At 59.0% G+C, this 66,277-nt stretch overlaps 5 protein-coding genes across 9 annotated transcripts in view; 1 reads left to right on the top strand and 4 right to left on the bottom strand.

The window, feature by feature from the left end:
• L1CAM (L1 cell adhesion molecule) overlaps nucleotides 1–13,320 on the bottom strand; it is a 24,159-nt gene extending 10,839 nt beyond the window's left edge. The window contains exons 1-4 of one of the 2 annotated variants that reach the window (XM_079910848.1): nucleotides 13,252–13,320; nucleotides 3,817–4,008; nucleotides 412–517; nucleotides 1–169 (exon numbers count right to left, since the gene is read on the bottom strand). The exon at nucleotides 1–169 is cut by the window's left edge and continues 34 nt beyond it. In XM_079910848.1, coding sequence (XP_079766974.1) covers nucleotides 1–169; nucleotides 412–517; nucleotides 3,817–3,892 — 351 coding nt within the window. In that variant the 5' untranslated portion in view covers nucleotides 3,893–4,008; nucleotides 13,252–13,320. Of the gene's footprint in view, nucleotides 170–411; nucleotides 518–3,816; nucleotides 4,009–4,173; nucleotides 4,248–13,251 lie in introns of those variants that run through there. The other variant, XM_079910849.1, reaches the window with a different exon arrangement.
• Nucleotides 13,321–31,021: 17,701 nt separating this feature from the next.
• On the top strand, nucleotides 31,022–32,753 carry AVPR2 (arginine vasopressin receptor 2). Its single transcript, XM_079910570.1, has 3 exons — nucleotides 31,022–31,061; nucleotides 31,404–32,288; nucleotides 32,480–32,753. The coding sequence occupies exons 1-3, from the start codon at nucleotides 31,037–31,039 to the stop codon at nucleotides 32,683–32,685; spliced, it is 1,116 nt and encodes a 371-aa protein (XP_079766696.1). The 5' UTR covers nucleotides 31,022–31,036; the 3' UTR covers nucleotides 32,686–32,753.
• Nucleotides 32,754–33,128: 375 nt separating this feature from the next.
• ARHGAP4 (Rho GTPase activating protein 4) lies at nucleotides 33,129–49,020 on the bottom strand. The gene is made up of 22 exons (XM_079910522.1): nucleotides 48,776–49,020; nucleotides 44,656–44,863; nucleotides 44,407–44,569; nucleotides 44,144–44,206; nucleotides 43,734–43,898; nucleotides 43,019–43,147; nucleotides 42,720–42,941; nucleotides 38,748–38,849; nucleotides 38,476–38,667; nucleotides 38,306–38,390; nucleotides 38,003–38,030; nucleotides 37,670–37,772; nucleotides 36,965–37,025; nucleotides 36,811–36,888; nucleotides 36,581–36,715; nucleotides 36,374–36,479; nucleotides 36,012–36,245; nucleotides 35,833–35,924; nucleotides 35,557–35,740; nucleotides 35,252–35,344; nucleotides 34,976–35,090; nucleotides 33,129–33,800 (listed from the first exon to the last, which is right to left on the bottom strand). Exons 1-22 carry the CDS (start codon nucleotides 48,840–48,842, stop codon nucleotides 33,567–33,569), a joined length of 2,859 nt encoding a protein of 952 aa, XP_079766648.1. The 5' UTR covers nucleotides 48,843–49,020; the 3' UTR covers nucleotides 33,129–33,566.
• A 3,667-nt stretch (nucleotides 49,021–52,687) lies between these two features.
• NAA10 (N-alpha-acetyltransferase 10, NatA catalytic subunit) lies at nucleotides 52,688–57,485 on the bottom strand. Of its 4 annotated transcripts, none has more exons than XM_079911468.1 (8): nucleotides 57,216–57,485; nucleotides 56,639–56,737; nucleotides 56,128–56,186; nucleotides 55,188–55,233; nucleotides 54,987–55,102; nucleotides 54,601–54,891; nucleotides 53,773–53,857; nucleotides 52,688–53,126 (listed from the first exon to the last, which is right to left on the bottom strand). In XM_079911468.1, the coding sequence occupies exons 1-8, from the start codon at nucleotides 57,234–57,236 to the stop codon at nucleotides 52,890–52,892; spliced, it is 954 nt and encodes a 317-aa protein (XP_079767594.1). In that variant the 5' UTR covers nucleotides 57,237–57,485; the 3' UTR covers nucleotides 52,688–52,889. The 4 variants fall into 4 exon arrangements, with proteins under 4 accessions (XP_079767594.1, XP_079767597.1, XP_079767596.1 ...); XM_079911471.1 differs by having other exon boundaries at nucleotides 54,601–54,645; XM_079911470.1 differs by having other exon boundaries at nucleotides 54,601–54,649; nucleotides 54,988–55,102.
• A 244-nt stretch (nucleotides 57,486–57,729) lies between these two features.
• RENBP (renin binding protein) lies at nucleotides 57,730–64,650 on the bottom strand. The gene is made up of 10 exons (XM_079911105.1): nucleotides 64,362–64,650; nucleotides 64,173–64,248; nucleotides 64,010–64,085; nucleotides 63,647–63,819; nucleotides 62,146–62,370; nucleotides 61,512–61,593; nucleotides 61,021–61,196; nucleotides 60,334–60,465; nucleotides 57,973–58,060; nucleotides 57,730–57,884 (listed from the first exon to the last, which is right to left on the bottom strand). Exons 1-10 carry the CDS (start codon nucleotides 64,517–64,519, stop codon nucleotides 57,739–57,741), a joined length of 1,332 nt encoding a protein of 443 aa, XP_079767231.1. The 5' UTR covers nucleotides 64,520–64,650; the 3' UTR covers nucleotides 57,730–57,738.
• Nucleotides 64,651–66,277: the final 1,627 nt, after the last annotated feature.

Raw genomic sequence — 66,277 nt, 5'->3', positions numbered from 1 at the left:
GGTGCCCAGCTTGTTGCTGGCAAAGCAGCGATAGGTGCCCTGAAAACTCTGGGCGAAGTTGCTGTTGTTGCCCGTGATGGTGAAGGAGCCAGAGTGGGGGGCCTGGTTCACGGTCACACCCGGCTCCTCCTTGGGTTTGAAGAGGACGCCGTCCCGAGTCCAGCGGAACCTGCGGGCAGAAAAAGGCTCAGAGGCCTGAGGCCGGGAACCCAGGACCGCGGCTGGCACAGGCCACGGCAAGGCTGCAAGCCGCCAGGGGCCCCGGGGACGGGCTGAGGCAGGGCGAGGACCAAGGGTGACGAGGGAGATCTGGGGTGTGTGCTCCCAGCTGTTGGGAGGCCCTGGGAGACACGAGGGCTGGAGATAAAGTCAGTGGTCAACCCCAGGGCTTAGAGGGTGAAGGTCACTCACTGCACTTGGGGTTTGCCGCTGGCCTCACACTTGAGGCTGATATCATCTGTGGGGAACACGACCACGCGCCGTGGAGACTGTTCCGTGATGACAGGGGGCTCCATCGCTAGGGACAGGATGGGGACAGTGGTGGTGAGGGTGGCCTCTGGCGGGCAGCGGGCCTTAACCCCTGTTCCGTGGTGAGGGAAGCGGGGTCTGGAGCCTTATAGGCCCCGCGGCAATGGGGTTGCGGGGAGAGGAGGAAGAAGCTGGGCCCAAAGCTGCTGGGGCGAATGCGGAAGGAGACAGAATAGAGAGAAGACGGCACTAAAGGTTTACAAAGAAAGAAACCAGAGGGGACAGATGGAGCCAAAGAGGAGGGCAAAGAGTGTGAAAGAAAGAAAAGAGAGACAAGGACAGACACAGACACAGACACAGACACAGACAGAAAGCCAAAAGGGAGAGAGGGGACCAGAGGGAAGGGGAGGCAGGAAACCCCGCGGACACAGAACAAACGTGTCCCCCAGGCACCCCAGGAGACAGGAGGGAGGCTGATGCGGCCTCCAGGCCTCCAGCACGGGACCCAAGAACCAGAAAAGACTGCAACCCGCGCAGGGGACACGGCACACAGGGAGAGCTGAGCATGTGCAGGAGAGGGGGAGGGACGCGCCGACACCCCCTCTTTTCCTCTCTCCTTGGCCTTCTGGGAAACACTCCCACCCTCCCCGCAACTTACCGTGGTGTCCTTCATCTGAGAAATCCAGGCAGCAAGGGAGAGAGGGAGAGAAAAGCTGACATGCCGCCCCAGCAGGGGGCCCTGGCAGGGGAAGAAGTAAGTGCGCGGGGAAGACACCCCTGGGGGAGGGGAGGCCGGGAGAGGAGGTGTAACGTGGGGACACGTGCCGGCGGAAAGAGGGGACACAGCTCGCATCACCAGTCAATGCCCAGGGGGAGCCAGGCCTCGGCTCCAGCACGCAGGGAGAAAGAAATCCGCGACTTGAGCGAAGAGTGTGCTTTGAACAGACCCTTGCATCTTCCTGGCAGGCCTGCAGAACTGACCCCCACCCCACGCAGGATGCCTCAGAAGGCTGGGAGGCAGACAGTCGTCAGCCAGGGCGCCCTCCCCTGCTCCAGCCCGCTTCCCTCCTAATCCAATTAGCACAGCTCAGTGTTTTCAATTACCCAGGCCCAGTCTTCAGAGCCCAGCTGCCCCCTCCCCTCCAAACCCTCCCAAAGGCCCTGCTGAATCTGAGTATCCATTGCCTGCAGGGCCGGCGCCAGCCCTCATTTTCTCCCCTTCCTTCCTCTCAGCCCGCCACCAAGCTCCCTGGAGCTGAGGCCCGAGCTACGGCCCCCAGTGCCGCTGGACTCAGCGCAGCACTGGCCAGGGTGGCTGTGAGGAGGGGAGAGAGGGGAGGGAAGGGTGGAGAGCAGTGGGCTGCCTCTGAAGGCTTTGTCTCTGCCGAAGACCTCAGTGTAAGGGCCCCCAGGAGAGAAGAGGGGCTCCCTGGGGACACTGCGGAGAGGGCCCTGCGCTGGGAAGGGGCCGGTGCAGGAAGCCCCAGAGCCAGAGCCAGAGAGAGGGACGACAGGCTGGGGAAAGCAGGGAAGGAGACAAAGGGGCCTGGAGTGGCCGGGGAGGGAGACAGCTGGAGGACAGTTTCCAACAGGGAGGCACCAGGCCGCCTGCCATATTGTATTGGGGTCAATAACAAGCGCCCGCCGGTGCCCAGGGCAGCCTCAGACTCGGCGTGCTCTTCGAGCTACTTCTCTTTCCTCTACCCTCCTTTCTCCAAATTCTCCCTGCGCCTCCACACACAGGTGTAGCGGGGCAGGCGGACGCCCAGGGCAAGGCCTGGCAGCGACTGAGAGGAGAAGGACGGGGGAGGAAAGCACGTGTGTGGGAATGTGGAAGGTGGGAGTCTGGGCACGTGCGTGGATGCTGCAGGCTGAGCTGCAGTGACTCTGTGCGCATCCGCTCATGCGTCTGTACTCGGGTGTGTCTCGCCGGAGTACATCTGGAGGCTGTGTCCCGGCTTGCATCCAGTGTACAATTTTGTGTTGCACACCCACTTCTGTGTTTGTGTGCATGACTGTGTTGCTTTGTGTCTAGACTTCTCACTGTGTGCCTCTCGGAGTCTCTGTGCCTGGGTGGGTACGGGTGGCTCGTCTGCGTCTCCCCACGTGCTTGTCCGTGTGCATCCGCAGCGGGGGGAGTGGCATGGGCGTGAGTGCATGCACCTTCATGTGTGTATCTAAGGAGACATCCCGGCCTTTCTTCCCATCAGCCCCTCTCCACCTCCTCCAAACCCTCACTGTCCCCCAGTGCTACGTGCTTTCCAAACCCACCTCCCTCAGCCCCTGTCCCATTCCTGGCACGGACAGTCCCCATGTTCAGCCCAGGGCTCATCTCTCAGTGATGCTGGCCTCCTATAGGTCCAGGCTCAGAGACAAAGATGGAAAGGTGAGGGGGGAAGGGAGTGGAGCTACCGAGGAGACTGCCCCTCACGCAAGCCCAACAGCCACTCACAACGGTGTGTTTTCAGGAGAAAACATCGTCACAGTAACACACATTCCACACACACACACAGGTACATGCACACACGACCCACTACAATCCAATGTTAACAGTCAAATACCTACAGACCTTCACAAATGTGACCAGTAAGTAACGGTTATACCGACTCACAAACTTACCCACATAGGAGATCAAGCTCACACTCGGGAATACCCACACTTAGTCCATGACACCTCACGCATCTACAAATACATCCAGACAAAAATAACGTCTGGCCAACTCACAAGCATACACAAATACTCATGTTCGTTCAGTCACAACCTTCCAGCCACACTCCGCAACACCCACGCACCTACCCGTGACCCCCCCCCCAAAGGTAATACTCCAACAGCCCCACCCCCAGCCCCACCAAGTAACTACACATCGAATCGCGAGGGCCCAGAAGGCTAAGGGGTCTGTTCCTGTCCCAGTTCACAGAAAGGGCTACCAAGGGCCCAAGATAGGATTACCCAAGCCAGAAGCCGGAGCGAGGCTAGAGCGAGCTAGCCGAGGACTGGGGATGGCCCCATTCACCTGCCCGCCCCATCCTCGGAGGAGGGGTGGGGCGGGCCGAAGGAGAGCGCGGAGGCCGGGAGGAGGAGGGTCCAGGGCCTGGCCCGCTGTCCGTGGTGCTGAAATCTCACCAGCCCTCCCTCACCTCTGGTCCCTGTCCGTGGTACTGAGATACCCCGAGTCTTCCACCCTGTCCTTTCCAGAGGTACTCAGCGTCCTGGGTACCTCTTGTCCACTCCCTGCCCAGGAAAGGAGGGGTGAGGGGCCGGAACCGGGAGAAGGTGAAGAGGTAGAAGATAAAGAGAAGCCCAGCGCGGCGGTGAAGGGAGGCGCCGAGGCTCCCTCCGGTTACTCACATTCCTCGGGGATCTGGATGAGCAGGCAGGGGCTGCACAGGAGGAGAGGCCACAAGTACCGCAGCGCCACGGCCATCTTCCCGGCGGCGCCGGCGGCTCGGCGCGGCAAAAGCCGGCCGGGCTCGGCTCAAGCTCCGGCCAGAGGGAAGGGGGCTGGTGGGCGGCTTGGGGAGGGAGCCGGGGGTGGGGACACTGCGAGAGGGGAGGAGGGAAGGGAAAGGTAAGGGAGGAGAGAGAACGGACGGATGTTAGTGACTAACATCTGGGCGAGCCTGGGCTCCTGGCCCCGCCCCCAGCCCCGCCCCCGGCTGTCCGGCTCCTCCATCCCTCCCTCCCCCCCACCTTGGAGAAGGCAACCTGCAAGAGACAGCAGAGGCTAGGGCTCCAGTTTGCCTTTCATCCCCTTCCTACTCTCTGTCTGTGCCTCCTCCGCCAGCTGCCTCTCCAGCACCAACTTGTTGCCCCGATCAGCTCCCCTGGGCATGCCACAGGCTGCTCTGTGCATGTCATCCTCGTGTGCGACTCAACACCCAGCAAGCAGATGCCTACGGGCATGAGTGGGGATGTGGGTCTGCACGTAGCCAGATATGCACATCAGCATCTTTGTGGCTGTGTGTGTCCACCTTCATCTTCTCACGAAGGGGGATGCACTCATGAGTGGGTGCGTGCACGCGGAAGTATATGTGTGTCTCGTGTGTCTGTATCTCTGGGGGATGAATCCTCATGTCTGCTATCTCTGTTTGCACACACAAGCATGCCTGCGCACATATGTAGAGAACTCATCACCGTCTCATTGCTGTGGGTTTCAGAGCCAACTGATCCCCGGGTGCTGTTCAGGCCTAAAAAGCTGGTGAGGGGCAAGGGGGACTTGGGAAGTGGGAACAGAGAAAGAAGGAAAGGGGCCCAAGAAGGCTGCATTTCACAGAACAGGTTGAGGAAAAGGAAGCCTGCCCTCAAAAAGTGGCAGGAGGGAGGCAAGGAGGAAAGCACCTCCCTGCTGTCCCTCAGGCTCCTGGGGGGACAATAGAAGCGACTGTGGCCTCTCCCCTTCCAGATGCTCCAGGCCAGGGTCGGAGCAGGGGTCAGGAGAAGCTCTGGGACAGTGTTTCTGACATCTCGAGTGTCTGGCAAGCCCACCTTCCGGGTCTTTGTCTGAGTCTTCAGGGCTCAACTGATAGATGTGTCCACCGCAAGCCCAAGTGATGCCAGCTATATGCACATCCCACCTGCGTGCAAGAAGCCCCAGCGACTGAGGGCCCGGGGGAGGGGGCTTCTCTGCCAACGACTAGAAGAGAAGACACTCCCAAGAAGACAGACCGTTTTGACTGCAAACAGGAAGCGGTGTGAGAAAGAGACAGTGGTAAAAGTGCAAGAAGGGCAAGAGCTTGGAGGCTGGGGCCTGGATGCCTTCACCAAGTCCATCCCGGGCATCCTCGCCGTGCCCAGCCAGGGCCTTATCAAAGCGCGGGCCAAGCCTCAGCCAGAATGCTGAAGGGGTGGGTGGGGAGGCCTGGAACGCCATGCTAAGACATCCAGTGTGTCAGGAGGCAACCAGAAGCCACATAATGGTTTTGTGTAAGGTGACCCGAGAAGGGTGAATTCAGCAGACGGCCTGGGGACTGGGCAGGGAAAATGGACGGCGGCGAATAGCAATTAGATTAGACCCAAAGCTGGAGGGGGAGGGGGAGAAGCACCAGCGTGGGTCGACGTGGACGGGCTGAAGGCCAAGAGAAGGACTCGGAGGGTAAGAAGTGGCAAAGGCGTGGCCGATTCCCAACTTGCAGGAGCCAAGCTGGGGCCCAGAAAGGAGGGGCAACAGCGGACCCGTTCTGCCCCCACCTTCCTCCACAAAGCCCGTGCGAGCAGGGTGGGCCCCTGCAGCCTCGGCCTCGCCTTCAAGGCCTGTAGGAAGCAGTAGGAGACCCAGATCAGAGGGCAGGTGATCAAAGGCAGCCTTGGGAGCTCTGCGCGCTCTGGTCTTAGGAGGGGGAGGGGAGAGAAACGAGAGAGAATCTCAAAGGCGGATGAGAGGAGACCAGAGCACTCCCTTGGCTGGAATGATGACGGCTGTCTGTCCCCAAACTAGGTTCCCAGAATTGGGTTTGGCGTGTGTACCCCAGTGTATATGCAGGGGATATATGATGCTGCCAAAGCCCCTGGTCCCCACTCTCTGCCCCATCCCAACACCCCACAGTCTCACACCCAACCTCCTTTAGTCCCTGGTATTTGCCACCCAGCTCACCGCCTTCCCAGGCACTCAGAGGCGGAGAGGCCCCTGACAGCTGGGAGGGGCTCTGCCTCCTCCCGTCCCACTGCTGCCTGCCGGCTCTCGGATCTCTCCCCATTCCTCAGGCAGCTACAGAGCAAGCAGCTCAGGTTGCCAGCTCGGCAGGCCCCCACCCCCCATCGGCACCTCCAGGGGCAAAGGAGGCGGGGGAGTGTTCCACAAGCTGGTGTACAGATGGAGCCACGGCCATGTCTGCAAAGCGGGGGCAGGCTGGGGAGGACTGAAGGGTGACAGACAGGGTGAGAAAGAGGCAGGAGGGAGCAGGAGAGACAGAGAAGTAGGGCTGGGGGAGGGAGGGCAGGGAACGGGAGACAAAGACGGATGCTGGACCACCACAGCAACCACGATGGAGAAATCCAGAAACAGAGACCCAGGCAGCGGGGAAAGGAAGAGAAGAGGGGAAAGGAGCACAAAGGATGAGACAGCTGCAGAAAGCACTGATGAGAAATGGCCGAAAGAGGAAGACTGGGGGCAGGGGGGCGGGGGGGTGTGCGCACGCGCGTGTGCACACCTACGCGCAAACCCAGTGGCGCTTCCTCGGCATCCTTGTCCCTGGGGGGGGGTGCCAGGCAAGAGACAGGAAAGGAGGAGAGGAGGACCTGAGTCGGGGGAGGTGGACTTCTTGGGCTTGGAGCTGAGGTCGGACTGGAGACAAGCAGGAGGCAGAGAAGCTGCGAGCCAGGACCACAGACACACATACAGAGCAGCACGGCCCTGGCCACTTGTGGCACTAGGGCAAGGAGACGGTTATAGACAAGATGAGCAAAGTCACTGCTGGCCAGCCCTCAGGGAGCAGCTGGGGATCCCCACAGGGGAGGAGGGAGAAGCACCCAGAGGACCCCAGTGACTCCCTCCAAGATTGCTGTTGGCATGGAGAGAGCAGCCGCCTGGCTGACGGGGTGCCGATGCGTCCATGGGCCGGCACAACCGTGAGTGCCCACGTGCTGGGGGAGGAAACGACCAAGGCAGGCCGAGTACCCATCCTCTCTGGAGGCCTCATGCACACTCACGGGGGCAGGGAAGGAGAAGGGGCGTGGCGGGCTCTGAGGTGGCAGAGCCAGCAGGGAGGGGCTCAGTGGGACCCTAGGAGAGCGCCAGCCCTGGGTCCCGCGGCCAGTCCTCTCCTCTGGCCTCCGCCCTCTGACCGGGGGCTGGGGGACACTTGGGAGGTGGCGGAGCCAGGCTGAGACCTGGGATGGCTGCTTTCTTCTCTGTGGGAACCTCCAAGGGTGCCCTGTGCGTGCTCGCTGCACACAGGCCCACCGGCTGCCAGGTCCTGCCTGGAGTCCTCTCTGCCCCTCCCACCTGAGAGAAATGCACCTGCCCAAGGAGAAGTCACAGGCAGGTAGCCCAGCCCGTCTGTTCCGAGTGGGGGCAGCGCTGGGGGCTCAGCCCTGGTATGTGAGATGGTCAGAGTGTGAGTGCCAGGTCCACGTACTTGTGGGCTTGTGGGGGCACTTGGGGGCACCTACGCCTGGGCTGTCCCCTCAGCAGGGTGTATATGAGGGCGTGGGTGTCACCTACACCCCAGGCACTGTGTTCCTTTAAGGCTCCTCCTCACGCGCCCCCCCAGGCTGTGGCTGGCGGGTTTCCATGGAGATGGAGCCAGCTCCCTCCACTGGCAGAGATGGGGGAAAGCTTGCCGCAGCCCAATGGGTTATTGAGATAATACATAAAAGAGGCTGCTGGGTGGGAGCCCCCAAATGTACGCGGGGGCCCCGGAAGCCCTCGAGGACGGCTGCTTAGTCCTCGGTGCTCTCTGCCCCGCCCCTCCCTAAGGGAGAGCGCGCCCTCAGCCCCGTTAAGGCTGCGGTCTCCAAGGCAACGGCAGCTCACCTGTAATGGACCATTCTCCTTACAGGATAAGGAAGGGGCGGGCCAGAGGTTAACCCTTTGTGGGAGAGGGGAGAACAGACAGTCTCCATTGAGAAAGCAAGGGGGTATCTCGCCATCGGCAGCCAGACAGACATTCCGCCCCCCTTCCCTATTTTATTAACTGAATTCGCGGATAGCACTTACCGCACACCAGGGACTCTTCTAAACACCCCTACACGCATTACTCGTTGAATCCTTAAAATTACCCTGGGGACGGAGCAGTATCATTATCCCCATTTTACAACTGAGGAAACTGAGGCCCAGAACCGGAGCACCATGTCCAAGGTCACGCAGGTGGCACTGATGCTCAGCAGGTACGGGGTTCTAGGTGGGGTGGGGGCGCCCAAAGCCGCCTAAGACAGCTCGGGCAGTTAGCTGGCCTCTCGGCGCCTCAGGCATCCCAACATGTATGCCTGCTTGCGTTCGCAGAGGGCCAGGGCCTGGGCCCCTGGGGAAGGGCCTATTTGCTAGGCAGATGGCAGGCAAATGCAGGGGAATCTTGGGAGGAGGCCACGCGGAAGTAGAATGTGACCCACATCACGCCTCAGCGCAGGGCAGGAACCACCCTATCCCTCAACGCCCCCAAGGACTCTGCACAAGAGAAGGCAAACAGCTCCAGGACAGCCAGGACAGCCTGGGTTTCTTGCCCCCCTCCATGGCTGTGCAGAATCTTGGGTCGCTCTGACTCCTTTCTCAAAACCAAAGGCTCCAGGGCCCCCTCACAGAGCACTTGGCTACCAGGGAGGCCCCCCTCTCCAGACAGACCTTAGGCACAGCACGGACTCCCTTCCCGTGCAGAAGGGAAAACTGAGCTCCAGTGAAGCAGGGGCCAAATCTCCGGCCTCCCAGGCCCCTAGAATGCAAGCACTGTAGCCAAGCTGCCCGTGCGCGGTTGGGGAAATTGACGCCCACGGCCTAACCACCGTGCCCTTTCACCCCCTCTAAGCCCTCCTTCCAGCTCTGCAAAGTGCGCTTAGAACAAGATCTGAGAAGTGAACCTGGCACCAGCGGGGGCTTCAGGGGCCCGGCAAGAGGGAGCGACATATGTCGGCTCCTATGGGCCAGCAGGGCTTGCCCCAGGACCCAGAGGAGGGAAGGAAGGCAGTGCGGGGGAGGGAAGGTGCCAGGCAAACAGAGAGGTGGGAGGGGCCCAGCCCGAGGCCCACCCGAAGCTGCTCAGTCCTGCCGGCCCTGGGACACCTGGCCCAAGTGAGGGGGACAGGGGGCGCCTGGAAAAGCTCAGACACTGCCAGCCCCCTCCAGCCGCCTTGGGGCTCCCCATTCCAAAGGGTTAAAGAGCAGAGGGGGCACAGGAAGCCTGGGAATGGACAATGGAGCCTCTGTTGTTCCCTGGGCTTCAGCATTCCTAAGGCATGAACGCAGGCGGTCAGAGGAAGGGCCAGAGGGCACCCCCCTCAGCGGGAAGCCCCACGGTCTTACAGGGAGACACTGCGGCCTCCGCAGCCACCACCAGCAGCCCCGCCCCTTCCCAGCACAGGATCAGTGCGGGCACAGGAGGATCTGTGTGCGCACACTCTCACCAGCACACACACACACACACACACACACACACACACACACACACACACGATTGCACACATGCAACCAGATGGCTAATGCCCACACGTGCGAACAGGAACACGGGACGCCATGCACACACTCCCACACCCAAAGCCGCCCCGCGCAAACCCCCAATCTGCCTGGGAAGCGTGGCTCCCGGGGACTCATCACCTCCCTTCAAGCTCCACCATCAGACTGGCAGGAAGACGGCCTGGCTCAGAAGGGCCCCTCAGCGTCGGGGCCCCTGAGCCAAGCGCGCAAAGCCCAGGACACTGCGCCTTCCTGCTCCACCCAAGCCGGGGTCATCCCAGGGGCTGGCGTGAGCTGCCGGCTGGCAGGACAGCGGCCAGGCCCTCCCCCCACAGCTTCATGGCCTGGGGAGAACACGGAGGGGGGGCGTAGGCAACAGCCTGCGGCCTCGGACGGGGTGGGGGGGCACTGGACAAAGAAAAGCTGGAAAGACTCGAAGTCCGTCCAGACCCTCCCCGGCTCCTCCCTCTCTCAGACCACAGCCTCTAGGAAGCCACAAAGATCCTGTTGATATCTGGGGAGAAGGTGGGCTGGCCTTGCTAACCGCCAACCGCCTCCCCCAGGGTCCTCTGCTGGTGGCCACCAGGTGCCCCCTGTACACCTTCCAGGTCAGACGAGGCCCCCACGGGAGGTCTGGGCCCAACCCAAAGGCCTAGAGTCCGGGGGACGTGTGCTGGGTGGCGGTCACCCCCGTGCTGAGGTGCAGAGCCCAGGCCGACCTTGGGCTTTAGGAATCGGGGCAGGGAGAGCTGCAGAGAGAGAAGATGGACAAAAGGGGAAGTGCGGAGATGGCGACAAGGGCATCCAGGGAGGGGTGGGGCAGGCAGAAGCAGGGGAAGGAGAGGAGGGCAGTGCTGTGCGAAACTCCAACAGAGCAGGGAGGAGAAAGGTGACAGTGTGGGAGTGGAGGTGTAAAGAGGCAGCTGAGAGCAAGGCGAGGGCAGGGAAAGCAGGACCGGGGCATCCAGGACGGGCCAGGTCAGCGAGCAGGAGGGAGAAAGACTGGGGGGGGTGGTAAAGCCCCCCCTCCAGGGACCTCAACCCAGCCTTCCCAATTATGAGAGGAGGGGCAGGGCAAAGACAGCAGCCCAGTGGTCTGCATCACAGGGTGCGACAGAGCTCCTGGGATGGCGCTCCGGGTCGCCACTCACGCCCACAGAGGGGGGCCTAGTGGAGCAGGGCACTTGGCTGGGATGCCCATCTTGGCCAACCTTTGCCCAGGGCCCCCCTTTGCTCCATTCTCCCCAGAACAGGCCCCTCCTAGGCCCAGGGCACCCCTGGGAAGCAGCCCCCCATCTCACTCCAGACCTGTTTCAACCTTTTGCCCCAAGAAGGGGTTGGGGGAAAGCCCCCCTCACACGTTCGCCCTGACTCTCCGGAAGGCAGGCCCGGCAAGGCAAGGCCACTTGCCCCGCTGGCAGAAAGAGCGCCCCAGGAGACGTTCTGTCCAGCTGCAGCCATTTACACTGGCACCAGGGACCGTTTGCCTTGAAAGGGACCTTGGAGACTAACGAGTCCACGCCCCATGTGATAACCAAGAGGGCCGAGACTCAAAGAGGGGAAAGGACTGAGGGTCCCATGTCGCTGGGCTGGGCAATGGTGGGTGTGGCACACGGGCTGCTCCCCCACCCTCTCCAGCTGGCCTCGCCCGAGTGCGCACCGCGGAAGGCATCCGCCCCAGCAGGGCAAGAGGCTGATGGGGGCACAACCTCCATCCCGGCCTCCCCTTTCCCTGCGAATAGTCACAAAGGAAAACAGAAAGCCAGTCCACACCCCCTGAAGACAAAGACGGTGTTGGTCCAGTTTGTTACTGGCTTTTCCATAGGTAGCCCCGAGCCTGGTCCAGGCAGGCACCTGGCAGTGCAGCTGCCCAGCGAACGCCTGCCCGCCCCGTGGGCCACTGAGCTCCTGGGCTGGGAGGAGCTCCTTACTGCGCGCTAAGCGCCGGCTCCAAGCTTTGCAGGGGGCTGGGCGCTGGGCGTTGGGGGAGGAGCCTCTTGGGAGTGGGTTGTAGCAAAGCAGGGAGACTGAGGCTGGGGTGTGCTGAGCGGGATTCTCCCTCGGTGAACCGATCACCCAGGATCCTTAATTTCTTTTGTTCTTTTTTGTATATTTCAATCGTACCACAATAAGATGTATCACTTTGGGGATCGCACACACACAAGCATAAATAAGTACGAAGAGAGAGGCTAGGATGCAGCAAAGAAAGTGTCCAGGAGCCGGGGACGGGTTGGGGGGGGTCCCCAGCCTCAGCACTGACAAGAACTTGTCATGTGGCCACAGATTCACTAAGGCGCCCCCCGAAAGCTAGGGGGCCCATGGGTGCATGTGTGGGTGTCGCATGGGCGCTGTGCTGAGAGGCCAGGCCAGGCTGAGTCCCATCGCCTGCAGCAAGGAGATGGTCAGAGGAGACAGGCCCCAGGCCGCCCCCTGTCCCAGCCACCTCACAGGGGACAAGTTCTTGGGAAGAAAGGGTGACTCTGGCTTCTTCACCCTCGAGCCACGTGAGTCAGCAGCGATGGCACCGAGCTGCCCAGAAGCCCCTGCCTCTGGGTGGAGTTAACTGGAAGCAGGGCACCTACTTAGAGGGGGGTGTCAGGCCCCCCACTTCTTGAGTCGGGGCAGATGGTCCTGGGCCTGCCTTCCTGAAACAGGCAGCGAAGGGCTGGGCTCCAGATACGCTGTAGGGGCAGCAGGTTGTACTAGGGGCTCTGCAACCCCTGCCAACCAAGAGTCCCCCAAAATTTTCCCTAGGAAGGGGGAAAGAGGAATTGCAGACCCCTCTCATAACCAGACAGCGACAGGAAGACTTGGCAATGGACGAAAGACCTGCAGTGGGCAAGGCAGGGCCCCAGGAGCTGAGGCCCTCCCTTCGTCGTCCCCCTACCTACTGGGCCCACCTTCTACACTCATGTGCGCAGCCGCACCCTGCTGGGTGCCCAGGCCAGCCTCACTTCAGTGCGCCCTTTCTTGGCCACAAGAGCCTGCAGAATCTGCGGCTCCAGAGGCACCCCACGTTCCAGGGCAGGAGACTCTGGTCCTGGTGCAGGCTGGGAGCGTACGCCCGGGGAGTCCAGGCTGGGGTTTAGAGAGGAGGAGAACAAAGCCCCCCTTCCCACCTTGGGGCTGAGGGCCAGGCAGGGCCCAGCCCAGTTCCTTCCCCTGCCCCCCACTGCAGGGGCAGCCTAGTCTGACCTCCCCCCAACCGTGCTGGCAGCTGGATTTTCGGCCAAACAGGACTCTGGACTGGGGAAGGGGGGCAGCCACGCCCCGGGCCACACCCCACGGCGGCCGATGGGGGGATGGGGGTCACGGCCCCACCGCGCTCCCCTTCTCACCCACTCACACACCCGGAGGGACGTGCCACCTTCAGCCCCCGCCAGCCCGCACAGACCCTGCCTGACTTCCCCCAGAGCATCCCTCCCCGGGTCGGCATTTCGGGCGCCGCCCAGGTACTCTTCACCTGTCGGGCTCCGGCCCCCGGCCGCCTTTCCCTGCCCCGCTGCGCTCCGCGGGCCCCGGAGCCCGGTGCCCGGCCTGGGTGGGGCTCTGGCCGCTCCGCCGGTGGCCGCGGGCTGGTCCGGGTGGGGCTCCCCGCTTTCGCCCCCGGGGCAGGGCTGGGACGGGAGGCTCGGGGAGCTGCAGGCGCGGCCCGGGCGCGAGGGCAGGCCTGCCCGCCTTACCTGCGCTGCGGCCGCCGCTCGGGTTACCCGCCCAGCCTCCGCACTCGCCGGCCTCGGACCCGCCGCCCGAGCGCGTCTGCGATGCTGATGCTGCGGCGGCCGCGGCGCCGGGGCGGGGGCGGGGCGGGGCGGGGCGGGGCGGGCGTGCGCGCAGGGGAGGGGGAGGGGAGCGCTGGGGAGGCGGGGGAGGGGAGTGAGATCACCTCCCCGGCCGCCCGCCCCGCCGCGCCCCTCGTCCCGGCGGAGTTGGGCTGCCGAGGCCGCCGGCACGGGGAACCGCGGCGACCCCCTCCGGGAGGGAGCTCAGTGGGACCCCCGCCGCCGGGTCCCGCCTGACCCGCGCCCGCAGCTCTGTAGTCCCTGGCCCGGCAGTGCCCAGCAGCAGGGCACCCACGCCGCAGTGGAGGCTCCGGGCGGGAATCTCGAGGCAGGGGTGCCCCCGGGGCGCGGTGCTGGGCGGTGGGGAGAGGAGTCAGAGGAAACAGATCTCCTGAGCCTCCACCCAGCCCTCGAGGGCGCTGGCGAGCGCCCGGCACCCACACGCGACGCGGTCTCGGCCGCGCCCTGGCCGTGGGGTGCTTGGACGCCCCCCCCAGGGCAGGATTCCCGAGGCCCTGGGCTCTTCCCGGAAGCACCCCCCTCCCATCCTAGGCGCTTGGTCCGGGAGGGGCGCACGGGCGTCAATCTCAGCCCTCCAGGGAGGCGCAGAGGGGCGCGGGCTCCTGCGCAGCCCAGAGCCGGGGGAGGGGGGGGGAGCGGGGAGGTTGCTGAGAGAGCGCCCCCCGAGCTGCCATAGCGCATCCCCAGATATTCCTCCGACTCCCTGTCGGTTTCCCTGGCGTCCTATTTCTTTGTCGTGGGGATTGGCCCCATCCCGACCTCTCCCGGCAGCCCCACTCCTCTCACTGGAAAGCGTGGGGACGTATCTCCTCCCCAGCGCCCCCCACCCCCCCGCCCCAGGCTCGCGGTCGTGACCTCCGAGGCCAGGCGGAGGGCATAGCTATTCCGGAGTGAGCCGAGCCCAGCCGCAGGGCAAGGAAGGCCTAGGGCCCAGATGGCAGATTGCGGCCCTGTTGGCCACGGTATTTTTATGGGCATGCCTGTTGCCCAGTGAAGCATGCCCGGGCCCTCAGCTCAGCCTCCCCAGACCCTCCAAGCCATGCAGGGGGCCCACGTAGGAAGGGGCCTGGAGTCCCCCCCATCCGACCATCTCCCCACCAGCTTCAGTTTCTCCTGGAAGGGGAGGCCTGGAGTGGCCCCACTTGCCCTCAGGGAAGGTCCGGACGCCAGGTTTCTAGGTGTCTTTAGAAGGGGCGTGGACAAGACCAGAGTCTTGAGTGAAAGTGCGGGCTGGGGTAGGGGGGGACCAGGGAGCTGGGGGCAGGGTGTTCCCCAGAGTTGCCAGTGGCCCACCCTCTGGTTCCAGCAGACCCAGGGTGGGAGTGCTGCCTGGGCCCTTGTGCCACGGTTGCAGCCCTTTCAGGAGCAGTGAGGAGGCTGGGGCTGGGGAGGTGGGGTTTAGGCTGGTGGGCGGGGCGCTGGGCGCGGAGGAAGCTGGGCCAGCGGGCAGGCCTGGGCGCCGGAGAGTGGTTATTTTCCATGAAGCACTGAGCTGCGGTTCGCTTCCTGCCTGCTCTGATCTGACCTCCGATAGGCCTGGCCTCTCTGCTCTCCAGCCGCCTCCACTCACTACCCTCCCCGCCAAGTTCCCAACCTCTGCCTCCAGCCCCAGCTTCCACAAATCCTTTACGGAGCGCAGGGTTCCACGCTGATCCCTGGGATGGGAATGACTAGGGTGAAGTAAGAAGGGGGAGGAGCCACTTGCTCTGCTCCTACTAAGTGCTTAGTGGTGGGTTCCGTCTCCATTTGTGATGCTATATTCATTACTATTATGCCACTAAATCCCGTTTATTGAGCATTGCCCCGGGGCCTGCCAGTTAGGAGCACATGTCATGTACTGGCGCAATTATCTCGCACACCAACCAGGGAGGTCAACCATTAGTCCACATCACAGATGAGGAAACCAAAGGCCAAAGAGCTCAAGGAATGTGCCCAGGGAGCAAGGCTGGGAAGAGCGTCTTTGTCTCATTAGTTCACTGCATCCACAGGTAACCCTGTGAGGAAGTTTCCGTTACCCAGCTCTCCAAGCAAAGAGCCCGAGAGGCAGAGGAATAATCACGCAGCCGAGAGGCTCTGTGCCGAGCACTCCACAGGCATTCACCCACCTGCTACTCAGCCCATCACTCTAAGTAGGCACCAGTATTGCCCCCATTTCACAGATGAGGAAACTGAGGCTCGGACCGGTCAAGTGACTTACCCAAGATCTCCCAGAAGGTAACCGGCAGAGCTGGGATTTGAACTTCCTTCTATGTGACTGCCGTGGGACCAGCGGGGGCAGGAGAGGTTGGCCTCGAATGAGAGAGAAGCCATCCCTGCACTGCCGCATGCTTGCCGGGAGGTTGGGAGGCTCTGAACAGACAGACGGCTGGGTCTTGCCCAGCCACACCCGCTTCGAGGGCAAGTGCTCCTCACAGCCCCCGTGACTCACCCCTCTTGGGCACAGTCAGCTAGAGAGGGAGGCCCCCCAGAGTCTTGTCAGAACGCCCCCAAGATGAAGGGCCATGTGATGAGGGGGCGGGAATCACAGAAGCCAGTGTTAGGGGAAGAAAGCGCCAGTGGGCTAGCGGGGTGGGCTCCTGAGCATGACATGTATTTATTCTTCTCCTTCCCGTCTTTCTGTGTCTTCGTGTCTCTTGAAACAGCATATAGTTGGGTTTGGGTTTAGTTTGATCCAGTCTAACAATCCTTGTCTTTTTTTAAAAAAAAAAATCAGCTTTACGGAAGTATGACTTACAGACAGTAAAATTTGCCCTTTTGAGGTGTACAGTTCAATGAGTTTTGATAAATGTCGTGTAACCACCACCAAAATCAAGATCGAAAACATTTCCATCACCTCCCCAAATTCCCTCAAGTCCCTTTGCGGTCAGCCACTCCCTCCAGCCCAGCCCCTGACCCCCAGAGCCCCCTGCTCTGCGCTCTGTCTTTGCTGGAATGTATCACAAATGGAACCATCCAGTGTGGACTCTTCCCCCATGTTGGTGTGTGTGTGTGTGTGTCAGCAGTCTGTCCCTTTTGATTACTGAGTAGTACGGCATTGTTTGGATACAGCGTAGTTTGTTTAGCTGTGCACCCGTTGAAGTACATCTGGGTTGTTTCCAGCTTTGGGGAGTGATGAACAGAGCTGCTCTAAACATTAACGTACAGGCTTTTGGTTGAGCGCGCTTTCGTTTCTGTAAGGTAACCACTGAGGAGTGGAATCACTGCATCATATGGGGGATTTATCTACCTTTTACCTGCAGGGTTTAGTTGATTACACTGGTGGGGGTTGCTGTATGTTTGGATTTATCTTTGTCCGCTTGTTAAGTCCTTTCTACTTGCCCTGCTTTCCAAACTTCTCTCCCCGCACTCCCGCTTTCTATCAGTGAAGGTTAGGGGCAGGAAGCAGTCCAACCGTCTTACACAAAAAGAGATCTTGTGCGGGGAGCTAGAAGCGAGCACAACCTTTGGAGGGGCTGAGGAGCATGTTCTGAGTGGGCTTCCCAGGACACCACCACAGCACTGGCTCCCCAAGGAGCTGCTGCCTCTGCCCCCATCAGCAAGGTGCGGGAACAGGCGGCCATGGTCTACCTGCTGAGTTCAAGAAGACGCCACCATCGTCATGACCCGGGGATCGCTGCCACAAGAAACAGAGGCCAGGCACAGGGCCTCTGCTGCCGAAGCCCCACACCTCCTGGCCTTGACATCCAGCAGCAAAACAATTCCACACAGCAGAAAGACAGACAGCCTTTCCTTCAGGCTTCCAAACCTCACGTGGGTGCACCTAACTGATGAAGCCCAATCTGCTTTCCGCAGCCCGGCTGCACGCAGTCTGGACAGTAAGTACAAAGGCACATTAAAAGAAGGCGGGACTCACACACTACCGTATGTATCACAGATAAACAACAAGGACCTACTGCAGAGCACAGGGAGCTCTGCTCAGGACTCTGTAATAACCTATATGGGGCTAGAAACTAAAAGAGTGGCTATATGTATATGTATAACTGATTCACTTTGCTGTACAGCAGAAACTAACACAACATTGGAAATCAGCTATACTCCAATAAAAATTACTTTAAAAAAAGGAACTGGGGGCTTCCCTGGTGGCGCAGTGGTTAAGAATCCACCTGCCAATGCAGGGGACACGGGTTCGAGCCCTGGTCCGGGAAGATCCCACATGCCGCAGAGCAACTAAGCCCATGCACCACAACTACTGAGCCTGTGCTCTAGAGCCCGCGAGCCACAACTACTGAGCCCGCACGCCTAGAGCCCGTGCTCCGCAACAAGAGAAGCCACCGCAATGAGAAGCCCACGCACCGCAATGAAGAGTAGCCCCCGCTCGCCGCAACTAGAGAAAGCCTGCGCTCAGCAACGAAGACCCAACACAGTCAAAGATTAAATAAATAAATAAATTTATTAAAAAAAAAACTCCTTAATTTCCTCAGGGAGATAATAGGATGAATATCCATGAGAGAAGAACGGCTGCCATAAAAAAGAACATTCAGAGAACAGACAAGAACTTCCGCAGCAGCAGCAACTCGGAAGTCAGTAGCTGGTTATTTTGCTTCTGCCTCGGATACAGAAAGTTGCAAGACAGCATCCCTACAGGATCATAGGTTCTTCTTCTTTGAAGCCTATCAGGGAGCTGAAGTTGCAACAACAACAACAAAGTCTGAAAAATGGCAAGTCCTTCCCAGGGAAAAGACCCATTGCTGCTTTTATCCTTGGCAGAAGGAGGAACTTTTAATAAAATTTTTAAACGTCGAGTATGGGATGATGTGACAGTTTGAATCCCTAGGGGCCTTAGACACACAACACAGACACACACAAGTAGCCTAACAGAAGAAGAGGCACGTCCTTTGTGCGGCACAAATGTTATTTATTATATTCCCTACTGTTCTATTACAATCAATGTCTGGCATTCAATTAAAAAAAAAGATACATGTGGAAAAGTGAGGAAATATGACCCATCATCAAAAGAAAAGTATCAATAAAACCAGACTCATAGATGGCCCAGATGTCAGAATTATCAGAGACTTTAAAATGATAACATATTTATCATAATTCCAGCATCCCCTAGGCACTTCATTGTCAAACTGCTGAAAAACAATTTTTCTTAAAACAACCTTGAAAGCAGTCAGAGAAAAAAAGACACGCTACATCCAGGGGAACAATAAGAGTGACAGCAGACTCCCAATCTAAAACCAACAGAAGCTAGAAGATAATGAAACAACACCTTCAAATGCTGACAGGAAAAGAAAAAGTTTCAATCTGGAATTCTATATCCAGTGAAAATATCCAACAAAAATTAAGACAAAATAAAGTTGCATCCCCAGATGAGAATGAATAATTCATCTCCAGCAGACTTGCAATGAGAGAAATGCTAAAATAAATTATTTAGACGGAAGATCAATTATAGCAGACTGAAGAAAGGAATGAAAAACACCAGAAAGAGTAAATATATGACTATTTACTCTTTAAAGTAAAAATAATAACAATGGAATGTGGAGTTATCTTTTTGTATATTGTGTGTAAAAATACTTATATGACAACCAGAACACAAAGTTGGGACTGTAGCAATCGGAATACCGTTGTAACATTCTTACATTGTTTATAAAGTAGTGGCATTTGTTTCTGAAGGTAGAATGTGCTAAGCCAAAGAAACAAACGGTAATCTCTAGAGCAACAATTTTTAAAATAACACAAAAAGATTTGTAACCAAAAAGTCAATGAAGAAAAGAAAAGAAAAGAAAAAGTCAATAAAGAAGATGAAATACTGAAAAGATCCAATTTGTCCCCCTGCCAAAAACAAGGGCAGAAAAGGAGAGAAAGAAGGAAAATGGATGGAACAAATAGAAATTAAACATTGAGATGATATATTTAGACCCAAAATTATCAATAATTTTAGTAAGTATCAATGGACTAAAACTCCATTCCTGTTACTGTTGCTGCATAACAAATTGCTCCAAAATTTAGTGTTTTTAAATAGTTACAATCATTTTCTTATTGCTCATGGTTTCTGGGAGTCAAGTATACAGGAAAGGCATTCTTCAAAAAGCTAAACATAGAATGGCCATATGATCCAGTGATTCCACAGTTTTTATAAAAAAAGGATTTGGGAAGGACTCAACTGGGCAGCTCTGGCTGAAGGTCTTTTATGTGGTTGTCATTAGACGGTGGCTGGAGCTGGGGCAGCTTAGAGCTGGTTGGGCATCTCTCCATCTTCATGTCCTCTCGGAGCCTTTTCATGTGGTCTCTCCCGTAAGGGCTAGTTTGGGCCTCTTCATACCATGGCAGTCTCAGGGCAGTTGGACTGGTCAGGTGGTAGCTAAAGGCTGGAAGAGTGAGTATCCTTGCTAACGAGGCAGGAGCTGATTGCCTTTCCTGATCTAGCCTCAGAAATCAAGTGGCATCACTTTTACCATATCACGTTGATTACAAGCAAGTCACAAGCCTGCCCAGATTATAGAGGGAGGGTTAAATCCCACCTCTTGATGGGAAAATGGCAAGGCTCCAGAAGAGCATGTGGGATGGGAGATATTGTTGGGGCTACCTTTGAAAAACACAATCTGCCACACACACCAGTTAAAAGGCAGAGACCGTCAGGCTAGATGAAATAGCTGTGTGTTATTTACAAGCATAAAGACACAGAAAGGCTGAAAGTAAAAGGACAGAAAAAGATACACCATGCAAACACTGAACATAAAAAAGCTGGTATAGCTGCATTAATGCTAGATAGAGTAGAATTCAAGACAAAGAATACTACCTGAAGTAAAGAGGAATATTTCATCCTGGAAAAAGGACAAATAATCAAGAAGATATAATCATTTTAAATATGTAAGCACCCAATAACGAAGCTCCCAAATCACGAAAGACAAACTGACAGTGCCAAAGGGCTGTAGAAATGGACAAAGCTACAAACATAGTTGGAGACGTTCCCATTCCTTTCTCAGTAATTGACAAAATAGACAGGAAAAACAATCATTAAGACCTGGAAGATTTGAACAACACTATCAACCAAAGTGACCTAACTCATATTTCTAGACTGCTACAACCAACAAGAGAATACACATTCTTCTCAAGTGCAGATGTAACGTTCACCAACATAGACAACATGCTGGACAATAGAACAAGCCTCAATAAATTACAAAGGACAGAAATCAGACAAAGCAGGATTTCTGATCACAATGTAGTTGAATTAGAAATCGATAACGAAACGACATCTAGGAAATCTGACTATTTGGAAATGAAAAAATAGATGCTTCTAAGTAACACATGGATCAAAAGAGAAATCACAAGTTGAATTAGAAAATATTTTTAATTGAATAAAACTAAAGACATAAAATATCATAAATTGGGGATTCAACTAAACAAGTGACTAGAAGAAAATGTATAACATTAACTACTTATATTAGAAAAGGAGAAAGGTCCCAAATCAGTTTTGTTTTTTGCAGTTTGTTATTTCTCTTAGATTTTTTTTTTCTGTACAGGAATTAAAAGAATTTTGTAATAGTTGAATTTAGGGGCTTCCCTGGTGGTGGAGTGGAATCCGCCTGCCAATGCAGGGGACACAGGTTTGAACCCTGGTCCGCGAAGATGCCACATGCTGCGGAGCAGCTAAGCCCGTGCGCCACAACTACTGAGCCTGCACTCTAGAGCCAGTGAGCGACAACTACTGAGCCTGCACACAACTACTGAAGCCCACGCGCCTAGAGCCCGTGCTCCTCAACAAGAGAAACCACCGCAATGAGAAGCCCGCTCACCGCAACAAAGAGTAGCCCCCGCTCGCTGCAACTAGAGAAAGCCCACACGCAGCAACGACAACCCAACACAGCCAAAAATAAATAAATAAAATAAAATTTAACAACAACAAAAAATAGATGAATTTAATGAATTTAAGTGAAATAATACAGGCACAGAAAGACAAATACCGCATGATCTCACTGATAGGTAGAATCCAAAAATGTGGAACACGTAGTAACAGAGAATAGAATGGTGATTACTAAAGGCTGCGGGCCAGGGGAAATGGAAAGATGTTGGTCAAAGGGTACAAATTTCCAGTTATAAGATCAATAAGTTCTGGAGACCCAATATATAGCATGATGACTAGAGTTAATAATAATGTATATTTGAACTCAGCTAAGAGAGTAGATCTCAAGGTTCTCACCACCACCACAACCAAAAAAAAAAAAAGGTAACTAGATGGGGTGATGAATATGTCTATCAAAATATCACATCATATACCCTAAATATATACAGTTTCAATTTCTGATCATAGGTCAATAAAGCTGGGGAAGAAACATGGAATTTATTTGTTTTTTCTTTTATAGTTTCTTGTTTTATCTATCTGCGTGTTTGTTTTACTATACTGAAGATGGCTTGTCCCCAGCAAAATAGAGAAATTCTCCTGTGTTTTCTTCTAGTACCTTTGTTCTTTCACTCCTCACATTCCAACATTTTCTCCCTCTGGAATTTCTTTTGCTATAAAGTGTGAGGTAGTGGTGATCCAATTTTATTTTTTTTCCAGATGTCTTTCCAGTTTCCCCAATACCTTTTATCGAATAATCCATCTGTTCCCAACTGATTTATAATATCATCTTTATAATAAATTTATATATATAAATCATATATAACATTTCACATATATATGTTTCTAGGTTTTTAATTTTGTTTCATTGATCTATCTGTGTACTGTTAAAAAACAAAATTCAAGCAAGTGAATTTGAGGATATAATTGGCTTTATTAGGCGATTCATGAATTGGGCAGCATCCCATCTGGCGACTAGATTAATGAAATTGATAAACCTCTAGCCTGTCTGATCAGAAAAAACGGAGAGAAGATACAAATTACCAATGTCAAAACTGAAAGAGTGGGGGGGCTTCCCTGGTGGCGCAGTGGTTGAGAGTCCACCTGCCGATGCAGGGGACACGGGTTCGTGCCCCGGTCCGGGAGGATCCCACATGCCGCGGAGCGACTGGGCCCGTGAGCCATGGCCGCTGAGCCTGCGCGTCCGGAGCCTGTGCTCTGCAACGGGAGAGGCCGCAGCAGTCAGAGGCCCGCGTACCGCAAAAAAAAAAAAAAAAAAAAAATGAAAGAGGGGCAATCAATACAGATCTTACAAACATTAAAAGGATATTAAGGGGGCTTCCCTAGTGGAGCAGTGGTTAAGAATCCACTGGCTAATGCAAGGGACACGGGTTCCAGCCCTGGTCCGGGAAGATCCCACATGCCACGGAGCACCTAAGCCCGTGTGCCACAACTACCGAGTCTGTGCTCTAGAGCCCGTGAGCCACAACTACTGAGCCCACGTGCCACAACTACTGAAGCCTGCACACCTAGAGCCCATGCTCCCCAACAACAGAAGCCACCGCAATGAGAAGCCCAAGCACTGCAACGAAGAGTAACCCCCACTTGCCACAACTAGAGAAAGCCTGTGCACAGCAACGAAGACCCAATGCAGCCAAAAATAAATTAATTAATTAATTTAAAAAAATAAAAGAGTATCAAGGGAATATTGTGAAACACATATGGCAATACAGGTGAAATGGACGAATTCTGTGAAAGATACACACTATCAAAGTTCATTCAGGAAGAAATAAATAACCCGAATAAACCCTATAGTTATTAAAGGAGTTGAGTTTGTAGCTAAAAACATTCTCACAAAGAATACTCCAGGCTTACATAGCTTCACTGGTGAATTCTACCAAACGTTATGGAAGAAATAACACCAATTCTACGCAAACTCTTCCAGAAAATAGAAGAGGAGGGAACACTTCCCAACTCATTTTATAAGGTAAGAATTATCCCTATATCAAAACCGAAGACATTACATGAAGAGGAAACTACAGACCAGTATCGCTCATGAATACACATGAAGTAAAAGTACTAACCAAAATTTCAGCAAATCAGGGAATTCGCTGGTGGTCCACTGGTTAGGACTCTGCTTTTACTGCTGAGGGCCGGGTTCAATCCCCGGTCAGGGAACTAAGATCCCACAAGCTGTGTGGCATGGCCAAATTAAAAAAAAAAAAAAGCAAAGCAAATCTAGCAATATATAAAAAGATAGCACATCATGACCAAATAAGGTTCCAGTTTGCTTTGACAGTTGAAAATCCGTCAATGTAATTAACCATATTAACAGAGCGACAACAAAAAAAGAGCATCACGTGATCATCTCAATAGATGCAGAAAAACATTTGATAAAATTGAACACCCACTCATGCTAAAAGCTCTCAGTAAACTGGGAATAGAGGAAGACCGCCTCAGCTTCAAAAAGGGCGTCTATGAAAAGCCCACAGTTACTATCATATTCAATGGTGACAGACTGACTGCCTTTCCCTTCTGATCAGGAACACGGCAAGGCTGTCTGCTCTCATCACTTACACTCATCATTGCACTGGAGGTCCTAGCAAGCGCGGTAAGGCAAGAAAAAGGAATAAAAGGCATATAGATTAGAAAGAAAAAAGTAAATGTCTTGATTCAGAAATGACATGATTGTCTGTGTAAGAAAAAATTCTAAGAAATCTGCAAAAACCAGTAGAACTAATAAGTGTTTAGCAAGGTTGCAGGATAAACAGTCAATATGCAAAAATCAATAGTATTTCTATATACTAGCAACAATCAGAAACTGACATTTAAAAGTACCATTTACAGGACTTCCCCGGTGGTCCAGTGGTAAAGAATCTGCCTCCCAATGCAGGGGACACGGGTTCGATCCCTGGTCGTGGAATTAAGATCCCACATGCCTTGGGGCAACTAAGCCCACACACCACAATTACTGAGCCTGCACGCCTCAACTAGAGAGCCCGCGTGCCGCAAAGTACAGAGCCCATGCACCCTGGAGCCCGTGCACCACAACTAGAGAGAAGCCCACGCACCACAACAAAAGATCCTGCATGAAACCTGACGCAGCCAAAAATAAAAACAAACAAATAAATAAAATATTTTAAAAGTACCATTTACAATAGCATCAAAAATATCAATACTTAGGGATAGCTTAGTAACATATGTGCAAAACCTGTATACCAAAAACGACAAAATATTGCTGAGAGAAATGAAAGAAACTTAAATAAACGGAAAGAAACACCACAGTCATGTGTCGAAAGACTCATTATCGTTACGATGCCAATTCTCCCCAGATTTATCTACAGATTCAATGTAATAGCAATTAAAATCCTGGCAGGCTTTTTTTTTTTTTTCGTAGAAACAGACAAGCTGATTTTAAAATTTATGTGGAAATGCAAATTACCTAGACTAGCCGAAATGATTTTGAGAAAGGACAAAGTTGACGGATTTATGCTATCTGATTTCAAGACTTACTATAGGGAATTTCCTGGCGGTCCAGTGGCTAGGACTCCACGCTTTCACTGCAGGGGGCCCATGTTTGATCCGTGGTCGGGGAACTAAGATCCCACAAGCCGCGAGGTGTAGCCAAAAAAAAAAAAAAACAAAAAAACTTACTATAACTCTAGAGTAAGCAAGACAGTGTAGCCTTGGTATAAGGTATAAGGACAGGCATAGAGATCAAGGAACAAAATTGAGAGTCCAGAAACAGACCCACACACATATGATCAATTTTCAGGAAAGGTGCAAGTAATTCAAGGTGAAAAGGACAGTCTTCTCAAGCAATGGTCCTGGAACACCTGGTATCCACACACAAAAGAAGGAACCCAGGCTTTTACCTCATACTATGCACAAGATTTAACTCGAAATGAATCACAGACCTAAATGTAAGAGCTAGAAATATAAACCTTCTAGAAGAAATCAAAGGAGAATATGTTTGTGACAGTGCATTAGGCAAAGACTTTTTAGATAGGACGCAAAAAAACACAAACCATGAGAGAAAAAAATGGACAAAATTAGACTTTCCAAACTTAAAACGTTTGCTACAGGGTGGGAGAAAATATTTGCAAAACCATTCTGTTTGAGGATGTGTATCTAAAATATAATCAAAATGAAAAAAAGAAAAAAACTCTTACAACTCAATAATTGAGAAAACTTTAAAAAATTGCCCGAGATTGGACTAGGTACTTCACCGAAGAATATAGACAACTGGCAAATAAGTATATCATCAGTCAAAAGAAAGGTTAAAATGAAAGGGGCTTAAAAAAAAAAATGACAGACTGACCACAGCGAGTGCCGGCGAAGATGCAGAGCACGTGGAACTGTGCTGCTGGGAAGGCAAACTGATCTGAGGCGTGTGGAAAACAACCTGCCGGTTTCTTACCACCTGAAACATATTTATCATAGGCTGCCCACTGGAGACGTTAAAGCACACAAGAGTTTGCACTCAGAGTCGCCTCATTCATGAGAGCCCCAAACGGGAAACAACCCACGTGTCCATCGGCCGGTAATGGAATAAACTGTCTGTGGGCCATCCAGACAACGGAATGCTGCTTAGCAAGAAAAAGGAACAAAGTCCTGATACAAACAGCCAAAGAGATGAACTCAAAGTCATCCTGCCGAGTGAGACAAGCCAGATACGAAATACTGCACACGCTACGATGCTATTTATATAAAATTCGAGGGAAGGCAAATCTATAGCGATAGGAAAATCATGGCTGTCAGGCTCCAGGTGGGGGAAGGAGATTGCAAAGGGCCACGAGGGAACTTTCCGCAGTGATGCAAACATTCTATATCATGATTATGGTGGTGCTTACACAACTGTGTGTGTCAAATCTCATGAAGCAAGTTGTGAATTTTACTGTACGCTAATCATCCCTCAATAAAACAGATTTTACACGGTCATTCCTGGGGAATTCCCTGGTGGTCCTTGTTAGGACTCGGCGCTTTCACTGCCACGGGCGCGGGTTCCATCACTGGTTGGGGAACTAAGATCCCGCAAACTGAGGCGTGGCCTCAATAAATAAACAAAAACGAAAGTCAGGGGACTTCCCTGGTGGCGCAGTGGTTAAGAATCCGCCTGCCAATGCAGGGGACACGGGTTCGCGCCCTGGTCGGGGAAGATCCCACAGGCCGTGGAGCAATGAAGTCCGTGCACCACAACTACTGAGCCTGCGCTCTAGAGCCCGCGAGCCACAACTACTGAAGCCTGCGCGCCTGGAGCCCGTGCTCCACAACAAGAGAAGCCACCGCAATGAGAAGCCCGAGCACTGCAACGAACAGTAGCCCCTGCTCGCCACAACTAGAGAAAGCCCGTGCGCAGCAATGAAGACCCAACACAGCCAAAAATTAATTAATTAATTAATTTTAAAAAAAGTCATTCAGGACAAGGAGAGACGTCACAGTCTGCAGAGCCCTAATCCATCGAGTACCACTCTTGTGCCTCCCCCAGCATGCAAACAGGCCTCGTCCCATTTTTAAAATTACTGTTCACTCTAATTCAGACCTCAGGTGAGTCGCCACGCTGTCTTTCTGTCGTCTTTGGTCCACTTGACTCCCAGTACACACTCGCACGCAGGCACACACGCGTGGTTTGATTCAGTATATCTTTGCCCCGTTGGAGCTCTTTCACCTCCTAGGCCTCGCCTCCTCGCCCTGCTCTCCCCTGTCATTCCATTTCACTCGCTGTGAGCTCACTCAGTCCTCCCTCTGCCACCGTCTGCAAAGCCCACCCCACAGGTGGGATGCCCAGTTAGGGCACCTCTCTCCATCCTTGTGTGCAAGGAAAGTTGCCTGCCGCATCGGTAAGCCCCACGCTGTGCACGCTGAGGGGATTCAGGATGGAGAAAACAGGATGCTGGCCCCAGACGGCTGAGGCACAGATCAAAGGAATGATCTCAGTGAGCATCAGACCCTTGCCTCTTCCCATACCTGGAAGAGTGCTGGATTCAGTCACTTGAAATGCCCAGTTTTCTTTAACTGACAGTAATCTTTTGATGTTCTCACTACCCTGGCTCCCCCCTTACCTCCTCAGAGCTGTCCCTCAGAGCTCTCTGAGAGGCTGTCCCCCGGACTGGAATCCTCAGGAAGTCCACCGAATAATACATAATCCTCAAGTTTTCGGGTGTGCATTTTTTTCTTTTTCTTTTTTTATATTTATTTTATTTATTTATTTGGCTGCATTGGGTCTTAGTTGTGGCAGGCGGGATCTTTGTTGCGGCACGCAGGCTCCAGAGCACGCGAGCTCAGCAGTTGTGGCTCGTGGGCTCAGTAGTTTTGGCTCGCGGGCTCCAGAGCGCAGGCTCAGTAGTTGTGGTGCACGGGCTTAGTTGCTCCACGGCATGTGGGATCTTCCCGGACCAGGGCTCGAACCCGTGTCCCCTGCGTTGGAAGGCGGATTCTTAACCACTGGACCACCGGGGAAGTCCCTCAGGTGTGCATTTTTTTCCAGTTGACACCAGGCATGGCCTTCCAGCGGCTTTGCTCGCGTCCTTCCTTCCCGTAGGGCACCTGTCTCCCCTCCCAACCTCGGGAACCTCTGCTCTCCTGGTTTTCTCCTGGCTTTTTCGTCACTCTTTCTTCGTGTCCCTGGCTGGCTCCTCTTTCTCTTTCATCCCTGAAATAGCCTTCAAGTGTCCCCTCCAAGGCCTGTGCCTTCCCCCTCCACCCCCCAGACACACACCCCTGGGGGGTAGGGCCGCTTCGCCTGTTGAGCAAATGGTCCTGGTTCCTGAGAGCCAGTGGTAGAGCAAGACAGACAGATCCAGGTCCCACAGTTCTGACCCACTGCCCTGGCGCCGGGCACCTGGGATGGTCAGTGCCCCCACCCCCTCTGCTCAGACACTGGGCTGGGGGAGCTCGGGGCCCACTCCTCGGCCACACACAGAACCTTTCTGCAAAGGCAGTCCTACAGGGAGACGGTACTGGGCAGGGCAGAGGGGGCTGCGCCGGGGGAGGGGGGGAGGGTGTCTGTTCACTTCTGCCCGGGGCCTGAGGCCACCTGAGGCCAACTGGCCGCTCCATGGCCAAGTCCTCCTTGGTGGCTGGGGCTGGGGTGGCCTGGGGTGTCTCCATCTGACCAGCTCTTTGCCGCCCGCAGCGGGACTCGGCCCAGCCTCTCAGCTGGCGCAGCGCCGGCAGGTGCACCAGGGGCTCCTGAGTCGGGCTGTCAGCCAGGTAGCCAGACTCTCCGGGCACACCGGCTGGCCTCAGGGGCTCTTCGTTCCTCCCAGAGGTCCCAGCACTTGTTTCCCTTTACATCCAGGCCTTGGTGTGGACACAAAGCCCTCCCGTTCCTTCTTGGAGCCGAGAGAAAGTCGCAGCGAAGGGCCTTCCCCCAGACTTTTCCCTGGACTCGACAGTGGGAAATAAGGAGCACAGGGCGCAGAGGTGTCCCCAAGCCCTGCGCCAGCTCTCTGCCGGGACCAGCTCTCTGCATGACCTCGTTTGGGGCTGGGCAGAGAACCCCATAAGGAGGTGATGGCCCGTTTACCCCAGAAGGCTGGCACTGCTTCCAGAGCTGCCCGAGACGCAGTGAGCAAAAAAAGGCACTTCCACACCTGCCGGCTTAAGTCTCTGCCCATCCTATCGCCATGGCTCAACTTTCAATTGTTGGATTCCCATTTTACAGAGGGGGAAGCTGAGTCACAGAGAGCTGGCCACAGCCTGTCCAAGGTCCCACAGTGGAGGAGTGGCCAAGTGGGGACATGCGCTCCTCTGCAGGCGCCTCAGTTCCCCAGGGCAGACGAGGAAGGTGTCATCTCACCGGCGAGTCTGGGAGGGTCTTGGGGACCGGGCAGCGGGAGGCACATGGGGAAGGGGGCACAAGGAAACAAGTGCCCGGGAACGCCATTTTCTACCCTTTTCGTTGATCTGGATGGCAGCGGAAAAGTCCTTTCTATGCTCCTGGGTTAGTCATGGTTGTGTGGTTACAGGGAGAGTGAGGATGTTCTGGTTCCTAGCAGGTGTGGCTGATGTGTTCAGATGTGGGGTGTTGGTATTCTACAACCGACTTCCAAATGGTTTAGCAAAAACCATTACAAATACGCACACATACCGTGGGGGTGTGGTGTGGAGCGTGTGTGTGTGTGTGTGTGTGTGTGTGTGTGTGTGTACTGCGCGCCGTGTGAGTACTGGGCGTGAAGCGCATGTGGTGCAGTGTGTGTGCGTGTGCGCTGTGTGGGTGTGGGGTGTAGGGGGGCTGGGTGGGCCCCCACCCTGATGACCCCTACTGGCGCCGCCAGACTCTGGCCGCGAAGAGGACGCCTGGCCTTGGCTGTACTTGAGCCCCTGGTCTGTGAGAGGCTGCTTTGGTCCCTAGCCTCGCAGGTCAACAGAGAGGAGGGACAAACAGGAAGAAAGGGCCAATCTCAGCCTGGAGCCGGGCTCTGGGCCGCATGCAGGCCACTGCCTTGGGCTGGGCTGGGCCGGCCTGGGCTGAGGGAGGCCAGGGCCGGTGGCAGGAGCTGGGGTGGGGGTGGGGAGAGCCTGGGATGGGGAAAAGGATGGGCTGGAGAGGAGAGGAGGGAGGGAGGGCACAGGAGCGCGCGCGCGGCGTATGTGGGGGGAGGGGAGAGAGGAGCTGGAATATGCGTCAGTGCAGAAGCTCTGAGCCCCCTTCTCCTAGGACAGGTGTGGGAGGAGGAAAAGCGTGGAGGTGTCCCGGGCTCCCACAGTCTGGGGAGGAAGCTGGATCTCTCGGGGACACCTTCAGCCCCAGCTTGACCCCGCCCCCCCCTTCCCGTCCCTCATCTCCTGCGGCCTAATTGAGGAGCGGGTGGGGCCTTCGCAGGCTGGGGAGAAGCCCTCCTTCTGCCTAGTGGGGACCTCGGGAGAGCCTCGCCCAGGCCCGGAGAGGGGCAGAAGGAGCCTGGCTTGGGAAAGGGGGGGGTCAAGCTTCGCCACGAGAAAGCTGTGTGACGCTGAGCCGGGCCCACCCATCTCCGGTCGCAGTTTCCCCACTTATAGACACGCTGAACTAAGTCATCGCCCAGAGCTCCGCAGCCCCACGAGTTAATAAAGGGGGCCCTGCGGAAGTGGGGGCAGGCGCGGGTGGTGGCAGATAGCCGGCTGCAGCTAAGCCAAGCTCTGGAGGGCTCGGCTCCCCCTTGGCGGGGAGAACGGAGTCCTGGGATGGCTGTCGCCAGGAAGGGAAGCAGAGGCGGCCAGGAGCCTACTTCCCTGTGCCAGAGGCGGGAGGCTCATGGGGGAGGGGGAGGAAGTCCCCTCCTGAGCAGGTCACTCCCAGAGGCCTGGTTGGGGCGGGGCAGGCGATGGAGCGCTGATCTGAGCTCCTGGGCCACCTTTGCGCCCGCTGCCGCCCAGCTGCCCAGGAGCCCGGGAGCCCGGCCAGGTAAGGGGCTACACGGGGGCATACCAGCCCTCCCACCGTGTCCCCAGCCCTCCGATGGCCACCTCTCTTGGCCTCTGTCAGGGCGGGGGGGGGGGTCTATCTGTCTGCCTCGCTTCTTGTGGGCCGCCTAGGTAGGTCATAGGCTTGGTTCGTCCATCTGTCTGACTGTCCCTCTCTCCAGCTTCCCCTGCCTAGTCCTGGGAGGAGTGTAGCAGGGCTCCGAGGTCGATGTCTCTCAGGGGCCAGACCTCACCAACCCTGGTTAGGCTAAGGATGTACCCCCAGTGCCCGATCACTGGAACACACACACTCACGCATGCGCGCGCGCACACACACACATGCACGCGCACGCACACACCCCCACCCCACCACCCCGGCAGCTCTCTAAGGACCCCTATCCGGAGACTCTGGGCAGCCAGGCTGGCCCCTCTGGTGGGAGGCTGAGCTCGCCACCCCGTCTCCTCCAGGCGCTCAGGACTCCTGCCCGCCCCACCATGGTCATGGCGTCCACCACGTCGGGTAAGGTCCCAGCCACTGTCCCTACCCATCCCCCCACCCTTTCCTCCACTGGGATGAGCCAGGTGGGCCGGGCGGGGTTGGATGAAGCCAAGAAGCCCCTTTCAGAGACCTCCTTCACCCACTTCTCCGGGCTGCTGGTGCGGGGAGGGGAGCACATGGCCCTATGTATTCGCTTGGGCTGGGGCTGCCCTTCCCTCCCCACCACATGCGGATCCAGGAAGTGGGAGGCTGGAGGGAAGCAGAAGGCCACCAGCTCTGCCTGACCAGCGGGAAGCTCCCTGGGCTCGGTTCCCCTGCAGAGCACACTCCCTAACTCAGGCCTCTCCCCCCACCGCTGCCCAGCTGTGCCCCGGCCCCTCTCCCAACCTACGCCGCCCGGCAACGGCAGCGAGGAGGAGCCGCTGGACGCCCGGGACCCGCTGCTAGCCCAGGCGGAGCTGGCCCTGCTCTCCACAGTCTTCGTGGCTGTGGCCCTGAGCAACGGCTTGGTGCTGGGTGCCCTAGTGCGGCGGGGCCGGCGGGGCCGCTGGGCGCCCATGCACGTCTTCATCGGCCACTTGTGCCTGGCCGACCTGGCTGTGGCTCTGTTCCAAGTGCTGCCCCAGCTGGCCTGGGACGCCACCGACCGCTTCCGTGGGCCCGATGCCCTGTGCCGGGCTGTCAAGTACCTGCAGATGGTGGGCATGTATGCCTCCTCCTACATGATCCTGGCCATGACGCTGGACCGCCACCGCGCCATCTGCCGCCCCATGCTGGCACACCGCCATGGAGGCGGAGCTCGCTGGAACCGGCCGGTGCTGGTGGCCTGGGCCTTCTCGCTTCTCCTCAGCCTGCCCCAGCTCTTCATCTTCGCCCAGCGTGACGTGGGAGACGGCAGCGGTGTCCTCGACTGCTGGGCCCGCTTTGCTGAGCCCTGGGGCCTCCGCGCCTACGTCACCTGGATCGCCCTGATGGTGTTCGTGGCACCTGCCCTGGGCATTGCCGCCTGCCAGGTGCTCATCTTTCGGGAGATTCACGCCAGCCTGGCGCCGGGGCCTGCAGAGAGGGCCGGGGGGCGCCGCGGAGGGCGCCGGACGGGCAGTCCCAGCGAGGGAGCCCGGGTGTCGGCGGCCATGGCCAAGACCGTGAGGATGACGCTGGTGATCGTGATAGTGTACGTGCTGTGCTGGGCGCCCTTCTTCCTCGTGCAGCTGTGGGCAGCGTGGGACCCGGAGGCACCTCGGGAAGGTGTGTGGCCGTGGCTCGAGCCGTGGGGGCCGCTCAGGCTTGGCTGCACACACACCTTGGCCCCTCCCCTCCCCAGCCGTGGGCTCCCGAGCGGACGCGAGCTGATGTGCACTGCTAGCCGCTGGGTGGCACGTGGGTCGCGGCCTTCCCTGGGCACCCTCATCCCCAGCCCAGACCCCTGCACCACACAGGGCCCCCCTTCGTGCTGCTCATGTTGCTGGCCAGCCTCAACAGCTGTACCAACCCCTGGATCTACGCTTCCTTCAGCCGCAGCGTCTCCTCCGAGCTGCGAAGCCTGCTCTGCTGCGCCTGGACGCGCGCCCCGCCCGGCCTGGGGCCCCACGAGGAGTCCTGTGCCACGGCCAGCTCCTTCCTGGCCAGGGACACCTCCTCCTGAGAAACGAGGGGCGCCTTCCTTCCAGAGGCTCCACGAAGCTCAGCCGCCTGCCCGGGGACAGGCTCCGCGATCGCGCGTAGGGAGGGGCTGCGGCGGTGGGCTGCAGGGTCCGGGGCCGGCGCATGGCTTCCACCCCAACCAGTGCCTGCCCTGCCGGCTGACGGAGGTCCCGGGAGCGGGGGGTGGGGGGTGGGGGCCCAGGAGGAAGAAAGGGGTGGGGCCGGGGGCCTTCCTTTCCCCGCCTCTCTAGTCCCCCTCTGCCCTCCCTTCTGACTCTCCCCGTCATAAAAGTTCCAGCTCATTTCCCACCTGGCGAGTCTCCTTGGATCAGGGTAACGGTGGGCGCGGGGGCAGCGCGGAAAGATTCTCAGAGCCCTCCCGCACCCAGACACGTGAGCGGCTCTAGAACCCGCCACGCAGGCCTTCAAAGGCAGCCCTGTGCCAAGGAACCCCCCGCAGAAGCTGTTCCCAACCTGCCATCTTTGGGGTGCCAGGAGGCTGGCCCTGTACCCACCTTCCCAGCCCCACCGAGACAGAGAACTGGCTCGCGTCGGGGAGTCAATGCACAGGCCTTTATGAATGGCCGCCAACACCAGGCTGGCACCCTCGGCTGAGCAAGGGCACCGGGCACCCGACAACCAGCGACAAGCCCTCACGGCCAGCTGCCCCCAGCCTCCCTCCTCGGCTGCCTCCCAGAGGGGCCTGAGCCAGGGCGGGGGAGGCAGGGGTGAGCTGGGGTGGCCTCGTCCTCCTCTCTGCAGACGGTCACGAGCAAGCATGCTGCACAGGACCAGGGAGAAGCAAAGGGCCTGGGGAGCCCGGCCGGTCTCCCCCGTGGCCGCCTGGGGCGGGGCGGGGCCTGCAGAGGAACCGGTAGCACATCAGTGCGGCTTGAGGGGTGAGTCCAGGTCCTGGGGCTGGGAGGCCAAGAGTGAGGCTGGGGCCCCAGGGCCACGGGAGAAGCCTTTGTTCTTGCCGGGGCGGCCGCAGGCCACGGTCTTCAGGCTGCGGGGCCCAGGGCCAGGGGAGATGGTGGACGCCGGCCCGAGGCCCTGACGGACGGCGGTCTTCCCCAAGAGCTCCTTAAACACAGAGTCCATGGTCTGCGCCACGGCCTGGCGGGGAGGAGAGGAAGGCAGGGCGTCGGTGCGAGCGGCCTCCACCTGGCCAGCCAGTCCCCCACCCCCAGGTCAGTGGCGCCAGCTGACCCAGGAGCGAGGCCCTCCTACCCTCCGCTGCCCAAACTCCTCCATCCCCTGAAACAAAGTCCTCGGCCACCGCCTGTCCCCAGGCCCCTCCCCTCCGTGGGCCCCGCAGCTGTCGCCCCTCCCTTGCCCGGTTTCGCTCCTGCCACTTTCGGTGTGGCGGTCACCGTCTCCTCCGGGGACAGCAATCCTCAGTCCAGCCCTGAAATGGGAGCCCCTCTGGCTGGGCCCCGGTCCCCCTCCTCTTCCCACTCTCTCCCTGGCTGAGATCACAGCCACCATCCCCTGGCTTCGGGGGCCACCAGCGTGCCTGGACCTCCAGGGCCAGTGGCCCCCTGCAGCCCAGGGAGGAGGGGCTGAAATGCCCCTGGAGAGACGTGCACATCCTACCCGCCCCCCACCCTGCACTGGGCTGGGACCCTGTGTGGAAACAGGGCCTTTGCAGATATAAGTTCAGGATCTGGAGATGGGGAGACGATCCTGGGTTATCTGGGCAGACCCCAGATGTAGTGATAAGTGCTCACACGGTTCCCGGGGCTCAGCCCGGCGGTGCCCACTGGGAGCCCACAGTGGGGTGCGCTGGGCCCAGAGGGGAGCCGGGTGTCCCCAGGCTGCACCCCTGGCCCCGGCCGCATCCGGCACCCGCTCTCTCCCCCTGCAAGAACTACGACCCCGCCTGGCTCCCCAGTCAGCCACCTCCCTCAGCCTCTTGTCCACCTGCCCCTTTCATCCTCCCTGGCTCGCCAAGCGCCTGCCACATCACCACCTTTCACCTAGTCTGGCTCTAGATGCCAGCCTTGAAGCCTGTCCCACTCACTGCGTCCCACTCAGGAACCGAACATGAAGCCCAAATGTGAGAGCCCCAGGTCCCCTTCCCTTCTACCCTGCCTCCAGGCCCGTCCCTCCCCACTGCACTCACACCCTTGCCGGCCTGCCCCTCCCTAGGCTGGGCTCCACCGGCTGGTCTGAGGTCAGGAAGGTCAGACTTGAACCTTGGGAGGGAAGAGTCCGGTTCATAAGGGGAAGCAGAGACCCATCCCTGAGAGGTGCCCCCCACTTGCCACACGGCCATTCCCAGCTCTCACCTTATCCACCTCCACATGTCGCTCCGGGGATGCTGGGACCAAGCAGCGCCGTCTGTGCCCAGAGGGGCCCCCGGGTGTGCCGAGAGGGGCCTCGGGTTGGGTGCACGGCTCTGGCCTGCAGGGCATAGACAGTGGGCCTGGCGGGGGCCCTGGGGAGGCTTCTCCCAGTCCAGGGTGTGGCCAAGGGAAAGGGAACAGTGAGGCCGGTCCCTCTCCACCTCCTCCAGCCTGGGGTGGGCGGGCAGGGCCCCCGGAAGCAGTCTTCCCCTTGCTCACCTCTGGACAAACTCCATGGCCGGGAGGGCCTCTGGGCTGCTCACCAGCTCCCCGGCGGCCGGCAGCCCCTGGCCCACAGCAAGCTTCTCTGCCCTGGCGCCAGAGAGGCAAGACCGCCTGTTAGAACGCTCATTCTGCGCTTGGGGTCTGGGGGCCAGAGGGCTCAGCGCTGGCCAGAAGTGGTCAGAAAGGCGCACTCTGGGCCACCCCGGGCCTACGGAAGCGGGGACTCGGGGCGGGGGAAGGGCCAGAAGCCCGGGTGAAAGGAGAGCCTCCCAGGAAGGGCCCCAACTTCACTCACTCACCCCGCCGGCAACGTGATGTACTTATGGGGGATGAGTCCCCGGGCCCCGGCGTGCTCGCCCCGCCACCAGTCGCCTGAGGCCCGCTCGTGCAGCCGCAGCACGTCCCCCCGCTGGAAGGTCAGCTCCTGGGCCGTGCGGCCCGTGTAGGCAAAGCAGGCCACGGCCTCCACAACCCCCTCCGGGTCTAGGGAAAAGAGGGGACCCCAGTGTGGGGGAGGGGTGGAGTGGGCATCCAGGGCGGGGACAGGGTGGGGCACTCCTTCCCGCCCCCCTCACCGTCCTCCGGGGCCAGGCTCCCAGCCTCTGGCTCTGGCTCCGGCTCCGGCTCCGGCTCGTTCTCCCCCGCCGGGCCCTCCAGCTGGGCATCCCTGCAGTGCAGAGCAGAGCAAGGCGGATGAGCGCACGAGGGATCGCCCGTCTGCCGGACCTCCCTCCCGGCAGCACGAAGAGCCTACCCCAGGCAGCTGGCAGAAGGCGGCGCCATGCACTTCTCATAGACAGGGCCGGGCAGCTGGGCCAGGGGCGGGAAGACCCGCGAGGGCTGCACAATGACCGTCTGCACCAGCTGGTTCACCCGGCCCTGCAAGGCCACCGGGTCCTGCCCGGCGGGTACGGGCAGCAGCGTCGGCCCGAAGCACACGGCCAGGTTGTAGGCATCCATCATGTTCTCATCGCTGTACTGGGCCAGGCTGGGGGCACAGGTGGGTCACAGGCAGGTTGTTCTCGGCCCGGTGTCCCCTCACCCCCACTAGCAGCTGGCTAGAGCCACCCCTCAGCCGCCCTCGCCCCCCCTCCCCCCGCGCCGAGAGGTACTCACTGGTTGAGGAAGGCGAAGAGGTAGCGCAGGACCACGAGCACCGGTGCGGGCAGCCGGGCCAGGAGGCGGCTCACATGCTCCACCCACTCCGCCGCGGCCTCCGCTTCTGCGGCCGAGGCCAGTGCCCCGGAGAGAAGGCGTGAGCGCAGCCGTGGAGGCCAGCGGGGAGGGCCCCCCCCCAGGGCCCGCCTCAGACCCCCGCCTCACCCGCAGAAGCCAGCAGCTCCCTGAACAGCTCCGGGGGGAATATCGGAGGCTGCAGGCTCCGGAAGTAGAGCTTCAGCACACCTGCCACCGAGTCCAGGTCATGGGCGGTGCAGCCCTCCACCAGTGGGTCCTCTCCTGAGGGCGACACGGTGGCGCAGGGGGCGAGAAGGCGGATGGCACTGGCTCTTCCACCCACCCCCATCCTCACCCCCGGCCCCGCCGGTCCCCACCTCTCTCAAAAGCGTCACGGATCTCCGAGACCCGGGGCTGGGCGCCCGACACCCGGAAGATGCCCTCGTGCTGCAGGCCTGCGGGAGGACGGAGAGCCGGTGGGCGCAGGATCGGGTGCCAGGCCAGCGGCAGGAGGGCCCAGGTCTTACTCACCGTTGAGGTTAATGAAGCGGATGCAGCTCTCCACCACCAGGGGCACGGACTGGCCGGAGCTCTGGGGACAGGGACAGAGAGGGTGTTCCCTCCACTGTGGACACAGCACGTCCTGCCTCACCACTCACTCGCTTTTATTTTCTCTTAATGCGTTATGCGGTCAGCAGTAAGGCCTGCGAGATGCATGCCCAGGTGTCCGACATCCCTGGTGCCGTCTCGGGCCACGCCTTACGTTTTACCTGCTAACTGTTTATTGCTGGCATGTGGAAATGCCATCGAACTCCGTATGTCGACCTCGAATCAAGTAACATCGTGAAACCCAAAATTTGTGCACTTAAATAATCTGTTGATTCTTTTGAACCGTGACATACAGAATCACATCCTGCAAATAACAGTGTGATTTCTTCTTTTCTGATCCTTCTTGCTTCCCTTACTTCCTCTCTCGTAACCCAGAAGTGGGGCCCGTGGACACTCTTGCTTCTGTTAACTCAACTCCTCAGCCCTAAAATCGCTGCCACCCGAGGCTTTCCGTTACTAGTTAGGGACGTGCCCTCTGACCAGTGCAGGCCCGACAAAGGCCCACCCAGGAGGAGACCGGTGGCCGGGGCGGAGGTTACTGGGTTCACAGGCAGCCCCCGGGGCTGGAGGGAGAGCAGAAGCGGGGAGGGGCCCGCACTTGGTTGGCGGGTGACACAAAGCAAGTACCTGGATAAACTTCTCCATGTCTCCCCCAAAGAGCTTCTGGTTATACTGGGAGCTGGGGCGGGGAAGGCGGCTCTTCTGGAGTTTTCTCTGTGTGTACTGGGTCCTGTCGTGAACAGGAGCTGGCTCTGAGGGGAGTGGGTGTGGAGACTAGGCTGCCCCGACACCCTGGCCCAGCCAAACAGCATGCTGGAGCTCGCGAGCTATTCCAGAACCCACTGGGCAAAGTGGGAAACAGGCCACCGAAGGACGAGCAACAGAGCCGGGTCCCAAAGAGAGGGGCGGTGGGGACCCCACAGCTCCTCGGGACGAGCTGGTCCTTCACGAAGGACTCACCGAGACACCTCCCGCTCTTCCTTGTCACCTGGGGAGGAGAAAACGTTGGTGTGTCTCTCGGGCTGGGAGGTTCCTCAACACCCCGCAGAGGGAGAGGGCACCTGAAGGCCCAGGGCGGCCACAGGACAAAAGGCGGGACAGGGGCCGGGATCCTCGCTGGCTTATCCCCTGCGTGCCAAGCACCCTCCCTGGGTGGAGAGCACGTGGGCCGGGTGGAGGACCCAGGAGGAGCGCCAAGCTGCGGCCGCTCCCGGCCCTGGGGGTGGCGAGGCAGGGGCTCAGGGGGCCAGGAGCGGGGCCCACCTCGCTGAATGGCCTCCTGCAGCTTCTCGTGCTTGGCCTGCAGCTTGGCGAGGATGCTCCGTCCACTCAGGTACTCCTGGAGTTTCTAGGAAGCCCCAGGAAGAGTCCAAGGCTTTGGTCCTAGCTCTGGGCCGCCCCGGCCCCCCGCCCTCCTGGCCCCGCCTCCCCACCGTGATGTAGAAGGTCTCGGTCTCCTGCTGCTGCCCCCGCCTCCGGCTGGCCTGCCGAACCCCTGGGTCCGAGCTGGTGGACTTGAGGGACTCGGTGGAGGGGCTGGCCTGGAAGGACTCGAGCATGTCCCCATCTTCCGACGCCACCACCTCCAGCAGGGCCTGCAGGGTGGCCTTCAGCGTCTTGTTTACCTGGGGAAGAAGTGGGGACAGGTGAGGGACAGGGAGTCCAAGTCAGAAGGCAGGGGGAGGGCAGGCCGGGTCACCCATACCTCCTCCGTCTCGATGGTTTGTCGGTCCAGGCGGCTCCGGATATTGTAGGCTCTGGGCAGAATCTCGTCCCGCAGCTCCATCTCAACCCGGATCTCAGCCACCTGCAGAGGGCAGCATCCAGGCGGCTGAGGGCCACGCCCGAGACGCAGGGTGGGGCTGGGCAGCAGGCACCGAGGTCTCTGGGGCCCATTTTCGCTGCCTTGGCCGCCGATGCACAGGATCACCAGCCTCGACGCTGCGTACAGCCAGATCTGAAGCGTGGCAAGGACACCTTCCCAAGGGGAAGGCGCACACCCGCACGCATAGAGACTTGCGCACGGACGTTCCCCGCAGCGCTACTCCTCACAGCCCAAAGGAAGAAGCAACCCAAGCGTCCAGCAGCTGATGAAAAGACAAGCAAAGTGCGGTCTCTCCATACAATGGAACGTTATTCAGCCACAAAGAGGGAGGAAATTCTCACACATGCTTCAACATGGGTGAACCCTGAGGACGTTATCCTCAGTGAAACAAGCCTTTTGTCACAAAAGGACAAATAGGACATGATTCTACTTGTAGGAGGCGCCTGGAGTAGCCAGATTCCTAGAGACAGAGAGTAGATGCTGGGGGCCATGGGCTGGGGGGGGGGAGTTAGTGTCTAAGGGGGACAGATTTTCCATTGGGGAAGATGAAAAAGTTCTGGGGAACGGACGGTGGTGATGGCTGCACAGCAACGTGAAGGTGTTTCATGCCACTGAACCGTGCACTTAAAACGGACAAAACGGTGAGTCTTATGTGTATTTTACCACGATTATAAAATTTCTATCCAGGCCCTAGAAAACACTGACATTAGAAGACCCACCCCCTCAAGCCCACATAATGGGCAGAAAACCAGAAATTGACTCTCTGGAAAGGATAAATCAGAGGGGTTCTGGACTCAGGGACACTAGTCACTGCTGAGGAAGGGGACGAAAGTCCCTACTGATGAGAGAGAACACAGCAGCCGCCGCCATCTGGGGCTGGCCAGGAGCTCAGAGCTGTGCCTCAGTGTGGGCCTGTTGGACATAAGGAATGTCACAGAGCATCAACGTCAGACAAAGCCACTGTGGCCATGACGGCTGAAGATAAAAAAAAGTCATCAGCGTGTCTGAGCACAGACCAAAGCAAAAACCTTGTCCAAGGCACAAAAATGAGCAAACCTCCGCGCGTCCCAGCTAGTGTGAGGGACGGTTCCTTCCTCACTGATGACAGCTCTAGCCTCCCTTTAGCCACCCCTGCCCCGTCTTCTCAATAAGATTTATTAAGACACCCTGTCAGAGTTACCCCTGTTTCCTGACAGCATCCAAGCCAGCGCCAGGCCCCTCCCCCAAGTCCCCTAACCCTTGCCCAAGTCCTCGGAGTCCTTTCTAGCACCCTCTTACCGAGACACCCCCAGCTCCCCGTGATGTGGGTGTCCCTCACAGCAATGATCGGAGTCCCTGCCCAGCCACCCTGGGGGGAAACCCACTGCTGCCAAGCTCTGCTCACACACATCAGATACGTAAGGCACCTCTCTTCAGTGCCTCCTCTGAAATATGAACTGACGGCCAAGAACCGGCAGCCATTTGAGGGAGAGCGCTAACGTGGAAGACATTGATCAAAGCAAGCAAACAGTGAAAAGGCAGGGAACCGGGGGAAAATGTCAAGAAAAGGAATGAACATTTCAGAAAGATTTGAGAAGGTATTGTATCCATGAAACAAGAAGAAAGGGCTATTTTAAATAGGAATTTGGAAAACAAACCCAAACTCTTAAGAACAAAAAAATATGAAAGTAAATTAAAAAAAATTTCAACAAGGGGCAGGAAGAAATAGTCGAAAAAATATCTAAGAAAGCAGAATGAAAAGGTATAGCGATGAGAAATAGGAAAGATGAAAGATAAGGAAATCAGGGCTTCCCTGGTGGTGCAGTAGTTGAGAATCTGCCTGCCAATGCAGGGGAAACGGGTTCGAGCCCTAGTCCAGGAAGATCCCACATGCCGCGGAGCAGCTAAGCCCGTGCACCACAACTACTGAGCCTGCGCTCTAGAGCCCGCGAGCCACAACTACTGAGCCCGCGTGCTGCAACTACTGAAGCCCACGCGCCTACGGCCCGTGCTCCTCAGCAAGAAAAGCCACCACAATGAGAAGCCCGCGCACCTCAACAAAGAGTAGCCCCCGCTCGCCGCACCTAGAGAAAGTCCGCGCGCAGCAACGAAGACCCAACGCAGCCAAAAATAAATAAATAAATTTATATTAAAAAAAAAAGATAAGGAACTTAGACTGTCAGTCCATGGTGTTCAACATCAAATTACAAGAATTCGTGAAAGGAAGAGAAAAGAAAATTAAGGGAAGGAAATTACCAAAGGAATAAAATGAGCTCAAAACCTTGAGACACAGGTTTGCATAGTGACGAGGCCCACTGGGTGCCCAGCACCATGAAGGAAAAGGATCCCCAAGGCACATCATCATAAAACCTTACACGAGGGAAAGAGTCCATCCTAAAGGCTTCAGGGAGACAAACTGCAGGTCACGTGCAACAGTCCAGAAATCAGAATGGCATTGCACTTCTCACCTACAACCTTGAATTCTATACCCAGCTACACTACCAATCAATTTCAAGGATAGAATACAGACATTTGGGGCTTCCCTGGTGGCGCAGTGGCTGAGAGTCCGCCTGCCGATGCAGGGGACACGGGTTCGTGCCCCGGTCTGGGAGGATCCCACATGCCGTGGAGTGGCTGGGCCCGTGAGCCATGGCCGCTGAGCCTGCGCGTCCGGAGCCTGTGCTCCGCAACGGGAGAGGCCACAGCAGTGAGAAGCCCGCGTACCGCAAAAAAAAAAAAAACCCAAAACAAAAAAAGAATACAGACATTTTTTCAGACTTTCGAAGTCAGGAAAGTATGGGGAAAGATGTCCACACAAACAAGGGTAATAAACCAAGAAAGAGGAAGACACAGGATCTGGGACACAGACGGTCCAACGCAGGAGAGAATGGCAGGAATGCTCAGGACGATGGGGCAGGGAGGTCCTGGACTTCACAGGCCTGCAAGCCGGGACTGGACGGCTCCAGGGCAGAGCTCTGAAGAGAAGAGATCACCTGGTGTGAGGGGAAGACGGAGACGACAGCACTGGGAGGTGGTGATGTGGGGAGGAGCCCTAGTCAGCCACGAAGGAGGCCGGTAGGGCCTCTGGAAGCGCAGAAGCGCCAGCAGCACCTGCCGCGTTGCTCGCAGCAGAAGCAGCAGCTAGAAGATGGGGAAGGGGTTGCGTCTGGGGAGTGGGAGTCAGGGACGGAACGGGTGAGTCAGAGAAGGGCTGTGTGCCATTGGACGCCTTGAGTAACGTTTGACTTCCGATATGACTTTGGTCAAAATACATATTAAATAAGTAAAAGCTCAGCGTAACCCCAGCCCCTGCACAATGTTCACGAGGATAAACTGGTAAACAAAAGAATAGCTCGGAGGTGCATTTAAAAATGTCTAGTGGGGACTTCCCTGGCGGTCCAGTGGTTAGGGCTCTGAGCTTCCACTGCAGGGGGCACAGGTTTGATCCCTGGTCGGGGAACTCAGATCCCACAAGCCGTGTGGTGCGGCCCAAAAGAAAAGAAAAAAAAAAAAAAAGATGCCTAGTTATAAGTTACTGTTTGCATGGTTTCTCTCCCCGCAAGTTTGCATTATGAAACGTCTAAGGTACATAGAACCGTCGAAAAAAGAGTATACGGACAGCTATATACCACCCGCCAGCTGGCCTCAAAACCAGTGGCATCCTGGCTGTTTGCCCTTGCGGGGGGCGTGGGTGTGTGTGCGCGTCCTTCGCCTGAGCCGCGGAGGTCTGCTGGCTCCAAACGCAAGTCCGGAAACCGCAGAGCCTCATTTGTCTTGAGGCCACTGAAGGAGGGTCTGAGAAACAAGCTACCATCACAATGAAGACGAGAAAACACAAAGCATTTGCCTGAAGGGGCGGGCAGAGACCCTCACCTCATCTCCCTCGTGGGGCTGGTAGTCGAAACGCAGCGGGGGACAGAAGGCGGCTGCGTGCACCTCCAGCACCTTGGCCTTGTCCCCTGGAGGGTCTAGGGCTTCCACCACCTCCTCCAGGCTGCCCAGGCCCTGTAGCTGGGAGGCCTGGGTGCGGCTCTCGGCGGCCGTGTAGCTCCGGAGCACCTGCCCCAGGGCCAGGTGGAATCCCGTGTCACAGCACTGGGGGACAAGCGAGGACACGGCTCGGGCAGGCTCGGCACACAGGCGCCCGGCCCCGCCTGCCCGCCAGCACTCACGTCCATGAGGTCCAGGACGTCACGCACGTAGTAGTTGTTGACAGCGGCGTTGACGCTGGCCAGGCTGAGCAGGTACTCGTTGCGTGCCTTTGTGCACTTGAGTTTGTGCTCCAAGAACTTGGCATGGCGCTGCTCAGGACCACACAAGCCCCAGGATCACCCACGCGGCCCCAGCTCCGCCTCCCATGTAGCCCTCACCCGCGACACATGCTCTCTCCCTTCCCTTCCCCACGCGGACAGCTACACCCGCTGTCCCACCAGGTCCCTCAAACAACTTGGCCCCGAAGTCATGATGTCCTCCCTCCGCAACCCTGGCAGCCTCAGCGTCCCCATCCTCTCTTCAGGGACCGCCTCAAACATTCCTCCTCCCCTCCTGTCACTCAGTCACCCATTCGACACGTCCGCTCGCTTGTCTGCAATCTCACAGCACTGCGTGAGGCAAGGACGGGTGGGTGGAAGGGCCCCCAGGCTTCCGGCAGCAGATTTCTCTTTGCCCAGCGGGGCTTGGTGGGGGAGACCAGCTAGGAGCGTGCGGGCTGTCCCGGGCCTAGTGGCTCTTCTCCTGCCCGCTCTGTCTACCACCCCAGCTTGGGGAGCCCTCCAGAGCCAGCCCCGCCTTCCTGCTGCACACCACCTCCCTGCAGGGCCGGGACTCGGAAGGACAAAGCCCAGGAGCCAGAGCCTCCGGACACAGACGGCTGCCCCCCAGGCCCACCTTCTCCACCAGCCGCCCTCCCTTCTTGAGGGAGCCCTTGCGGAGGGGCCCTGCCTCGGTGCCGGCACTTCGGCACGCCCGCTTCTCCTCCTGCCGCTCGGCTTCCCGGAGCTTGGCCTCGGCATTCACGCTCTCCATGTGGTACACCTGGTATGTCTTCTTGGCCTGCAAGGAGGCCCAAGGCCAGGCAGCCCTGCTCAAGGCCACGGCCGCAGCCAGCCCTCACCCTCCCCATCCCAGCCCATCCGGGACTCGGACCTGAGCGCTCTGCCCAACCACCCAGTGCCCAGAGCAGGGAGAGAGGGCCGCGCTCGCGGTCCTCGAAACCCAGGTCTCTCCTTGAGCCTGGCTCGGGGAGATGTGAGGTGATGGCCTCCCTCTGATTCGGACGGGCCCTGCGGCGCTCTCACCGTCTGAAGCTCTGACACCACCTCCAGGAGCTCCTCCTGCAGCTGTTGCTCCAGATCCTTACTCTGCGGGGGAGGGGAGTTGAGCACAGTCCTGCCCCAGTGCAACACCCACCTCCATCCCGCAGCGGCGGCCACCCTCTGCCCGACGCCCCCCGGCCTCCTGGGCCCTCCCAGCCGTGACACCTCTGCATCGGGCACCCACGGGCTGCCCTCGCTAGATCTTGAGGCCATCCAGCATCCCGTGCCCAGGGCAGGGGCCTTGCCTTCTTGACTATGCGCCCAACATCCTCCGCGATGTGACTCAGGCGCTGGGCCAGGGGCCCACCCAGCGTGTCGCTGAGGGCCGCGCTCTCGCGGCTCTGCTGCCGCGTCTGCTGCAGCAACACGGCCCAGCAGTGTAAGGGCGACAGGAGGGACGGCTCCTTCCTGGGGGAGACGGGCACTCAGACCGACGGGGAGCGGGGCCTCAGGCCCTGCTGCAGTCGTCCCACCGGCCAGTCCCCAGGACCCACCGGAAGCTCTGGTGCTCCCGGCTGCCACCCCCCAGGCGGCCTGCGCGGCCAGAGAAGCGCTCAACCAGCTTGTCCAGGCCCCGCGAGTACTCCAGCTCCACCTCGGCGCGGCGCCGCATGAACTCGGCCAGCTCCTGCAGCAGCTCCCGCCGCAGCTCGCCCTGCAGCTCCAGGCAGCGCAGCTGCTCGCCCAGCTGCCAGCGCATCTCTGTAGGGGCGGGGCGGGGGGGGTACGACGCAGCTCAGGCTGGGGCAGTGGACCCACCGCCGAGTGGAGTGAGCGCAGAGCCGAGGGGGCGGGAGGCCGGCCCGGCGCTGCGGGAGGTCTGCCGTCCAGCCGGCTCGGGGCGGGCCTGAGGAAGGGGACCTCTGAGGTGAGGCTGAAGGGAACCAGCCGGGAAGGAAGAACGGAAAGGCCCTTCCAGGCAGAGGGCAGAGCCCTGCGAAGGGCCAGGGGCGAGAGGGAGTGTGGAGGGTCCCGGAGGCTCGGAGCAGGTTGGGATGGTGGGAGAGCACCTGGCACTTGGGCTTCCCATGACTCCCCGGTTTCCCTGCCACTTCCTGACCTTTGGGTGCCCAGGACCCCAGGCAGGGTGGCCGCCCCCGCAAACACAGAGACACACGGGGCTGCGCAGGCGCGGGGTGGCCACGGCGCTCTGCCAAACCTGCAGTGAACTTGCGGCCTCGCTGGCTGGAAACCCTGCCCTCAGCCCCAGGGAGAAAGGGCAGCGCCAGTGGGAGGGCCAGACCAGCTGGTGGAGGCTGACCAGTGACAGGACTGAGGCAACTGGCCTGTTTGCTGTTCCCAGTACCGACTCCTCACTACCCACCTCCGGGCAGAGAGGGCCACACCCCGCTCCCCACACTGCTGGCTTCTGACACCTTATCGCTGACTTGATTTGGCAACTTTCCCCACACAGACCTAAAGCGAAGAACCGCCTGAATGAGGATCTTAAGCAACCCACTGGCGAGCCCTGGGCATCCCGGGGACATAACGCACTGTCTCGGCTTCTGGCAAGCGGGTCACCACTTACTAATTGCTGTCCAAAAAAGGGACGTTAAATGACTCCTTCATTCAGCATAATGTTGGTTATGCACCCAGTCAGTCTAGACATGGAGACACGGTGCCCACCCTCCTGGGGACACAGCAGGGGGACAGGCACGCGCTAGAACGTGTCGGAACAAGTGGCACTGAGAAGACAGCACAGAGCGGGAGGTGGTCAGGAACAAGCAACACTGGAACAGAGAGCTGAAGGAAGCAACAGAGGGGCCGTGGAGCCAGCGTGGCTGGAGAGAGCTGCGCAGGCGAGGGGAGGGGGGAGATGGCCAAGGCCCGTGGTTGGGGAGGACTCCCCGCTGGACGCCGAGGGAGAGGGGAGCCACAGCAGCAGAGCCACGAGGGTCCGGCTTCGCACTCAGGGCCCCTCAGGCTGCCGTGGGGAGCCAGGGCAGAGGTCAGGTGACGGAGGAAACGTGCCCAGCCCAGGTGGCAGCTACCGCACCAGTCCAGGCAAGACAGTCAGGGGCTTGGACCAGACAGCCAGCCTGGGAGGAGGTGGGCAGTGGCAGGACCCAGGGTGGCTGTCGGAAAGAACTCTGCGGTGAACAGCTCGGTACTGGTGCCATGTGGATTTCTGTCCCGCCAGTGGCGTCCCACGGGCTGTGGGGCACGTGGCAGCCTCCATGGGTCCTGCCTGCTCGGCATCCGCGTCTCCTCCTCTGATTTCCCTTTCGAGAACGGCCCCTTCCTACTCTCAGCCCCTGGGTCCCTCTCCCTGACTCCAGGCGCCCCAGATGTGGCTCTTGCATCACCCATCCCTCGGCCCCTCCACCGTCCTCCACCGTAGGACTAGATCAGTGACAGGCCCAGGGGCCACCATCCCCGCCCCGCGCTTGCACCGCAGTGACTGAACGAGAGCGCTCTCTTTCCACCAAGGGGTCAAGCTGGGTAAATGGAAGCCTGGGCGAGGACTGCTTCCTGCAGGTGAAACCAGTGCAGTCTCCTTACACCGTCCGAGGCCAGGCCACTTGAAATCAGGAGAGTCTTCATTAAATCAGGGTAACAGTTTGGGGATAAAAGTAAATTTCATTTCATTCCAAGAAAGATCTGAGATGTCCCGGCTTGCCTCACTGTCCTCTGGCGTCTGCCCCTTCCTCGTGGAGCGACAGTTCGCTGGGGGACCTATTACAAGCGAACAGTGCTCAACGGGCCAGCACACCAAACCGTTTCATTTCTTCTGTTCGGTGCAGCCAAGCCTGGGCTGGGATTCGGGCCTGGCGTCAGGCAGACGTTGAGTCGGCAGGGTCTGAGCACAGTGAGCCGGTGCCTGCTGAGCTCCCCAGGCTCCCCAGGCTCGCAGCTGAGTCGGCATCCAGCTCTCAGATCTCAGCTGGGATGCGCTCATCAGGGAAGCCTTCCCAACCTCCCCACAGACTAGGTCTGGCCCTCTTCTTGTCCCCTTTCTTGACATCCGCACCCTCCCTTTATAGTGGTTTTCGTCATAATTGAAATGAATTGTGTGATAGGTTGTTCACTGTATGTCTCCCCACTAGACCTGTGAGCCGTATGACAGCAGGGATTGCTTCTCCTGTGCTCAGCACTGTATGTTCAGGGCCTGGCAAAGAACAGATGCGTACAAAACATCTAGCAAAAGGAAGGATGGAATCCACGTATGCTTGAATTGCAGAGCCAGGACTGGGCCTCAACAACACTTCCTGTGAGTGAGGCATTCGGTCTCACTTCTGCTGACAAGCAAAGCAGAAAAGATGGCCTCCCAAACCACGACTATGCTGACCTTTCAGAATTTCGGGTGTCAAGACAGTGATCCCGTTTTTCTAGCATAGTAGGAAGTTTCTTTGGGTGGGGGGGTGGGGGCACGGGGCGGGGGGACGGGGAACAGAAGCTAAAATCATTAGGGACCCAGAGCAGGCAAGGAACAACTTAAAAGACAGCCTTGCTCGAAACCCCAATTTTTTTTCAGTGTGAAGGAACGACCCACATTTGCTGACTGAAGAGTTTCCAAAGTCCTTCAGCCGCATGACATTTGGGGGATGCGGCTGCGGACCATTCTCTCCATCTGAGGAATGTTGCAGGGGAGGCTTGGAGAGCTGACTGGCCCTGCACGGTCACCTCAAGCTGGCTCTGGGCAGCAGGCCACCCTTCCCAGACGGGGAGGACTCGAGCATACTTTGGTGTAAATTGCTTGTATTGGATAATGACGTTGGAATCTCCATCTATGGACTGGAAGGACATTCGAGGCTCATTTCATTACACCTCCTGGGACCTATAGGAGTGGCCATAAGCAAGTCACTGCTCCTCTCTGAGCTTCGGTTTCCTTCATCGGTAAAATTGAGCTATTGAGACTGATATACAGGGTCGCACATCTGAAGACACCAGAAAATGTTACAGCCTCAAACTGCTGGCACTTGGACGCTGCCTGCTTCCCTTTGCACGAGTTACCACGCCCTGAATAAGACCCAGAGAAGCAGTCGACTAAGAGTTTGCAAAGCTGATTTGCATACGATTTGCACAGAGTGTTTATCAGAACCCAAAGAGGTCTGCTCTTGCAGAGGGCGCAAGATCCCTCAGGCCAAGATACACTGTGCCGGTTTGACCCAGAGACAGTGGCCTTCAACTCTGAGCCACCTCAGCGCCCAAGGGAGGGAACAGGGACTGGGCTGCAGGGACTGGAGTGGTTTTAGGGTAAAGCCATCGCTAAATCCATCCACCGAAGCTCTCGGACCCCCTACCCAACCCCCGTCAGCAAAGTCAAGGTGCTCCATTTCACTGTGGCTAGAATGCCACTTTGGGGGGAGCACTCGGTGCCCCCTTCCCTCCTCGGAGTCCTTAGGTGAGGTGCAGGGAGAACCCAGGAGGACACAGCTACCAAAGGGAGGGAGGGAGCGAGGGAGAGTGGAAGGAAGGAGGAACAGCGGCGGTTGCGGCCAAAGGGACGTGGAGAGGCGGGCAGGGGGCGCGGGTTCCCTCCCTCAGCCCCCTCCGGAGGTCACTGGGGGAGAGCAGCGGGCCCTGGGCCAGCGGCCAGGTCTTTTCGAGCTCCCCCACGACCTTCGGGGTCTCCGTAGGGAACTGGGCCGGGAGCGCCCCGCGCCCTCTCACCTTTGACTTGCGCCTCATGGTCCGCCTGCGGCCCTCGCTCCCGGCGCAGCTTCCCGTGCGTGGCCATGGCCGCCGGGCGGCCGCGCCGTCGAGCTCCGTTGCTCCCACGCGGCCGCAAGCGGGCCGGGCGTTGGGACCGGAGGCCCCCGCAGCCAGCAGCCTGCGCCGGCCCCGCCCCGCCCCGCCCCGCCCCCAGCGCGGCTCCCGGGGCGGGGCGGGGGCGGCCGGCGCGGCCTGGCACTGCTCGAGAGGGTCTGGGGTCGGGGGGGGGAAGGGGTGTGCGTGTGTGTGTGTGTGTGTGTGTGTGTGTGTGTGTGTGCGCGCGCGCGCGCGCGCGCCCACTGGGGCCGGGCCTTGCCGTCGCCTCGCCCCAGGCACTGGGCGCGCACCCGGGCAGCCTTGTGCCCAAGGTTCGGCTGCTAGGGCCGGTGTGGGAGCCCCAAGGTGCCCGGCAAGCTGGCATCCTCTGGCTGCCATTCCCCCCCAGCCTCCAGAAGGCTGTCTGGTCACCACTGCCAGACTGCACATCGTGGCCATTGGCCCTGAATGCCAGTGCGCAGTGACACCATAGCTGCTCCAGACCCTGGGCTCCCTTGGGTCACCTGCCTCCCCCAGATCCCCAGGACATCAGATGGGGCCCACCCTTCCCAAGCACAAGGAGCCTGGAGAGCCAGGTGGGAAGGGAGGTCAGCACCAGAGAACAGAACGTGCCTTCACTCCCTCCAGGCCCCCTCATGGGGAGCGGGTGGGGGCGGAGGTCAGAGAGCAGGCTTGGGCTAAGGTTCCCCTTCTGCTCAGCCCTGTGGGGAGGAACAAGCCTTGTTGCCTCATAGGTGGTTACCACTTCCTGCTGCCGGAAGAGACTCTTCTGCCTCCTTTCCCCGGCAGCTTGCACCTGCTGTCCTAGGCCCAGGGGACTGGGGAGGGGCAGCCTTCTTCCCTCACTCTCAGAGTAAGGCCTTACTGAGCCTGGGGGCGTCTTGGGGCCTCTCTTAGACAGGAGTGCTGGAGTTTCCCTTCACCCCTCTCTACCAACTCGAAGTCACAGGCCAGGCCAACAGGTTTTTCTCCAGTATACTGAGAAGGCAGGATGCAGGTAGCAATTGACCAGCCGGACTGGACAACTGTCTTCAGTTGGGTGGGAGGGAAATCCCTGGGGTATAGATGGTGGGGACGGGGGCGAAGGCAGTTAGGCTCTGGGCTCGTGCCCAGGGGAGGCGGGCCTGTAGGCGCTAGTGCAAGGGGTCCGGGCATGTGTGTGCATGGATGTCCAAGTCAGGCTCTGTGCAAATGTGGGCACACGTGACCCTGACCTGCAGCTGTGGGAGGGAGGGGAGTCTGCGCAGGTACTTCCTGGCTTTCAACTGTGAGCATTTCGCTCACCCAGAAGGGGAAAACATACCTCCTCGGTTCCCTGCCCCCCACCCCCAGTACCAGGCCCTTCTCTAAGCTGCAGTGTGTGCACGGGGCACTGGGGCTTTTCGGCCTGGGAGCAGGCCAGACCCCAGCAGGAAGGCATGCCCCTCATCGGCTAAACCCAACACAACACACCTTGCCCCCTACCCGCTATCTGAGCCCTGACTGGTCGCCCAAAGTTCCTCCCCCATTCAGCAGAGCCAGGCACAGGGCTCAAGCCCGCAGGAAACTGCGGCTGAACTGGTGTCGGCGTCTACTTTCAAATGCTCTCCTTCGTCGTTTTACTTTAGGACTCCAGAAATGCTCACGTGAAGCCCCATTCAGCCACTGGTGTCAAAACTCGAGTGACTAGCCCTGGCTTTTAGGACGCTTCTTTGGCATTTAAGGCCGAACTGCTTGCTCTGTCCTCAGCTCTACTGTTCCCCTTCCAAGAATCTAAATGGTGCAGAAGGGCAGGATCAGATCTGCGGGGCCTTGCTAAGCCTGTTGACAAGTGGAGTGAACACTTGGTCCTGAGGGGTGACCGCAGGGCTGACGTGGTCAGGTCTGCTGGGTGAAGGATGGACCAGAGGGAGAAGAGATCAATGGGGAGGTTGTTAACAGATGTCCACGTCAGATGAGAGCATGAATTGGACAGTGAGGCCACTCCCATTTTCCCACAAATGAGCTTTCCAGGAGAAGTTTCACAACGGGGGTCCAGGTTGTGCACCTCTGTGTACAGGTTCATCCCCTGGGGAGACGTCCCCAGAGCCCACCCCCAGTCACACGGCTAGGGAACAGGAGTTCCTGCTTTTCCCACCCTCAGCCTTCCAGCCTCTGTTCGGCACCTAGCTACTGAAGCGGCCCCTCCCAGAGCCGGGTCCTGCAGAGAAGGAGAAAGTGCTGGGCCCCAAGGGTCAGTCGGGCCTGCGGCTTCCCCTCTCTGCCCTCCGCCCTCGCCTCAGCTCCCGCCTCCGCCCAGAAAACCCAACCGCCTGGGGGCGGCCGAGCGTCAACGGGCCCTCCTGGGACGCCGGACGCGGAGAGCAGAGGGCGGGCCCGACGAGGGAGGAAGGAGTGTGCCGCAAGGCACCGTGGGAGCCTCCGCGGGCTCCCTCCCGCCAGCGCTGGGGCGCGGCCGATGTAGCGCGCATGCTCTCCCCCTTGCCCGCCCCGCCCGCCGCGCGGAGCCCAGCCCCGCCGCCGCCGTACCAATCAGAGCCTGGGAACGAAGCCCGGCGCGGCTTGCGAACCGAAAGGGACTGAAGCCAGGAGCGGAGGGCGGGGCGAGGCTCCGCCTCCGACAGCAAGCCCGCGATTTGAGCCAATCAGAACACAGCCTCCCTCCCCCCGCCAGCCCGCGCGTTAGCGGGCGCGCGCAGGCGCATCTTCCTATTTCCGGCCCGCTCACTAGCGTACCGGCTGTTAGTTGGTCACGTGGCAGGCGCCAGCCAGAGAGCGGATGGAGCTCCGTAGCAAATCATTCTGCGTAGCAGAGGAGCAGTGTGCCGTCTGCGGCAGCAGGCGCACAAGGTACAGTGACAGCTAAGGAGTGCTGAGCTCCGCTGGGAGGTGGGCGGCCCAGGCGGCCCGCCCAGGGATGAGGAGCAGCAAACAATGGCGCTGCAGCCAGAGGGAATGGCAGTGATGAAAGGCACAGGAGCCAATTTTAGGGTTAGAATTGAAGCTATGAAAAACAGAGGGCTTACAGGCTGCATGAAATGACATTATGCATTCGTCAAAACTCACGGGAGTGTACAACGCAGAGGGAAATGTAACTGTGGACTGTAGTTAACAATGTATCAATCTTGGCTCAAACACATGTTAACACTTGATACAAAATATTAATAGGAGAGGCTTCCCAGGTGGCGCAGTGGTTGAGAGTCCGCCTGCCGATGCAGGGGACGCGGGTTCGTGTCCCGGTCCGGGAAGATCCCACATGCCGCGGAGCGGCTGGGCCCGTGAGCCATGGCCGCTGAGCCTGCGCGTCCGGAGCCTGTGCTCCGCGATGGGAGAGGCCACAGCAGTGAGAGGCCCGCGTACCGCAAAAAAAAAAAAAAAAAATTAATAGGGGAAACTGAGGGGGACGGGGGGCGGTCCACGGGAACTCTGTACTATCTGCTCACTCCTGTAAATGTAAAACCATGCTAGAAAGCAAGCCCACCGATTATTTTCAAATGAAGGCTTGGGTTAGGAAGTAGATTCAAGGGGTATCATGGTGATCGAACAGACAGGACTCGCTTTTGGTTTGCAGGGGAGGGAGGAATCAAGGACAGTTGCCAGGGCTCGAGCAACTGGGTAGCTGGTTGGGCCATTACCGAGATCAGACATTGGTAGAGAAGCTCAGCGAGCAGTTGGACTCAGGCATCTGGAACCTGGCAAGGCAGCGGCAGAGCAGGGCTCGGAAGAGGCTCCCAGAACTCCAGGGTTCCCTTCCCCCGGGACCCAAAGATGGCTCCAAGCTATCAGACATCTCCAAAGCCCCGACAAAGCTCTTCCCTTCTACTCGGGCTTGGCAGGAAGCACTGTGCCAAAAGGATGTGAGGTCCACATCCACAGGGATGCAGAAGAGCCAGAGAGGGGCATACACACACCCCCAAAAATGTGCACGCTCGCACAGGTAAACTCCCCAAGGCCACTGGGTGAAGTTTATTGTGAAACCTCTCGGGGTGAGGATGGGATGGGCAGGCCAGGGCAGGGAGAGAAGCATGTGCAGGCTCTAGGAGGCTGAGTCAGAGGCCTCTGAGCTGTCCTTGACATCGGTGCTCTCTGTGGTCTCGCTGACCTCACTGAGGTCTTTGCTGTCTCCACCGCTATCCTCCGCAGCCAGGCCCTTTTCCTCACGACTGGCCTCTCCCGAGCTCGGAAGCGAGTTGCCCTTGCCCTCCACCTTGTTCTCGATGGAGCCCAGCACCACGTGCCTGGCCTTCTCCTTCAGCTCCAGGTGCCGCCTCAGCTGCCACCAGGAGCCCGGGGAGAAACGGGAGTAAGGAGACAGCACCTAAGTCTCTAGACCACGAAGGCCCTCTCCTGCTGCCCGTGCCTTGTCCCTTGCTGGCGGCGGGGGGCAGGATGAGAGGCAGCAGAGCCAGGGCAGGAAACAGGACTGAGTCCGACTCCCAGCGGGGAGCCCTGGCACTGTCCCCTCTGGGCCTGTTTCCTGTCCTGGAAAGTGGAGGTGCTTACGGCTCCCTCACGAGGCTGCCGTGGAGCCCTCTGAACGGCCCGGGCCCCCGAGGAGCCTTGGGCAGAACCCTGACTTCTCTTCAGCCCGGTTTTGTCTGGCCCCTGAGCCTTGGAGGCCAGCCACAGCCGTCCCCAGGCCCCGCGTCTCTCAGCACGTCCAGGGGCCTCCTCCCTCTCCTCTCACAGCAGCCTCTGGGCAGGACGGGCTTCTTCCTCGGAGAATGGAATCTTGGGCCGATGGCCTTCGTTAAAGCCCTGCCGAGGTCCGGCTCCCCGCCTGCCAGCTACGGAAGCTGAGGTGAGGAGGGCCAGGACTCCCGGCCACGCAGCCTCCAACTGTCCCAGGCCACCCCTGCTCGCCTTGACTGGGGACCGCGGCCCTGGCCCCGCAGGACTCTTACCTGCAGGACTCTTACCTCATCGGCCATCTGGGTGAGATCCCGCTTCATCGCGTATGCGTCTTCTCCATCTGCATAGTATTTGGGCTCCACTTCGCTGATCCTGGGGGCAGCAGGTGGAGAGAAGGAGGGCAACCCAAATCGGGGGCAATTCTCCTCAGCCTTCTGGTATCATCTGCTAGTGGGGCAGGGTGTCATTGCCCCCCCAAGGACCCTTTGGGAGACATTTCCAACATGGTCTTCCCTCTGCTTTCTCCAACAGTAAGTAGCACCCAGCTCCTTTATCCCCCCCCCCACCACTGGCATCCTGCCACTGCCCCTCGTCCCTAACCTGGCCACCAAGGATCTGTGTCTGTGGTTTCCTGTGAACTGAAGCCCTGAATTTGGCAGTCCCCTCCCTTCCCCTCCCCTCCCCTCCCCGCCCTGCTCCCTGTCACTTCCTGGGCATGCATGGCTGGCTCGTATGCCTAACAATTGGAACCGGGGAGGGGTGCTGCGGCCTGGGCCTCTGTTCTTGGTGGTCGTTACCAGGCAGTGTGGCCCCTAGCCCGAGCAGCTCAGGGGCCAAGCCTGCGCTGGGCAGTGTGTATGCAGACCTGGGCACCCTGCCAGCCTTAAGACCCTAGAACTGTCAACCACCAGAGGCATTTGCATCCAGGCCAAAGATCCTGCCTCAAATACCCAGCCCGGAGGCCACTTCCCTTCCCAACAGTCCCTCCTCGTCCCCCACCAAGCTGAAGCTGACGCTGTCTCAGTGGGCCCTCCACGGACAGCCCATCTCAGCCACCTGGATAAGCCAGACCTGGGGACCATCCCACTCCATGAGAAAAATCTAGATCTACTTACTGAAAGTTGAGGGTGTTGGAATAGAGGTGCAGAGCGGCCCGGTTACTGCAGGGGAATAAGGCACTGCTGAGCTGTACAGACGAGGCCAGGCAGGGACAGCACGTCCAGGTCCTGCCCCTCCTCCCGGTCCCCCTCCCCACTAAGCCCACTTCCCGATCTTCTCCAAAAGCCAAGGCAGCCCAGGATCCACATCGAGGCAGTATCCCCGCTGGTGGTGGTGGGATGAATTGGGAGATTGGGATTGACATATATACACGAATATGTATAAAATAGATAACTGATAAGAACCTGCTGTATAAAAATAAATAAAATAAAATTCAAAAAAGACCCAACAAAACAGACAGTATCCCCCTACCCACCCCCCTTCCCTCGGCCCTGGCTTCCACCTCTTCCTGACATGCAGGGAGACGTATTTGGCATTGAAGTTCTCGATCATGGCTCGGGAGGCCTGGTCCATCAGCTTCTGAGCCAGGCCAAGGCGCCGGTGGGAACGCTTCACAGCCTGGTGGGAGAAAGGTGGGACCTCGGGGCGGCTCCAACTAACTTCCGCCCCCGCCCCCACCAGACCCTGGGTGGGCCCTACGCACCAGCGAGGTGATGTGTCCATGGGGCACGTCGTCCGGGTCCTCTTCCCTAGAGCAAGAAGAAAGGAGAGGGGCTAGGCGTGAACCCCAAAGTGCGTCCAGTCCCGGGACAGGGGAGTGCCAGGACTCTCCAAACCCCAGGCAGCAGCCAAAAGACATGTGCAGCGTCAGTGGAATACTGTTCAGGGCTAAAACGAAAGGAGCTCTCGGGCTTCCCCGGTGGTGCAGTGGTTGAGAGTCCGCCTGCCGATGCAGGAGACACAGGTTCGTGCCCCGGTCCGGGAGGATCCCACGTGCCGCGGAGCGGCTGGGCCCGTGAGCCATGGCCGCTGAGCCTGCGCATCCGGAGCCTGTGCTCCGCAACGGGAGAGACCACATTAGTGAGAGGCCCGCGTACCGGGGAAAAAAAAAAAAAAAAAAAAAAAAAAAACTCTCAAGCCATGAAAAGATGCGGGGGGAGACTTCAATGCATATGACTTAAGTGAAAGGTGGTCTGAAATGGCTACACACTGTATGATTCTAATCATATGACCTTCTGGAGAAGGCGAAAGTATGGAGACAGTAAAGAGATCAGTGGTTCCCGGGGAGAGGGGAGGGAGGGAGGGAGGGCAGTGAAACTACTCTGTTTGATACTATAGTATCGGATACTTGTTATACCTTTGTCCATGGAGTGTAGAACTACTACTCAAAGAGTAAAACAATGTAACTATGGGTTTCTGCAATAATGTAACAGCATCGGTTCACCCATTGTAACAAATTTGCCACAAGATGTTAATGTGAGAGGAAACTGCACTAAACGAACAGTCTATTAATTAACAAAACGAAACAAACAAACCCAACCCAACCCAGGCAGCAGCCATCAGACGCGTGCGGTGTCGGTGTCCCTCCTCCCCCCACCCCCACGGCAGGCACCAGGCTTGTCCCTCCGTCCTTGGTGACTCACATTTTGGCCAGGACATACCCCACAATCTTCCCATTCTCATCCTCAGCGATGTAAGAGAGCTGGGTGACAGGGAGGAAAGAGAAGGCAGAAAACAAGTTCCTGTCAGAGCTGGAGGCGCCCTTATCGGACACCTGGCCCCAGCGCCTGCCTGTCGCTGTGTGCATGACAGACAGAAGCCCATCGGGCAGCGAGTTCAGTGACAGCTCCTGACCTCCAGGCCAAGTGGCTTGGTTTTCCCACATCACACCGTGCCCCCTTTCCTTAACCCAGAAGAAGTGGACAGACACAGGTGGGAATACTGCCCCTACCTTGGCCCTGTTCTTCGGCCCTCTTCAAGGCGCCTCTATCCATCTCCCGCCACCCCAGCCGGAAACACTCAGGGCCTCATTGACCCATGCGCCCCCCGGACTCTTCACGACCTTGCGCGACCTCGCCGGCTCGTCCCAAGCCGACCCAGGGTGGAATTTCCTTGGCCTGGTTTCCCTCATCCCCAAATTCAACAGCTGCCCACCTGGGGCCAGGAAAGGCCATGGTAGAAATAATATTTCATCTGGTAGTTCTCGGGCAGGCACAGGAGGTTGCAGTGCTGCATGTTCATCAGGTCCTCTGGCTGCGGGAGAGGACGGCAGTGGAATGCAGTCAGGCTGGGGGCTGCGGTGACTAAGTAGGCCTCGGTCGTGTTAGAACCCTGCTCTGTCTACTCAGCGACCCCCGCCCCCCCACAGGGCTGGGCGGGCGCTGGGACTATCTGTCTCCGCACAGGCCTGGCCCACAGCCGCTGTGCAAAAACTGACTGTTCCAGGAATGAACGTTGAGCTCCAGGAAGCTCCCCGACACCATCCAACGGAAACCCGACATCCGGAAAGAAGGAGTTCGCAGCCCCGGCCCTGCGCCCCTGGCTCCCCCGGCCTCCTCTTCGGGTAGATCCAGCCCCACGGGGACGTGGCCTTCACTTTTCCGCGCCGGGCGGCCGAGGGCGCCCAGGGCGGCTAGCCCGGTGATCGGCCGGGCCCATCGGGAGCACGCGCACGCGGCCACCGGGCCCCGCTCCCACGCGGCGCGGACAGCCTCCGGCCCCGGCCCCTCACCCTTGCATTGCGGATGTTCATAACGGCGGCGGGGCTCGCGGCTCCCAGCGGGTCGTGAACGCGCAGTCAGCTGCCACCGCGCTCCGAAGCGACGCCGGGGCTGCCAGGCCGGGGCTGGGGCTGGGGCTGGGGCCGGGGCTGGGGCTGGGGCTGGATCTGGATCTGGATCTGGATCTGGGTCCAGGATCGCGGGGACGGCGGCGGAAGAGGAGGCGCGCGCCGGGCCCGGCCACCGGCCGGAAGTGCGCGCCGCCGAGCCCGCCCGCCGGGCCCGCCCTCCCGGCCGCTCGGCCATGCGCAGGGAGGGCCAAGGGCGGGGTGGGGCCGCTCCGCGGGGCGGGCCGGGCCAATGGCCGGGCGGGCCCCGGCGCGGGGCGGGCCTGTTGGCAGGGTGGGAGGGTCCAGCGCGCGGGGCGGGTCACTGGCAGGGCGAGCAGGTGCCCTCCAGCCAAAGGCGGCGGTTGGTCCCCCACCCGACACCCCACAGACGCTCACACACACGGGCAGTGGAGCAGGCTTGGCTTTATTCTGCGCCTCGGCGGGCGGGGTCGGCGGGCGGAGACCGGGCGCTGAGGGCCGGGGCCGGGGCCGAGGCCGGGGCGAGGCGGCTCAGCAGGTCACTCAGCATCTCCTCGCACATGGCGAGGCACCGCGGCACGTGGAAGCAGCCTGCGGGGAGAGGCGGGACGGCGGGTTGGGAGGGCCGTGGGCAGCCGAGTGCTCCGAGCCCCTGGGCCCCGCTCTTTCCCCCACTCACCTTTGAAAGGACCCCCCTTGATGGTGAGGGCGATCTTCCCTTCTCGGTTCAGGTAGCCAAACCATTCCCCGTACTCGGGATCGCGAAACTGCAATAACAGTGAGGCAGTGACAGGCAGCGCCTGCAGGAACCGCCCAGATGCCACAGGCCTGGGAAAGGGGCGTTCACCGGTCCCACTAAACCGCTACCTGGGGTCAGAGCCCGGGCTGACCCCCGGCTCCAGAATCAGTGCTCTTAAATGAGGTCCCGCCTCCTGGACAAATATGAAAGCAAGGGGCTTTTCCTTTTCCTTTTTCTTGTGGGGGGGGGGGTGGTGGAGTTTTGAGTCTGCAGCTAGTTACCCCACCTGGGGAAGGGGCCGCAGGCTGTGAGATGAAACGTTGCAAGATGGAATTTAAAACAAAAACAAAAACAAAAACCCTGCTTCGGACTACTGAGCTTGCGCTCTAGAGCCCGTGCGCCACAAATACCGAAGCCCGCGCGCCTAGAGCCGGTGCTACCGACCGCAGTGAGAAGTCCGCGCGCAGCAACGAAGACCCAGCGCAGCCAAAAGTAAATAAATATAATTTTAAAAAATAACAATGTAAAAAGAAACGGAACCCTGAGGAAGTGCTGACCTGCCATGTAACTTTGTAACAAGTTATTCCTTTGGAGCTCCTTGTTCCCTGCTTCAGAGGACTGTCTTGCCGTGGATGAGATTGTAGATAGCGCTACATTGTAGATATCCCGTACAGAGGTCTGACTTCTCCCTTGCTCACCACAGGTCCCAAACACACCTCCCCCTCCCTCGGAGCCACCTGAAGCCTGCCCCTGCCCAGCAGCTCTGTTGACCCTTTCCAAATTCCTCGCTTCTCTCCTGCCCAATTCCGTCCAGATGCTCCAGGATAGACCTCAGAGCCCTGGCCTAGGCCCTTCCTCCCCAGATAGACCCCCGAGTGGAACCCCTTCTCAGAAGGACCATAGAAGAAATCAGTGACATTGAAGTCCACTACCAAAAATGTCTTTTTAAATGGGGACCTATGAGTAGGTGTATTCTTCATGGGGGTAAAACTAGTTCTGTATCTGTTCGTTCTATCTTCCCAGTGATATTACCCATGTCCTTACTTATTATTCGACTACTGGATATGACACGGGAAGATAACAAAGGATTTGACTGTTTTCCTGTCCAGCCTTTCCATGGATGTCTGAATTTTTGCTTTCTGTATTATGACGATTAGTGCATAGTGAATTACCTGTTGTTTATAACTTTTGTGATTGTTCAGTACAATCTCTCTTTCTTGAAAATGTATTCCTTAAATTTCACTTTATGCAGTTAAGAGCGATCACCTCGAACACATGTTCTCTATGAACGCATTCAATCTTAACATATATCGCCTCTGGTCTTGTGGCTCCCGTGTTTGGAAGCAGTGACGAGCGTGTGCAGTACTTGGAGATGCCTCTCTAACCACAGCATAACACGAACACATTTGGAATTTCTACTGGTGACAAAGTCGGACGCTGCTAATACTGTGGTTCACTGCTTTCATTCATGATGGACGTGAATGCTGGATTTCAGTTAGAGGTTAGTGCAAATAAAGGTGGAATTTTCTCTCAGGTTTCAAAGCCCACAGACCTCAGAATAAGACCCCCCTGTTGTAATGCCTCCCGTACTGGGGTTTACTAATGGAGTGAGTCGTGGCTTTAGAAACACATCGGGAATCTTCCTTCGTTCCCCGTCACGCTCAGCGCCCGAGGTGCCCGTTGGCAGCAGCTGGCACAGCTCATCGCTCTGCTCACGGCACTTGGGCCTCTGCGGGGGGGCGGGGGGGCTGGCTTCCTTCCTACCTCGCAGATGATTCTCTCTCCTTTGCTGGGCCTGCCTATTCCCTCTTCTCCTTTCCTTCTGTACTCCAAGGTTACCTTGCCTCACGTGGCCAGCCCACACCTCTCCCGCTCGACCACACTCTGACCCCTGAGCCGCTGCAGCTCCCACCCCGGGCCAGGCCCCCACTCACTAGCCAGGATGACAGCCACAGCCCGGTCTCCCTGCCTTCGCCTAGTGCCCTCTGGCCTCCCCTCCTGAAGCCCCAGCTTTTTTCCTTCCCACTAGCCCCCCAGTCCCCTGACCTTGCTTTATTTCCCAGAGCTCTCATCACCATCTGTGTTTGCTGGTTTACTTGTTTATGGTCGGTCCCACCAGCACCTAATGTGAGCTCCAGTGGGGCAGGGGCCACTCTCTTGACTGAACGGAGGGCACCAGGGCCGGGACTTCCAGGAACTCTCAGACCTACTGAGGGAACACGTCCGGCGAGGGGGGGAAGGAGGGGGTGTGCCGTGCCTGCGGTCTCCTCCACACCGCTGAGGCCAGGAAGCAGCACTTACCTGGCGGAAAGTGTACTCGGCCACCTGGTAGAAGATGTTCAGCAAGGCGGAGTCCCCGCTCTCACTGTAGCCCATGAGGAAGGCGATCATGGCTTCGCTGTGCGGCCACCAGAGCTTCATGGCCCACTCCAGCTGAGAGCAGAGCGGAGGCAGGCATCTGAGAGCCCTGGACCCCACTCCACCACCCCTGTCAGCAGGAGAGTCACCCCCATCTTTCGGGCCCTGGCTCAGACTCCATCTGGCCCAAGCTCTTGGAGCTTAACCACGGGACGAACGCCCCTGGGGGCCTTAACCGCCCATCAGATCGCGACTAGCTTCCTGAGGCAGATGTAGCCCAAGCGGCCCCTCCCAAAGGGCAGGGCTGGGGTGGGCGCCCCTTGAGCCCTGGAATCGCAACCCCGGCTGCTCCCACTGCTGATGCCTTAGGGTCACTCAGAGAGCCTTTCCAAGATGAAGGGCCATGTGTCTCCGCGTGGGCATGGCCTGCGCTCCCTCACGGCCTCCCTGTGCATGTGAGCTTGAGGGCCACCGGCACAGGAGTCGAGCTTCCCACTGGGGTCACACCAGGCAGGTTCACTCCTCTGAGCCCCGGGTCCCCCTCTCTGAAATGGGTGATGACAACACGCACCTCCCTGGGCAGAAAGCCTTCGACAGGCTAGTACCATGTAGCCCTGGGTACATTCCCACCTGGGTGGGGCATAGGCCGTCAGCATCCTGGAAGTAGAAGAGCCCTCCATGGTCGGGATCCCATCCAGAGCGGAAAGGCAACAATAGGAACTTGTCGATAACGTGGGCTCGAAGTTTGGGGTCACCTCTCCGGACGGCGTGACGGAGCAGGAACCAGCCAGCTTCCAGCGCGTGGCCTGGTGAGGGCTCGGGTAAGGCAGGCCGCGTGTCCTCCCCTAGGCGGGGGACTCAAGCGCTGTGCTGACCGCTGACTCCCTTCCTCTCTGCCCCACTGTGGGGCCTGCTTTGAGCCCCCCAGCCCTGCCGGTCTGCCCCAGAGTCACCCTCCTGCTGCTGACACGCCAGCGTGGGAGGCCCGTCCCCCCTCCCCTGCCTGGTCCTCGGTGCGCTGAGGGCGGAGGGAGGAGGGCACTCCCTGCATCTGGAGTCCAGAACCAAGGCTGAGCGCCTCCCTCCTCCCGGGCCGCCCCCCAGCCCACCCCGCCCCTCACCTGGGTTCTGGTGTCTCCCCAGGCAGCCAGAAAGCCCCTCGCCATCCTCGGACACATTCTCCAGCACAGCCTGCCCACCCCGCTGCCGAGGGAGGAGTAGAAGGCAGCTTGGCCTTCAGCACCCCCTGACCCCCGCCCCATCATCCAACGAGAAAGACGCGCCCTCCCACGCCCCCTCCCTCCTGATCTGCAGGCTTGGGTGGCCTCACTCGGAGGGCCTTTGGAGGAGGAGCCGATTCACTCCCAAGGGTCTGGACCTGTCCTAACCCTTGCTTTGGGCCTGGGCCCCTGACGTGGGGAGCGTAAGGCACTGAGCGGAGGCTGAGACCGGGGGGACTGGGCTGTGCAGAGGCCTGGGACGAAGCTGAGTCCGGCCAGGCTTCCTGCTCCCTGACGTGCCTGGGGCTCTGGCACCCACCCCGGCTCCCCCGGGGCCCTCCTTCCCTTCCCGAGGGTTCTGGGCCCGCACCTCGCCCCATCTCCCCAGTCTGTAAAGGGAGCCACCGGCGCCCGGCTCCGGGGGTGGGTGCGGGCGGAGGAGGCGCCCCGGGGGTGGGGCGTAGGGGGTCGCCCTGCCCCCCAGCTCCCCAGGCCCTGTCTGGCGGCCGCCGTCCGCCCGCTGCCCTGCCCCCACCTGCACGTGCCGCAGAATCCTCCGAGCGCACCAGTCCCCCAGCTCCGCGTAGCTGCCCGCCAGCTCGTCGTCGGCCTCCCCGAGCTGCTCCACCAGGCTGAGAAGCATCATGGGCACCGCCATGGACTCCGCGGCCGGGGCCCCAGGGAGCTGGGGCCGGCCCAGCCCAGAGGGGTCCTCCCGCACCCAGTGCACGATCTGATCCATCATCTCCACCGCTTCGCTCTGGGGAGGGATGAGGGGAGGCCCAGGCTGAGGCTGCATCCCATCTAGTCTGGTACCCCAGGTGCCGACCTGCTGGGTCCCCAGCCCTGGGGTGGGAGAACCATGTGCTCCCAGCCACTCATAGGACACCTTCACCAAGGCCTACTCTGGGCCTGGCCCCGGGCTGGGGGCTAGGGCTCCCACTCTGGGGGCGTAGACCATTCCCAGACAGTGAGGTCACGTTTGAAAGCAAGAGGGGGCCCAGGGAGGAGGGAGCGGCCCTGTCCCGGCCAGGGCAGGGCACGGATTGATCCCTGTGAAACTGAGCAGGACCCTGCAGAGCCTTCTGGGGGGTAGAGCCCCTGTGTCCCCCGCCTCTTGTCTGTAGAAAAGCTTTAGCCTCCAAGGCCTTCCCCGAGTTCCAAAGAGCAAATATAATCATAGAAGTGAGAAAATGCAGAAGCAGAGGAAAACAGATAAGCAACACAAAATAATAATAGTTTAGCCGTAAGAGAGAGTCATGGACCTTTAGTTACTCCTCAGGGGCTATAGATCATACCCTGAGTCATATCCCTGAGTTGTTTTGCAGATACTAAGACCCCCACCGGGCGGAAGAAGGTAAGGGCGTGTAGACCCCAGACCACTGGAACCAGAAGGCTGATGATGTTGACTCCCTCTCGAAATACCACCTGGTTACCTCACCACCAAGCAGTCAGAAGAACGTCCATAAGCTGATCAGGTATCCCGCCACCCCCTCCCTCACCTTGCCTTCAAAAGCCCTTCCCTGGTGGCGCAGTGGTTGAGAGTCCGCCTGCCGATGCAGGGGACACGGGTTCGTGCCCCGGTCCGGGAAGATCCCACATGCCGTGGAGCGGCTGGGCCCGTGAGCCATGGCCACTGAGCCTGTGCGTCCGGAGCCTGTGCTCCGCAATGGGTGAGAGGACCGCGTACCGCAAAAAAAAAAAAAAAAAAAAAAGCCCTTCCCCGGAAGCCATCGGGGAGTTAGGGTCTTTTGAGCAAGACCTGCCCTTTCCCCTTGCTTGGAGGCTCGCAATGAACCCTGCATTTTCCTTCACCTGTATACGCACAGTGACAGTACAGTGCAACAAGGGGGGGGGGGTGTCACCAGCAGCCCTGGGCTGTGGGGGCCCAGAGTAAGGACTGACGGTGACGACAGACCCGGCCCTGCACGCAGGACCCAGGGAGGGGCTCGCATGCTGAATGGGAATGCTCTGGCAGCCGTGCCCAGGACAGGCGAGGGCACGGAGACACGCAGGGCAGCCTTCCTCCCATGCACCTGGTACTGCGCGTCCCCTGTCACCCTCCACAGCTCATTCATGGCCATGGTGTAGAAACACTCGCTGAAGATGGTCCGCTGCACCTTGACCGGGCGGCCGTCCCTCGTCAGCACAAAGGCACACTTCTTTGCAGGAGGTGCCACTCGGGCATAACGCAGCAAAAATTCGCCACCTGCTGGTCGGGAAGGTGGCCTGCTAGAATTTGGGTGAGGATGCCACCGCCTCCCCCTTCCTCCCTACCTGCGAGCACACCGGGCCCTTTGCTGCTTCTAGACCCCTCTAAGAACTAGGCACCTCGGAGCACGCGTGCTACAGAGTGACTTGGAGCGGCCTCTGGGGAGATGGGGACCCGGAGGGGGCACCTGCTTTAGCCGCATTCAGAAGCTCAGGGCGGCGGAAGCGCTCAAGCTTGCGGTACAGGCGACAATACATCCACACCTGTGGGGAAGGAAACACGGCTTAAGTCGGGAGCAGCCCAGTCCTCGGGGCCGGGATGACGGCAAGTCGCGGGTGCCCGTGTCGTACCTGCCTCCCCTGCAGCCAGACGTACTTGAGGTCGTCATACACCTGCCCGTCACGGCCAAGGCACGTGAAGAAGCCCCTGTGGGCCCCACGCAGTGTTAGCCGAGCCCAGCAGGCCTGAGTCAGCTGAGTGAGGTGGGGACTCAGCAGGGGCAGGGACCCCGCCCAGGGCCCGAGCAGGGCGAGGCGCACCCGTGCTCCTGGTCGTGGGAGTGCTCCAACCAGAAAGCCACCACGACATCCAGCTCGTGCTCCACCCGCTCCTTCCAGGCCTGCAGGGTCTCTCTCTCCTTCTCCATGTCCTGGGAAACTTGCACTTGGAGGCACGGCTCCCCCTCAGACCTCCCCATCTTTCCGGGTCCCAGCCTCCTCAGTGGGCCCCTTGGTGCCCCAGCTCACCCCAGGCTCGAGTGGACCCCAGGGCTGGGTCCCCCAGGCCCCCAGGCCTCGGGACCCAGCCCTGTGCGGGTCTGCCCTCCAGACCCAGACCCGCCCCAGGACTGACCCCGCCGCCCTGGGGCGCCTCCAGGACAAGCCCTCCCCCCCACCCCCTCCCGGGTCCCACACCACTGGCCTGCCACACTCGGAGACTCCCGCTCGTCCCCCCCTCTCCTCCAGGAAGGCGCTCGGAGCCGAGCTGGTCGCGGTCGCGTGACTGTCACTCAGCTGACCCAGCCTAGCCCCACCCACCCCTCCTCCCCGGGGTTCCGCCCGGGCCTGGGGGCAGAGCCCGCAGCGGGGGCTGGGCTTGGCCGGCTTGCGACTCCACCCCGGCCTCCAGCTGCGCCCCGACTCTTGGCCCACCCCACCTTTGGGCGGCAGAGTCCCGCGGAGCCCCTCTGCTGGGCAGCCTCCGCTCAAGATCCTCCCGGTGGGAAGTGCTGGGTGAGCTGGCAGGAGGAAGGTCCGGGACGGGGGGCGGGGGGGTCCAGCAGGGGGCTGGACAGGGCGGGGCGCGGGCCCAGGTGCAGCAGGAGAGAGCTGCTGGAACTGGCTGAACGCCTCGGCTCCTCTGACCTGGGCCCCACAGCGGGGCAAGTCCTCTCTGATGAACCAGCCCCTCAGCACCTGACCTGTTGGCCCCAGTGACGGCAGCTCGAAGGCCAGGCAAGAGGGGGCATCCTGGGCCCTCTCCGCCGTCACACCCCCGAGTTCTCCAGGTGTATCTTCTAGCACCAGTATCTGATTTTCACTTCACGGCTCTGTGACTGTCTGATTAGGTCAGGTGCTCTGAAGAAGGCTGGCCGAACTGTCACCTGCTTGCCCAGCCAACGGAAGAATTATGTGGAGGGGGCGTTCCAGGGACCCTGGGCTCCCCGTGGGGCTCAGGGAAGCTTGGCCTTTAGGGTCCGTCGCCCCGTCTTCCGGAAGGAGGGACAGCAGCCCAAGAGTGCCCTACAGCCCTGGGACAGGGGCCTGGCGCCCCTGCGGCTCCCGCAGCTGTGCGCTGGTCCCGACAGCACGGGGGACCGGCAGCTGGTGTGCCCTGTGGCTGCTGTGCCCCTCCACCCTCCGCCTTCCCTCGTGCCTGCGGAGGGGGGGTCCCAGCCATGGGCCCAGCTGCGCTGGTGTCAGCCGCCTGCCTGCGGATCCCCTGCCTTCCTGGCACTCTGTCTCCCTCATGCCTAGGCAAGGAGGAGCCTTGCTATGGGGAGGGTTCTAAGGTTCTTACGGGTGGCCCCCAGCCCTGGGTCCCAATCCCGAGGTGAGAGCCGGCGGCGTTCCCGTCCCTGTGCGGGGCTGGAGCCCAGTATTTTGAGACCGGTGCTGAAGACACCAGCAGCGTGGCCCTGGCCGTCCAGAGAGCTGTGCAAGTGAGCAGAGGGACGACGGGTGGGCGGCAGGAACCTGGCGCCCCTCCCCCCCACGCTGTGAGCATCCACAGAACTGCGTACCATGTGTCTGGCAGATCTGCACAGGCCCCTTCTTTCCCGAGTCCCCCAGGTGGGCCCCCCTCCCCCGGCTGCCCCGCATCCCCCCACCCCCCACCCCTGCACGTTCCTTCTCCTGCTCTAGCCTGAAGGACACGTGCCTGCCGCTCTCCCTGGGCCTCTGTTCCCGCCAACCTCCAAGAGCTGTGAGGCGCCTGGGCTCTGAGTCAGGTCAGA

The sequence above is a fragment of the Stenella coeruleoalba genome (genome assembly GCF_951394435.1).
Source record: "Stenella coeruleoalba genome assembly, chromosome: X".
NCBI lineage: Eukaryota > Metazoa > Chordata > Mammalia > Artiodactyla > Delphinidae > Stenella > Stenella coeruleoalba.
This window is presented reverse-complemented; position numbering and strand designations above follow the sequence as displayed.

Bases quoted from the DNA above. Each gene is read 5' to 3' on its own strand.
- AVPR2 (XM_079910570.1), top strand. From the start codon at position 31,037: ATGGTCATGGCGTCCACCACGTCGG. The intron at 31,062-31,403 runs GTAAGGTCCCAG...ACCGCTGCCCAG, and splicing joins CATGGCGTCCACCACGTCGG to CTGTGCCCCGGCCCCTCTCC. The intron at 32,289-32,479 runs GTGTGTGGCCGT...TGCACCACACAG, and splicing joins CCCGGAGGCACCTCGGGAAG to GGCCCCCCTTCGTGCTGCTC.
- ARHGAP4 (XM_079910522.1), bottom strand. From the start codon at position 48,842: ATGGCCACGCACGGGAAGCTGCGCCGGGAGCGAGGGCCGCAGGCGGAC. The intron at 38,668-38,747 runs GTATGGGTGACC...CTTCTTCCCCAG, and splicing joins AAACCATCGAGACGGAGGAG to GTAAACAAGACGCTGAAGGC. The intron at 36,889-36,964 runs GTGAGTAAGACC...GTCCTCCCGCAG, and splicing joins CCGCTTCATTAACCTCAACG to GCCTGCAGCACGAGGGCATC.
- NAA10 (XM_079911468.1), bottom strand. From the start codon at position 57,236: ATGAACATCCGCAATGCAAGG. The intron at 56,187-56,638 runs GTGGGCAGCTGT...CCTGTCACCCAG, and splicing joins ATGGCCTTTCCTGGCCCCAG to CTCTCTTACATCGCTGAGGA. The intron at 53,127-53,772 runs GTAAGAGTCCTG...TCCTGGTGGCAG, and splicing joins TCACCCAGATGGCCGATGAG to CTGAGGCGGCACCTGGAGCT.
- RENBP (XM_079911105.1), bottom strand. From the start codon at position 64,519: ATGGGGAGGTCTGAGGGGGAGCCGTGCCTCCAAGTGCAAGTTTCCCAG. The intron at 64,086-64,172 runs GTACGACACGGG...CCTTCCCCACAG, and splicing joins TCTGGCTGCAGGGGAGGCAG to GTGTGGATGTATTGTCGCCT. The intron at 61,594-62,145 runs GTGGGGGCAGGG...CTCCCTCGGCAG, and splicing joins GGATTCTGCGGCACGTGCAG to CGGGGTGGGCAGGCTGTGCT.